Source organism: Dermacentor variabilis, chromosome 5 (assembly GCF_050947875.1).
Source record: "Dermacentor variabilis isolate Ectoservices chromosome 5, ASM5094787v1, whole genome shotgun sequence".
Taxonomy (NCBI): domain Eukaryota; kingdom Metazoa; phylum Arthropoda; class Arachnida; order Ixodida; family Ixodidae; genus Dermacentor; species Dermacentor variabilis.
In genome coordinates, this window is record NC_134572.1 from 64,326,820 (window position 1) to 64,384,090 (window position 57,271).

General features: G+C 49.8%; 2 protein-coding genes across 2 annotated transcripts; one reads left to right on the forward strand and one right to left on the reverse strand.

Annotated features, from left to right (window-relative positions):
* The first annotated feature begins 5,829 nt into the window (after positions 1-5,829).
* LOC142582695 (acetylcholinesterase-1-like) lies at positions 5,830-35,957 on the forward strand. Its single transcript, XM_075692646.1, has 4 exons — positions 5,830-7,091; positions 16,381-17,472; positions 22,842-23,269; positions 34,987-35,957. The coding sequence occupies exons 1-4, from the start codon at positions 7,050-7,052 to the stop codon at positions 35,156-35,158; spliced, it is 1,734 nt and encodes a 577-aa protein (XP_075548761.1). The 5' UTR covers positions 5,830-7,049; the 3' UTR covers positions 35,159-35,957.
* Positions 35,958-36,705: 748 nt separating this feature from the next.
* Positions 36,706-45,545, reverse strand: LOC142582696 (acetylcholinesterase-like). Its single transcript, XM_075692647.1, has 3 exons — positions 45,408-45,545; positions 41,664-43,143; positions 36,706-37,313 (listed from the first exon to the last, which is right to left on the reverse strand). Exons 1-3 carry the CDS (start codon positions 45,481-45,483, stop codon positions 37,169-37,171), a joined length of 1,701 nt encoding a protein of 566 aa, XP_075548762.1. The 5' UTR covers positions 45,484-45,545; the 3' UTR covers positions 36,706-37,168.
* Between the last annotated feature and the right edge of the window lie 11,726 nt (positions 45,546-57,271).

The window sequence follows — 57,271 nt, forward strand, 5'->3', positions numbered from 1 at the left end:
CAGTGTCTGGCGTTTGCGGGCGCCGCCGGTGCAAATTCGACGCAGCACGCAACGCCGGCTAGCGACACGGAAATCCTGAAGGGGTCGAGAGGGGGGTTCCTGCTTGAAAAAGAAAAGTCTTCGTTAGAGCTGCAGAATGTACGAATGAGGAGCACACACTTTCTGGCGCAACCAAACTGTATATATTCTCTCTCGTTACCGCTGTCAGATGGGACCTCTTTTCCTATATACCCTGGTTCACGCGGCGCCGATCGCTGTCTTCTCATTGAATTTACAAGTAAAAAAAGCCATAGGCGCGCCCGCACAGTCGTTAAACCTTGGGAGTTTGAAACACGAAGCGTCGCAGAGCACAAAATATACGGATCGCGGGTTGACCTTGCGTACAAAGAGGCGCTGCGAAGAAGGCGTTCCCAGCACGCCCACATCGGCGTCTACTGACTTTGGTCTTGAGAGTTCTGCGAGGAGTTAAACGGGCGCTCGCATACCCACACATTCTCCGGGTCGTTCCTATACGCTTTGCTAAACGGTACTTCACGATCTTTCTTTTTCTTACTGCTCCTTCGATTCTATCGATTCTTGGAGTATCCAACGACGCGAACGAAAGAAAGTGGGCAATCCTTGGCGCGATCGCCAGGTGCGATAACGGCGTGCCACTCGCTGTTATTGGCTTCGCGATTCTGTGCTTTCTTTTCGCGCTCTTTTCTCGACGCTGGCGTTCAGCGGAGCGATGAAGGCGTTTTGTTCTGTTGCCGACTGTGCGCCGGACGGCATTGACCCGAATAGAAGAAATTCGACAGAGGCGGCGGTGCCTGTGGCGGGCCGGGGGATTGTCTCACTGCAAAGCTGGGCGCTTGTGTCCTCCGTACATTGCTATACACGTACTTCGCCAACCGTATCCAGGTGTGCGGAGCCGAAACGATGCAGAGCGAAAATGAGAGGTCGGACCTTTTCTTTTTCTTTCGATTTTCCGGCACGCTGTCACTGTTGACCCTACATGGAGCGCTTTGGTTCAAGGACCTATTTAACGAGAACATATCGAGGAGAAATGTGGTTGTGGCATTCTTTCCGTGTTTGCGTATTAGTAATGATGGATGGAAGTAAGGTATTTATTTAAATGACTTAGCCTGGTCATTCGTTCGCTATGTGTGAAACAACGGAGAAAGGCGACGTCTTTACACTTCTGAAGTTTCTGCAGTCCTGCAGTCCGTGGTCAATGGAGAGTTAAAGACCTTTCTGCTTTTTTACAAACATTTCCCACAAATATCGTTACATTAACTTATGGTCTCATCGTACTGCGCTCACATTTACGCACAAAAGGGTTCTTATGCTATAACATGTACGTAAGGACAGATACAAGGCAATTGTAATGTTGGACAAATTAGCGAAGTCGGCCTGCCAATAGCAAACAGCCCATAGGGACGAAAAGCTTAGTGAATTAGGCCCCTGTCATTGACTACGTTTTTGGGCAGCTTCAGATGGCCTGCATACACCAACATATGCAGACCAATAGCAGTGTGGTAGATCTACTACATTCATGTGGAGCCAGAAATTACACATATTTTATATAATATGCAATATACTGTGTAAGGTGCAAGGTGGCGTTCTCTTGATAGTTCGCATCTTTATTCTTGTATACTTTATTTACTATACCCTAAGTAGTAACTATGCTGCAGTGGAATAAATGATTCAGAGCAGGTGACCTCGGTTGGTGTCGTCTGCTCCATTAATAAATGAAGGCCCAAATTTCTTTCAACTAGAGTAATTCGTTTTCCGCGAAGAGGAAATATATGAATCGGACCCGTTGCTTAGCGTGCAGCCCGTTGCGACCGTCTCGGCAATCAGGCATTTGCTATAGAAGTGACCCAACTTAGCGGTTCTCCGATGGAAGTACCCATGGGGCTGGTGGCCGGCATCGATGAGTGGCACATCTCTTTACAGGGCACCGCTGTGTCATGGGAGCACTTTACGCCTTTGTTTAGAAGTCGGGCATCGCTCGCAGGATGTAGCCGGTGTGTGCACATCTCGATAGCCGACCCATGGTTGACATTTCCTTCCTAATCCCTCCGACCTCTTTAACGCTCTGGGCCAATGAACCGTCTACCGTAATAAATGTTTTGTCATCATAATCGTTCTATGGACCACCTGTGCCCGACTGTATAACCGATTAAAAATTTAACAATTTCTACTGGTTTAAGCAGTGTCGTTCGAGATTATGTAATAATTTTGCTTCCTTGTGAGTTAATATGGTGGCACGAAACTGCCGACACGTGCACGGAACTACACTATGAAAGCCTGAGTCTTGAAAATTTACTTGTTTCCCTTTGAGCACGTAGCACGCTGCTTAACTCGGTGGCTGAGCACCTTACGTTATAGCGTGCCAGGCACGTTTTCACGTTGGCGGAGGTGCGCATAACACTGTGCCTAATGCTTCTAAAGAGAATGATACTGCGCATACGTGGAGTAGCATTGGTGTAGACCTTGTGTTAAACGGCAAACCTCGATATATTTTTCGCTTTTGTGCGGCAAAATGATCTTGTACATCAGAACCCCATATAAGGTTCGAACGCATGCGCGGACTTCACGTGTGCTTGATTATACATTTACCTTTTATTTCACCTTCGTTTTTCACTCTTATGTTAATTTCATCGGAAGTAACAAGCCCTCAGAGGCTCGCCTCTTCAATTTTCTTTAAATTTAATCTTTCTTCTCATGCTTGCTGTTCGTGAGTTTATGTCGTGACGACGAATGTGGGACTCGTGTCCGGATGGACGCGTTGTAGCGAGGTACGAGTAACGGAAGTAGCATCTGAGTTCGGCTCTCTGAGGCCCCGTTGTACCGAGCTGGCAGAGGATATGTGCAAACGCTAGCCATCCTCCTTTCTTCGACAAAGACTCGAGCCATAGCACAGTACCTGCCTTGACTAAGCCTGGAGTGATTAGAACCGCCGCACGTAGCCCCTGTTTCGGCGTATCTTGGAAGCTGCCGTTCTTTATCAGTTTGACGTAACTAGCGAAGGTCTTTGAAGTGAAGCCCTGGAGTGAAAGCCCACGGCTGTAGATGACACTCTCAACAAGAGTAAGGGTAAACGAACGTGCTGTCAACAAGAAGGTTGACAAGCTTGACATACGACCAAGACCGCGTAGCGTTGAGTTCGACAGGCTGCCTCAACTTTTACCTCGCACAGCAGCTCCACGTCTGTATATTGTTAATTAGCCTTGCATGCGTCGATCAGGTAGCGAGCTAGCGCTCGAAGCTTACTCTGTCGAGAAGATCGGCCGTCGACACGATCTGGCTGCCCGTCATTGTCCGAAGCAAAGTAGCGACGTCACCGACAGCGGTCTTCACTGCTACGACGTCAAACTGATCTCGTTCTTGCTCCCCTTCCTCGCTCAAATTTGCGTAGCTACAGTGTATGTCCTAGGCGTCGTTCACTTGCTCGCGTGACTGACACGCAGTTGCGGTCAGCGATGCCCGGAAGACGTTTGTGGCGCACATCGCGGCGATGTTAGGTTAAGCACGCCGGTTCGCATTAGGTCACGGAGCTAAGCAGCGTTCTGTTCGACCAGCTGTTGTGAGGGAGAACCCCTGGGAGTCATCTCCAACACCCGCAGAACTAACCTGAATACAGTCCAAAGCATCCAAGTCCAAGCCCTCGAGATATGCGTCGTTCTACCGCGGAGTGCGTCAATGACTGAAGTTATTGCAGTCGCTCAAGCTTACACTACTAGAACGCACATTACCATTGAAACAATGCGTGAGCGTGCACGTAAAGCCCCTCGCCCGAACCCTTACTCACCACCTCGCAAGTCTCTCTCTAGAAAGGCCCCACACGACATTCGGTGTTAGATATATGCTTTATTAGCTCTGCAAAGCGGTGCTCAAGCAACGTCGGGGCCGAAGCGAGGACGTCCGTAATAGGAGCAGAGGCGACGCCGGCCGTGCGCTGCACGCAACTCGAGCAAGGGGGTCGCGACGGCCCACGTCGCGTGCGTGAACGAACGCGTGTTCCGTTATATCGCGCTAGAGGAGGACGAGAAGGACGTAGCCTGCTCGGCTTGCCTGAGGCCGACCCGATGGGGCAATCGGGGTGTTGTCATCGCGAGCGTGATTGAGTTCACACAGCCATGCAAGCGCAGGTATGCAACGTGTGTGTGTGTGTGTCACGCCGTCGTCGCGCGTCACCGCCGTCTGCGCGACCAACAGAAGTGAAATGGAGGAGGGGTAGGGAAGTGCATTGACGTTACAATGTTGGACGATGACAGCGACGTGTTCTCCATTGCTTGCGCCACGCAGGCAAGCGTCACTTGCCAGAGGCGCCCGAGAGACAAAAAGGCGGTTCCCCCCCGAGGCGCCGCTGTCAAAGGGAACGGCGGGCGCGGTTAAAGGCCTCTGAGCGCCTCGCTTTGTGTGTGGGTTTATGCAGGCGTCGTTTGAAGAGAGTAGCACGTACAACCGCTCAGGACCCGAGCCAAGGACTTTGGTAGGAGGAAGCTCGCTTCATTGTGCCAGCTTATAGGCACATGCGGGTTTCAATGCACTGAAGGATCGCTCTGAAGAAAAGAAAATTGCGCCGTTAGGTTACTGTTGGATTCTTTGAAGACTGGTATTAGTCAGCGTATGATGGCAAGGCGCGGATAGTTTGCGAACATTTGGACAGGTGTTGCGAGTTTTGCATACTTCAATGAGTACGTTTTTACCACCGGTCCGAAGTTGCCATATATTATACTGCGCTTCTCAGTGCATGAGTCGAAGCAATTTGAGGCGTAACCAACCACTCGCTGAATGGATATAGCGGTGGCTGAATGGATGTACTGCATGCTGTAGGGCAGACATGTGAGGCACAGGCTGCCAAGAATATCTAAGAAAATACGTGATAATTGAGGTGTAAGGGTACGTGTAACATTTTATTGCAAATAATTGCAATTTACCATGCACAAGCGTAAGAAAAACGACAGTAGAAAACCGAAGCACAGCGGCGATGTTTTCCATGTAAAGCTGAACAGTCTACTAGGGTCAGCTGCCCTTTACCATTACGTGCGTGGCTGTAAAGAACCTTTCACGTTTTCATGCCATTATTCACCACAAAAGGGTAAAAAGGTGAGAGAGCTATACATCGTGGTAATAAGTGAGTCAAATTGAAATTGAAGTTTAATTGATCCATCAGGCACTTTTGCGATTCCAATAACAGAAAGTTCATTCACGCATCCTATAGTCAGAGACTGTACGTCGGTACCATCGACGAAAAGTTATGGAAACCAAGAATTATGCAACCAGCAGGTGCACATCGAAAAGTGGAGAAATTACAATGTAAGGAACATGAAAATACGCGAAAAGCGAGAACGCTAACGATACGTTAATACGATTATAAAGCGGATCATAGCACCAAGAAAGTAGGGGCATAATAAATAATCATTCATATAGTTCTAGAGCGGTGTTAATGAACATATAGTCGTTAATGTAGACGGTAAGCTAACGCAAGACTAAATCGTCGTAAAGGCTGAAGTTAATTTGCAGCAATTAGCGAGAGTCTTAGGAAGATCAGAATGTTTGTTGTACAAACAAACTTCACACAATTTACATTTGACAGAATGCATACAGGACCCACCAGCACAGTGGGTGCCGTAGCACACCACGCGCACTATCTCCGTCGCTGAACGTTAGCCCGCCTTAGCGCAGAAGCAAGAACAGATAATCAGTTCGGTGTCTTTCTGCAGTTTCGCAACGCGGTTGCGATCATCCCTTTATGTAACAGCTTCCCGTGATGACGGTGCAACTGGACGTGCGAGCGAGGTTAAGGACAAAGGAGAGACGCCACCCCGCACAGCGAACAAAGCACGGGAACGCCGAAGCACGCACATACCAAGACACATCCTCGTCTTCTCGCGACTCCCATTGCATATTATAACGGCTCTTCTCTCGGCCGCTCGGCGGCGAAGTTATCACAGCGCGCGGGTCACGGATTCGACGCGTCAATGCGCGGCGAATCGCGCGCTCGACCGAGCATCGGAACGCCGGGAGCCTCACGCCACAGAACACTGCGTATATACCGCATCGCGATCTTAACGGAGGTAGCTGGAGCGAGGAGACGGCAGCAGTGACCCGCTAACCGTGATTGCGCTGGGGCGCGAGCGCGCGGACAGGATGTCCCACCAACGGCGGGAGGGGTGCAGCAAATGCACCCCTTCCACTTAAGCTTCCTGCTGCTGGGCTCGCTCGCTTTCCCAGTCCGGTGTACTACGTATACACGACGGAACGTTCCTAGCGTAAGGTGTCCCTCGCCGGCCCAGCGCCTTTCCAGCAGCCGCTGGCGGACACACCGCGTCTTCCCCTGCAGAGGGGAAAGAGCGGGCGGAGGAACACCCTCCGGTGTGTCTCGCCCCCCCACTCGGATGGCTGGCGGCGGCGGCCTTTCTCCACTCTCCCTGGCCGCGGCGAGCGAACCGCACACACACACACGCGCGGCTTCCTGCGATTTCGGCGACTCGGATATTAATCCTCGCCGGTCGCCGCCACCCACTCCGAAAACTGATTCTCTGTGCGCGCGTGAGTGTGTGTTTGTGCGACCGCTAGTGGACTTTTGATGCCACTGCCATCACCGTTGTTCAGCGCGCCAACCGGCGTCCACACCCAGGCGTCATCATCAACCATGGAGTTCACACTCGTCGGCGAATTCAGCAGCGGAGACGGTACTTTTCTGTAGCGTCAGCGGCAACGACGTTCCTCGGCGTGACATCAGCGGTGATCTCGGCGGTGGCGTGAATATTCGTCGCATTGAACAGACAGCGGCACCAGTGGAACTGGCTGCAGCATCTCGACGTTGATTGGTCCCGACGAAGACTCGACCTCGGGAGTTGGCCCGTAGGGAAAACTACGACTGACCAACACTTGTGCCATAGCGCTGTGCGTACTTTGTTCTCCGTCGTTCCAGTCACCGGTGTGTTGCTGCTGAGCAGCTTCGCGAATATACTGTGCGGAAGCTTCCGGAGGAAGAGCAGAGATGAGAAGAGACTGATCTTCAGTGTTTCATTGACGGTGAAAGACAACATTGGATGCACGCGTCGAGAGCGAGGATAACTATGCAAGTGCTTAGAGTGAGTTTCTTCCTTCCTATAGTCTGCCGGATAAATTTTGAGAGTTTTTTTTTTGTTTCTGTTGGTAGCGCTGGTAATTTTTTGCTCACATAACCTGGAAGTGTCTTCCACAGGTACAGCAAGTGGAAGGGAAACGTCGATGGAAAGACCTTAGTTACAGTTGTGTTTGACTGTTTGTTTTGTCTGTACGTCTTGCCTCTTGAGCGTTTGAGCTCAAAGCACCGAAATGGCAGTCGCTGTTTTTAATTATTCTCATGTTGATTCCAACCGGATGATGCCATTCACGTTTCAGATACCTTTAATAGCGGCAGGCCATGAAACGCTATCTAACAAAAGCAACTTCACCTTGTTTGTTCTAACGTAACCTTTAGACCCATTCAAAATCATAAGACCGTTAGCTGAGTGCTACAAAATGGCTCGGGCGACGTTCGCATACGAAGTGTTTGCTATTCTTGTGACAAGTTCACTGGTACCACATAAAGTCGTATTGCGTTAAGCAAGCCTTCCCACTTGCGGTCACTACGTCAGAAACAGGCAGTAAAGTGTAATAATATCGATCGCAATTCAATTGGTTCAGTCATCAAATCTTTCTTACTCGACAGTTACGAACTCTAAATGATGGCTCAATGACTATGTGCCCAACTAGCACGCACGTCGTGTTAAGTTTTCAGAAGTGGAGGTGGTCTTAGCTAATAATGATTATCATCATCATAATTATCATCCTGATTTATTTTTTCCTTGAAGACCCTAATGGGGCATTACATAAGGGGGTATTTGGATCTGACTGCTGGTACGATCTGTTGGGAACTCGGCGCTGACGCCCGTGGTTGTACCTGGGTCGCAAGCCCCAAGGGTAGCGTTGGCCTGGCGGCCTGGGGTACAACTCGAAGCATCCGAAGGTCCCGGCAAAGCATGAGTCGACTGGTAACAACGAAACAACTTGTTTATTTTAACATCGCAAAGAGTTGGCGGTCAGGTTTGACCGAAGTAGAGAGACGGGAGAGCACTTCACTCAGCAGAAGAAATCGGAGCCCTCCTCTGGCGTCCGGGGGCAGCTGTTTTTATACTCTCGCAGTTGAGGGCAAGAAGGAACCCCTCAAAAGACGAGCACGTGAATGTACAATGGGCTAATGGTGACGCACACTGTCGTAGCGACGCCGTAGCACCATGTCGTGGCGCTGCGCACGATCTCGTAGCACCTGGTCGTGGCGCTGCGCAGCACACTGTCGTGGCGCTGCCGGTCGGACACAATGACTGTAACGAGAAGATGGTCCCTGCTTTGGCATCGCCTGTTTCGGGCACAATGACTGGAACGAGATCCATGCTTTGGCATCGCCTGTTTCGGGCCCAATAACTGGAAGGAGATCCCTGCTTTGGCCTCGCCTGTTTCGGGCACAATGACTGGAACGAAATCCCTAGGCGGTCGCATCGCCGCAGACGCGCCTGGAAACACCTGGCGATGAGTGTTGCGGTGACGACGATCGGGCCAAAATGTCCGCCGCCCCGCCGCCGTCGCGCCGGCAAAACCACGTGTCGCAGGCGAAACGCAACAGACCGCCCCGCCGGGGAAAGGAGATCCCGATGGACAGGGGACTGCATCCGCTGTCCGGAGGGATGTCGCTCGATGATGCGCATAACCGAAGTCGGGCGTCCCTTGACGTTTCTTGAGCGCAGCGCACAGAGAAGGCCTCGTTCTCTCGTTCAGGTTCGCACGGGACACTGCAAAGTGACTTCGGGAGAGTTCACATTTTTGTTCTCGTTCCCGGCAAGCGTTAGAACTACGCTGAAAACTCAACCGCTCAGTCAGCAAGCACGGCACAACCCTCACTAAGCCCTGCCAGGCTCTTTCCCCTTTTTATACCACTGCCTAGTTCCTTACAGTAGTCTAGCATCACTCAGAACGCGTCCACAAATTGAAAAATTGCACTAGAAAGCATATCATCACTTTGAAACACTAAACAAAAGCAATATGTTAAAAAAAATCCTGCCTCAGGAAGAAAAACATCAGTAACAAACAATTTTGAGGCTGATTCCTACGTTAGGGGCTTCGACTTAAGCCATCGGCGTTACCGTTGAGACTCCCCTTTTTGTAACGCACCTCAAAGGAATATTGTTGTAAAGCGAGGCTCCAGCGCAGGAGGCGGCCATTTTTGGGAGAGATGGTCTGCAGCCATTGGAGAGGGCAGTGATCTGTCTCAATGATAAACCTCGAGCCGGCTAGATAGCATGACAATTTCTGAACGGCCCACACGAGACATGCACACTCTTTCTCGGTGGCGCTATACGCCTGCTCACGACTGGTCAGCTTACGACTAGCATACAGGACGGGGTGTTCTACTCCTCCATTTTCCCGTTGGCACAGTACAACGCCCATGCCTCGCTCACTAGCATCGCACTGAACAATGAACCCTTTTGTATAGTCTGGCGATCGTAGCACAGGCTGGCTTGTTAGGGCACTCTTTAGGGCGCTAAAAGCTCTTTCCTTTGTCTCGTCCCAGACGACTGTTTGAGGCTCTGTCTTTCTTAGAGCATCCGTCAGGGGAGCCGCGATATCAGAGTACCTAGGGATGTACCTCTGATAGTAGCCGGCGACACCTAAGAACGACCGAATATCGGTCTTTGTGCGCGGTTGCGGAAAGTCTCGCACAGCGGCCACTTTTATTTCAGAGGGGCGGCGACGACCCTGACCAATCACGTGACCGAGGTAGACAACCTCGGCCTGTGCTAACTGGCACTTAGGAGCCTTTACTGTCAAGCCTGCTTCGCGCAGGCGGGTTAGCACTGCCCGCAAGTGTGTCATATGCTCAGACCAGGATGCGGAGAATATCGCTACGTCGTCTAGATACGGTAAAGCGAATTCTTGCTGTCCCCGCAACACTTTATCCATGAGACTTGAAAAACAGTATGGCGCGTTCTTCAAACCAAAACTCAACACTTTAGGACGGAATGTTCCCATTGGTGAAATGAACGCCGCATACCTACTAGCCTCTTCTGTAAGTGGAACCTGCCAATAACCCCTGACAAGATCTAGGGTGGAAATAAACTGAGCGCTACTAACTTTCTCAAGGCGCTCCTCGATGTTAGGGATCGGATAAATTTGATCCTTAGTGATGGAATTAAGCCTGCGGTAGTCGACGCAAGGACGAGGTTCCTTGCCCGGTACCTCAACTAAAATCAAAGGGGAGGTATAATCACTCTCACCTGCCTCAATAACACCGAGCTGTAGCATTTTCTTTACCTCAGCCTCCATAATATCGCTCTGGCGGGGTGACACCCGATACGCCTTGGATCGTACTGGCTCTGTGGAGGTAAGTTCTATATCATGAGTAAGTACAGAAGTCCTACCAGGCCTCTCAGAGAACAGACCTTGAAACTCTTGTAATAGCTGGTGTAGTTCGGTTTTCTGCTCAGGCGACAGCGGTGCTTTACTGATAAGGTCACTAATGACTTGACCGGTGTCTTCCCTGTTCGTCACTGAGCCTAGTCCCGGAAGCTCGACCGGAAGCTCTTCAGGAACGTTTACCATCATGCACACCACTGCTTCCCTTTGTCTATAAGGTTTGAGCAGATTACAGTGGTAAACTTGCTGTGCTTTCCGCTTTCCTGGCAGACTTACCACGTAGTTAACGTCCGACAGTTTCTGAACAATTCGCGCTGGGCCCTCCCACTGCACGTCTAGTTTGTTGTTTAGCGATGTGCGCAATATCATGACCTCATCGCCAACCTCAAAACGACGGGCCCTGGCTGTCCGATCATAATAAACCTTGGCCCTCTGCTGGGCCTTTGTCATTGCTTCACCTGACAACTCCTGTGCCCTTCTTAAGCGTTCGAGGAGCTTAAGCACGTACTCCACCACGACTGGGTCGTCGCCCCTACCTTCCCATGATTCTCGAAGCATGCGAAGCGGAGATCGAAGCGAGCGACCGTACACCAGTTCAGCTGGCGAAAACCCCGTAGCCGCATGCGGCGCGGTCCTTAAAGCAAACATCACCCCAGGCAGACACAGCTCCCAGTCAGTTTGATGTTCAAAACACAAGGCTCTCAACACGCGCTTCATGACGGAGTGGAGCTTCTCAACGGAATTCGACTGTGGGTGGTACACTGAGCTGTGTAGCAGCTTTACCCCACACCTTTCGAGAAAAGTTGTCGTCAAAGCGCTAGTAAACACTGTGCCCTGATCTGATTGAATTTCTGCAGGAAAACCAACTCGCGCAAATATGGACAGTAGTGCATTAACTATCTCAACTGAGCTGAGTTCTTTAAGCGGCACTGCTTCAGGGAACTTTGTCGCTGGGCAGATCACAGTCAAAATGTGTCTGTACCCCGTGGCTGTTACCGGCAGAGGTCCCACTGTATCAATAACGAGCCGTCTAAAAGGCTCCGTAATGATAGGTACCAATTTCAACGGCGCCCTCGATTTGTCCCCTGGTTTGCCCACCCGCTGACAAGTGTCACATGTCCTCACGAAATGGTCTGCGTCCCGAAAACACCCTGGCCAATAGTACTCTTGCAAGAGACGGTCCTTAGTTTTCTTAACTCCTAGGTGTCCGGACCACGAACCCCCATGTGACAAGCGCAACAGATCCTGACGATAGCATTGAGGCACGACCAGCTGATCGAACTCCACTCCTCGGCGGTCTAGATACTTCCGGTACAGGACTCCACCTCTTTCCACAAAACGCGCAGTTTTCCTGGCGATACCTTCTTTGACATTGCAGCGCACGTTTTCCAGGCTGCCATCCTTTTTTTGCTCGGCTATCAAAGCCGTCCGGCTGACTTTTAGCAACCTATCAAGTCCGTCTGACGTAGGCGTGATGAGCAAATCAGTAGATAGCTCTTCTAACTTTCCCGCGTCGGGATTTTCCTCTCCAGTATCTGGCGCCTTCAACGCTACAGACTCAATTCTATTCTGTTCGGGCGTGCTCTGAATATCAGCTTGCTGCGCCTCTGACCCTTTTTCGTTGTTTGATAACGTCGGCCCCGCAACTACCGCCTTTGCAGCGAGCTCCCGAACCTTCGATCTGGTTAAGGCCTGAACACTAGCTTCACCAAACAAAAGCCCCTTCTCGCGCAGGAGGTGATCGGACCTGTTTGAAAATAGGTACGGGTACTGGGGTGGCAGCATAGATGACACTGCCGCCTCCGTCTCAAGCGCTCCGAAAGGTCCTTCAATAAGCACTTTTGCTACCGGCAGACACACGCTATGAGCTTCCACGGCTTGCTTGATCCACGCGCACTCGCCCGTGAACATATGGGGTTCTACGTAAGACGGGTGAACTACATCCATCGTAGCTGCGGAATCGCGAAGCACTCGGCACTCTTTCCCGTTTACGAGGAGGTCTCGCATGTAAGGCTCAAGAAGCTTCATGTTCTCGTCAGTGCTGCCTATTGAAAAAAACACAACTTTTGGTGTTGTTTCCGGACACTGCGCCGAAAAGTGACCCGGCTTCTGGCACGTATAACACAAGCGCGCTCGCCTCATCTCGAACCGCTTTCTGCGTTTGGCTGCCGCCGTCTCTTTACGTTTGGTCGGACTGCTTTCGCTCGCATCCGCACTACGCGTGTCCCCTTTTAATCTCATGGGCGTGAACTTCGGCCTCTCAAACTTCGAGCCAAATTCACCCTTTTGACCGTCCTTAGCTCCGCGAGCTCGACGCGTCACAAACTCCTCGGCTAGCTCAGCGGCTCTAGCCACCGTACAAACGTCTGGCCTATCCAAGACCCAGTATCGCACGTTCTCCGGTAACCGACTATAAAACTGTTCTAGCCCGAAACACTGCAGAACTTTATCGTGGTCACCAAACGCTTTCTCTTCTTTGAGCCACTCCTGCATGTTCGACATAAGCCTATACGCAAACTCTGTATAAGACTCACTTTTGCCTTTCTCATTTTCCCGAAACTTCCGACGGAACGCCTCCGCAGACAGCCGGTACTTTTTTAGCAGACTCGATTTTACTTTGTCGAAATCCTCTGCTTCCTCTCTATCCAAGCGAGCGACTACGTCGGCCGCCTCGCCGGGTAACAAAGTGAGCAAGCGCTGTGGCCACGTTTCCCGAGAGAACCCCTGCTTCTCGCACGTTCGCTCAAAGTTAACCAGGAACAAACCAATGTCCTCTCCAAGCTTAAACGGCCGCATCAGGTCAGTCATTTTGAACAATACGCGTTCTCCTGCACCGTGTGCCTGACTTCCATTACGAGCGCGTTCCATCTCTACCTCGAGACGCTTCATTTCCAAAGCGTGTTCGCGCTCTTCTTTTTCTTTCTGCTCTTTAAGTTCGCGCTCCTGTCTTTTTGACCTCTCCTCAATAGTCTCAAGGCATTCCGACAGCTCGTCATCCTCAGCCTCTAACTCAAGAATAGCCGTTATCAGTTCCGGTTTTCTTAGTTTGTCTGAGACATCCAGACCCAACTCTCTTGCAAGCTCCAACAATTTCGGTTTGCGCAACGACTTCAAATCCATGGCTGCTCTGAATGCTGCTTTCTCTACTGCTTACTATTGTCTTGCCGCAAACTAACCCGGCAGCAACGACAACCACAATTACCAGCTCTGTTTCTGACACTAACAAAAAGCCTGGCAAAGCTCAGTAGAAGAAAGTCCCGCACTCACCAAACCTCGCAGGCAGGAATTCCGCGCAGTCGTTCCGCTGCAGGCAACCAGTCGTCACACAGGGCTCGTTGCACTGCTCCCGGATCGTCGTTGAGCTGCTCAGCATACTGTCAACTGCATCGCTTTGCTGCTGGCCTCCGTTGTCGCTGTCTCACCGCTGGCAGACAGATGTTTGAAGTCGTAGGCGATCTCACCGCTGGCAACCAGATGTTTGAAGTCGTAGGCGATCTCACCGCTGGCAACCAGATATTTGGATCTGACTGCTGGTACGATCTGTTGGGAACTCGGCGCTGACGCCCGTGGTTGTACCTGGGTCGCAAGCCCCAAGGGTAGCGTTGGCCTGGCGGCCTGGGGTACAACTCGAAGCATCCGAAGGTCCCGGCAAAGCATGAGTCGACTGGTAACAACGAAACAACTTGTTTATTTTAACATCGCAAAGAGTTGGCGGTCAGGTTTGACCGAAGTAGAGAGACGGGAGAGCACTTCACTCAGCAGAAGAAATCGGAGCCCTCCTCTGGCGTCCGGGGGCAGCTGTTTTTATACTCTCGCAGTTGAGGGCAAGAAGGAACCCCTCAAAAGACGAGCACGTGAATGTACAATGGGCTAATGGTGACGCACACTGTCGTAGCGACGCCGTAGCACCATGTCGTGGCGCTGCGCACGATCTCGTAGCACCTGGTCGTGGCGCTGCGCAGCACACTGTCGTGGCGCTGCCGGTCGGACACAATGACTGTAACGAGAAGATGGTCCCTGCTTTGGCATCGCCTGTTTCGGGCACAATGACTGGAACGAGATCCATGCTTTGGCATCGCCTGTTTCGGGCCCAATAACTGGAAGGAGATCCCTGCTTTGGCCTCGCCTGTTTCGGGCACAATGACTGGAACGAAATCCCTAGGCGGTCGCATCGCCGCAGACGCGCCTGGAAACACCTGGCGATGAGTGTTGCGGTGACGACGATCGGGCCAAAATGTCCGCCGCCCCGCCGCCGTCGCGCCGGCAAAACCACGTGTCGCAGGCGAAACGCAACAGGGGAGAAGGGACAGCGTGAAACATTTCAATGCGTGATACAGCAAAAATGACATGAGCGTAAGGATAATAAAACACGCCTTAGGTCGGCTAAAAGGTGTCCGCTCAGAGCGCGCTTGTGTAGGCGTAACGCTGTTACACATCGAATGCATCGGGATGATTTACAATGCAGCCCATTCCGCAAGATTGCATGCATATAGAAGATACGGGCCACGGGAAATCGCACGTAGATTTTCTCGAGACCGTGGATGCTTAAACACTCAGCCACACGCAGTGTTATGAAGGTGAATTCCCTGTACAGCTGCCGTGCATGGCTATTCCGGAACTCTGTGGTGTTCAAATTAAAGGGGTGCAGAAGCGAAATATAGTTTAGGCTAGATTGGTGGGGTAACGCTCCTGCATGGAATACGCTTACGAGTAAAATACGTATAGGTACCACTATTATTTATTTATTTATTTATTTATTTATTTATTTATTTATTTATTTATTTATTTATTTATTTATTTATTTATTTATTTATAACAGGAGGCTGATTCGTTTGTGAGAAGTCGCCATGTGTTCAGCGCCTGATGTTGCCTCAAATGAAGTGATAGCTCAAATAAAGGGTGGATGCCTCATTTGCCCTTCATTAACTACTCCTCTCCACTTTGCCGGTTTCCGCAGAACTACTGCGTCAAAATGCTAGCCGATTTGGATGGATGCGACTAACGTAACTGCTAATATAATTTAACGCAGTTCATAACTTACGAAAGCTTCAAACTTAAAAAAGATATTCCGCCTTATATTTCTTGTCAGATGTCATAATAATACGTTTCGGGCTTTGGTAAAGAAGGCATGGCGTAATGTTGATTTGGGGAAAGAACATATGCGTCGTTCTTATTGGTTATCTCCTGAGTATACAGTAATCGCATTAATTTCCGTGATAGTTTAAGAATCCTAACCACTTTGCAATCCTGAGCTATTTTAATATCGCAGACGATGGTAGAACGATACATATCCATTAAAAATTAGAATAACCATCGCTTTCAGTTCAGAGTATGTCTTCTCTTTTTTCTCCATCCACGGAACAAGTGTCCAAAAATATGCAAGCAAGGTCACTCTGAAGACGTCAATGAAAACACCGTCTTTTCTTCAGGACTGTCTCATTTTAACGTTAGCTTTTACAGTGCAAATATTGCCAATAATATTGCGAACACATGTAACGTGTAAGCGCACACTGTTTTGAAAGTAATTTTCGTATTCCGATACGCGCCACTTACCGTCTAATTTGGCTGACTGAACGAGGACCGACTTTTCACGTCCTTCCCCATGAGCTAAAACACCGCGGCTTTATTGTTCGTCTCAGACGACTCTGCGCTTCCTCTTGAATCTCAACCAGAGGAGACGCAAACGTTGTAACACACGCGAACAGACAAGGACGGCAGCCCATCTCACGTACACACTCGTTTCCTCAAATTGCGCACCCCCAAAAAAATGAAGAAGAGAGGAACGCGACAGCGTGTGCGGCCGGCCTCCTCCTCTCCGTCTATCCGAGACTATTTTTATTACTTTCTTCCGCCTGCGGCGCGCGCGTATGTGCGTGTCGTGCACGGAAACGCTTCCCGCTGCAAAGTCCGCTCTGCTTTACGTTTTCCCTTTCTTCCTTCCGCGTACAGAGGAATGCGATCTCGGCGATTCTCCTCGGGGCACTGTTGGCCGCCTTGCGAGTCCGCACCGCCCGAGGGATTCGCCCCAAGGACGACCCGGTGGTGTTCACCAGATCGGGATACGTGATGGGCCGGACGAACGTGTTCTTCAACAAGCCCATCGACACCTTCCTGGGCATTCCGTTCGCCGAGCCGCCGCTGCGGGAACTACGCTTCCGCAAGCCGACGCCGGCCAAGCCGTGGGAAGGCATCTACAATGCGGTGCAGACGCCCTTTCCCTGCCTGCAGTACGACACGTTCGTCACCAAGAACATCACCGTCGACGCCTCGAACAGCACCGAGGACTGCCTCTACCTGAACGTGTGGACGCCGGCGCTGCACTGCAACACCATCGAGAACTGCGGCGCCAAGAGCGTCATCGTGTTCCTCCACGGCGGCGGCTTCGACACCGGCGGAAACAGCTACTTCTTCTACGACGGCACGCAGCTGGCAGCCCTGGGCGACGTCGTGGTCGTGGTTCCCAACTACCGGCTGGGTGTCTTCGGCTTTCTGAGCGCGGGCCACCCCGACGCGCCGGGGAACATGGGCCTCCTCGACCAGCTGGCGGCGCTCCGGTGGGTCCGCGACAACATCGTCCACTTCGGCGGTCGTCCGGAGTCGGTGACCCTCATGGGCCAGAGCGCCGGCGCCATGTCCGTCGGCTTCCACATGGTGTCGCCGCTCAGTCGCGGTCTGTTCAAGCGGGCCATCCTGCAGAGCGGTAGCCCGTACCTCCTGCAGCCGGCGAGCCTCAAGGCGGGCGTCGAGCGGGTCCAGCTCCTCGCCGAGGCCGTGGGCTGCGCCGACGAGAACGTGACGCTGTCCAACCAACGGCATCACGTGCTCGAGTGCCTGCGCTGGGCCAACGCGTCGGCCCTGATGGCGGCCAACAGGGAGCTGAACGTGTTGAACCCGGCCAGCTACTTCCCTTCCTACGGAGACGAGTTCCTCCCGGACGACCCGCGGGCGCTCATCGAGCGCGGTGAGGTCGCGGACGTGGACGTCATCATCGGCACCAACAGGAACGAGGGCAGCCCGTTCGTCAACTACTTCATGGTCAAGGTCAGAGATCGATAACGCGCTTGACCTTGATTGTACGTTGCTTCGAAAGATCGGCCTAGCATCGCGTTATTGTGTGAAATTTTCTCAAATTTCTTTTCTTCTGTCACCTTTTATTCCCTTTACCCTTTCCCCAGCACAGGGTAGCCAGCCGGTACTTACACTGGCTAACCTCCCTGTCTTCCCCCCCTTCTCTCTCTCTCTCTCTCGACAACTCGGTAGAGTTCCCACAAAAGTATACCGTTGAGGTAAAAGGCGATGCGATGACTCCTGTGAAGAGCGGGTTCTCACGGAGTAATGGCCTCTTTAGCTTAGGTTTATTAAAGTTGCATATTACAAATGCTACCGATGCTCGCATATTGGAATGTCACACAAGAACGAAAAAACAAATTGCGGTGTCGTCGGATTGTGCAGGTTTGCCGGTTTGCCGAGTTACTTTACCGCCCTTAGCATTATGTGGTGACGTTATTGCTATAATATGTTATCAGCGGGTAAGGACCATCCATTGGTGCTACGGCGGTTCCCTTCTTGCGAGAATTCATTGAGGTTGCTCGAAAGGCACGGACCCAGCGAGCCGGCAACGGCGAGCGGAGACCCGCGCCGAGTAACGGCGACTTCGAGGATGACATAGGCCCTCGTCGGGGCGCGCGAGCGCCCAACTGCAGGCATAAATAAAGTTGCCTCCAATCCAATCCAATTGAAGTTTGGGATTTTTTATAAACCATTTTTTTTTCTTCATTGAACTGTCAGTGCACGTGGGTTGCTGTATTGGGAAAAAAATTCTTGCTCAGCACCAATGGCCACAAAACTTTTCGTTCGCAAATGCATTTTATTATTGGGCGACCTCTTCGCTAGCAATAGGTCCAGCATCAAACTCGGCTAGAATTTTCTATGGCAAACAATTTAGCACATGAGCTTTCTTTGTGAATAAAGGCCCAGACGCGCTCGTTTGTCGGCACTAATGGCCTGTGTTATTTGCCAAACTCTATTTAGGCAAGTTACAGTTAAAAGACTTCAAGTGTCCAAGAGAACTGGAAGAATACCAACATTATATTAATCCAGAAAAATGGAGACGTTAAAGAATTGAAAAATTATGGAACCATTAGCTTACTTCCGGTATTGTATAAAATGTTCATCAATAGAATTTCCAATAGAATAAGGGTAAAACTTGACTTCAGTCAACCAAGAGAGCAGGCTGGCTTCAGGCAGGGATACTCTTCAACGGATCACATCCATGTTATCGATCAGCTAATCAAGAAATCTGCAGGGCACAATCAGCCTCTCTATGTGGTTTTCATAAATAACAAAAATTCATTTGATTCAGTAGAGACACCAGCAGTCATAGAGGCATCACGTAATCGAGGAGTATAGGAGACTTACGTAAATATCTTGGAAAATAGCTATAAAGATTCCACAGCTACCTTCATTCTGCACAAGAAAAGTAGAAAGATACCTAAGAAGGGGATTAGGCAAGGAGACACAATCTCTCCAGTGCTATTCACTTTATTATTACTATTAGATATGGAAACATAGAAACACAAAGGAAACAGGGAGGGAGCAAGCTAACAACTGCCACCGAGAGGAGCACAACGCCTGCCTACTCTGTCGGGAGGAGAGAATGAACAGAGGAGAAAAAGAAAAGAAGATAGGAAAATAGGAAATAAACAAATGACAGAGACACGGGCAAAAGAAAGTAGGAACACGGCACGTTTGGAAGAAGTATTCAAGCCATTAAACTGATAAGGCTTAGGAGGGAGGATCAGCGGCGAATATTTCAGCATCTTTCGGTTTGCAGATGACATTGTCCTGTTCAGCAACATTGGGGACGAGTTGCAACAAATGGTTAGGACCTTAACGGAGAGAGTGTAACAGTAGGGCTGAAGATTAATATGCATAAGACAAGGATAATGATTAAACTGGCAAGTGAACAAGAGTTCAGGATGGCCAGTCAAACTATAGAGTCTGTGAATGAGTATGTTTACCTAGCAATTACTCACAGGGGACCCTGATCATGGGAAGTAAACTTACCGAATAATAAAGTGGGTTGGAGTGCATACGGCAAACATTGTGAGATCCCGACTAGAAGCCTACCACTGTCATTGAAAAGAAAGTTATACAATCAATGTATTCTACCGGCACTAACATATGGTGCAGCAACTTAGAGACTGACGAAGAAGCTCGAGGACAAGTTAAGGAACGCACAAAGACCGATGGAATGAAGAATCTTAGGGATAACGTCAAGAGACAGGAAGAGAGCGGTGTGGATCAGAGAGCAAACGGGTATAGCCGATATTCTAGTCGACATTAAGCGATAAAAATGGAGCTGGGCAGACCATGTAATGCGTAGATTAGATAACTGGTGGACCATTTGGGTGCCGAGAGAAGGGAAGTGTAGACGAGGACGACAGAAGACTAGGTGGGGTGATGAAATTAGGAAATTCACAGGCGAAAGTTGGAATCGGTTGGCGCAGGAAAGAGGTAATTTGTGATCGCAGGGAGAGGTCTTCGTCCTGCAGTGGACATAAAATAGGCTGATGACGACAGCTAAAAGGCACATTGCGGGAACAAATTATTTGCAATTTGTTTTTCTGCTTGAAGGCATCCTGATATTACGAGAAAATATGTGCACAAATTCCGCTCTTATCTGAACAAGCACAGCGGTTGTGTGAACTATCACATGCGTTTTATTGTAGACACACGTACTATACGTTTCATACAATGGTTTTTTTTTTTCATTAGACGTTTTGCAGTGCCGCTGCGTGGGCGCTCCCACTGACTGCCGCCTGGCTTCCCCTTCCCATAGCGGACGGCTGGCCGAGTAAATTCAGAGAAGGACTGATTTTGCTTTGTGGGTGAATTATTATGCGCCAGTGATGCAAAGTTTGAATTGAAAGCGTAAACAGAACGTAAGTGCGGGTGATAATTTTTCCCTCGCCCTTATTTTAGCCCGATGAAGCTGAGAGAATGCTGGTTAACCTTCTTGCCTTTCCTGTCTTCAAATTCACTTTCTCTATAACGGTGAGCGAATGTATACCAAGTCGGCATGTGCACATGCGACCTCCGATGAAGCGATACTCCATTACCCGTACTTTATTTTTATTCTGTTTTTTTTTGTAACAACAGATAGCTATTACCACCCCATAACACTTTGTAATCCGTATTGAACATGATGTACGAGCAATCTGTCGATAATATTGTTTTCAGTGTCGTTAAAGATGTCTCTCCGTCGTTCTCACTGCCTCTCGCAACCACCGCGACTCCTGAACTTGTAAGACGGATAGTCGCCGGAGGTGCATAAACAGCAATTAGTCAGAGCTATATACACACGAATACCTGCCTACTTAGCTAACGAGTTCATTCTAACCAAGCTAAGTTAATTAGCCTAATCTGTAAAAATACCCATTCATTTATGACAGACAACACGCGAACTTGCGTTTTATCTCGTTGGTAGTGCAGGGTATACGCTGATATCACTTAGTGTTGGCGGATACTTCTTCTGAGGCACCAAGCCTCACTTTTCTTCTTTTGGCAATATGTACTCATATTCAGTCAATATAGTTTGCACAAGGTCACTCCACTTTTGCTGACACTGTATTTGGCGCATGGTTACTGAGAGTTGCAAAGAGAGTAGTAGTAATTGATTCTTTATAGAAATAAATAACGGAAAAATTGATCAAACCTTTCCTTACAGGTAAAGGGGGGGTACGCGAAGCTTGTCCTGCGTGCACCTGACCTTCGTCACGGTTAAGTAACCCACAGGTAACGGTGCCGGATTGCTTCGGCATCTAGCTCCCTCAGCTCCCTCAGCTCGGTATCCTCTTCCGTTGCTGTCGGATTGTCTGCGCTCGGGCGGTTCTAACGTCTGGATCGGCGCCCGACGGCGAGCCCTTTCAAGCACGAGTTCTTGTCGCCGCTCGTCGAATGCTACCCGTTCCTCGGGGCAACGCACAACGCGTGTCCGTCCCAGCCGTTTTCTGAGACTGAAATGAACCAAAACGAAGCCGGCACAGCGCGTGCGACACCCTTTCCTGCCCTTTCCCTCCCCTGCGGAAGCGAAACGGCCCAGATTGGAAGCGCGCGTGGCGTTAGCGCGCGCCTATGCAGCTGGAATCCTTGCTAACGACTCACGCTCAGGCGCCGGCGCAGCTGTCAACTCACCAAACCGCCCTTTCTTTCCCGCAGCTGCTGTGCTCTGGAAACAACTGGTCTTTTATTCCGTGACCACGACGACGCCACTTGTGACCCAATACAAGCTTCGCTTGAAGAGAAGCGACTGAAATTACTTCACTGTAACTTTCTAGCGCAGTTTGCTGACACCCGAATGTTCGTCAGCAATGGAGGAAAGGCGGAAAGGGAATAAAAGGACACGGAGTGAGGATAGCAGAGAGGATAGAGCAAGGAAACGACACTATTTACGTATATACAAAGAAGCGACTAGGTAAGCTATTACCATAGTTCGCTTGTGGAATTACTTCCTCGATATAGTTTGTCACCCAGCCCCGCACATCGGCGCTGTTAGGTCACGTATAGTGTGGCCGGGTGGCGAATCCCTATAGCTCGAGGAAGTCTCAATATGTTTTGTGAGCTGTATCTCATGCGCAAGTAGGATTGCTTTGATTTTTTCTTTCTGATTCTCAGATTCGGACAAAGATAAACCTCTCCTCGCATCAACCTCTCTTCATGCAGATACAAATATTATGCTCTCCACTGTAATTCGACGTTAGGTCTGGGTGAGTGGACGCCTCTGACAGCTTGTTCTACCCGTCTAAATTCCGTCTCTTCTTCCCACACGTCATGCCGGAAGAGCTGGAGCTTGGAACGGGCCGTCAACTCTCTTTCGCAACCTACAACTTACCCTCTGGTGGCAGCTTCTTGGACGGAAAAGAAGCACACAAAAACGACACCACAAGGATATTCTTGACGACGAAATAGCTTATTCAGATTCTGCCTACTGCCTGAATGGCTGTTTATATATAGCTCTCATCTGCATCCTTACGCGCGCGAACAGTGCTCACTCTGCCTCTTTTCTCTTTTATTATCCTTTTTTCTAACCGCTATCAGGGTAACAAACGGGAAGCTCGTCTGGTTGCGGCATTTCCTCTTCTTTCTTTCACTCTGCCAATTGATATCCAGTGGCATATCTGTTTGGTGTGTCTGCCCCCCCCCCCTTTTTTTTTCTTTTTTATGGGCACCTTTCAGCGCCGCTTACGTGTGTACATGTTCTCCCAATGTTATCTATTCCTCTTCTCTGTGTCCTTGTTTTTCACGTTCTTTTTCGATCAAGCGTTTCAACCAAACTTGCGGAGGTCGCCGTCCTTATTTCTTGTCCATTGAAAGGTGCCTTTCTTCTGTCTTGTACTCTTGTACTCAAGGTTCTGCGCCAAGAGGACCCAAGACTCTTGACCCGCGACGAAGTGGGCTTCTACCTCATCCTGCTTTTTCACCACGTGTTGGGCGAGAGTCCCCGTGAGGTCACGTCACACTACCTGCGTGACGTCAGACCGGAAGACGGCCGTGGAGCGCTGGCGGCCGCGGGCGACGCCATCGGAGACTTCCTGTTCCAGTGCCCGGTCAACTACTTCGCCGAGAACCTGGCGGCGAGGAACCGCACGGTGTACATGTACTACTTCGACCACCGGCCCTCGTACAGCTGGTGGGGGGACTGGCTGGGAGTGGCCCACTTCGACGAGTTCTTCTTCGTGTTCGGAACGTTGTTCCGAGACATGCACATGTCGACCATGGAGGAACTCGAGTTCAGCTCGAAGCTCATCCAGATATGGTCTACATTCGCCAGGAAAGGGTGAGTGCGACCGTCACGGCCCATTCTCCAGTGTGGAGTGATGCAGTAGTACTGGTGATATCCTAGAGGTGGCCTTCCCGAGCACGCCAGTTGCAGTACTGGGCGAAAGCCTTCCGTTTATAAGTGGGTGTCTTTAATTACACCACAAAGCCCAGGCGCCATTATACACCAAGGAAAGTTACAACTTGCTCATAACTGAGCTAATTGGTACATGTTAATCTTGTGGTTCGAGCGGCGCTCACAAGTAAGCGAGGTCCACAGAGAAAGAAATGCCCCGCATGTCTCGCGCGTTTCTAGTCTGTTGTCGTGGTTTCTGGTGAGCGCTGCGTCAACTATATGTTGCAGGCCTTTAGTTCTGGTCGAGAGTTGTACATTAGTACCATAAACGAATTATGAAATGATAATTAAGCAAGATAAACTAGCACGGTAATTAATGAGTCATTTGTTTGCTAAACCACACACAATTCCGTCGTATCAAAGGCGGTATTATAGGCTATTCGCTAAGCTTCTCGCGCCTAAACCGGAATTTTGAAGAATATCAAGCTCAGCGCAGCAATTATGATGCGTTAGAATTTGGGTTGTTAGGTATTAATGAGGACTTTATAAGTATGACTGCACGGAGAACCAGGATTTATGGGCTGCTTAAGATTTGGAGAAAACAGAAAGGCTGAATTCGGGCAAGCCGGCACGCCCGAACGTTTTGGTCCGTCGCAGCTTATTGCGCAATGCGCAGCCGTTATCGCATGTCAGTATATACACTTCCCAAACTTATTCCTGTGTCGTGCATTTCACGACTTATGGCGCATAACTCGCCGGGCAGCCGGTGCATGTTTCTCCGTGTCAAGAACATGCCGCGGGCAATCCCAACCCGCAAAATGCGTTTCTCGTCCGCGCGCTGAAACGAGCGCGAATGCAAATTTCGCGCCGAATTCTAGGCCACGGCGCGGTTTACGTATACCGCGGCCTCCGTTTTCGGTCCGCCCCTTATTCGGGGCAGATTGCTTATGCGTGCGCGAACGTACACGCACGCGCGGAGATGCAAAAGAGGGAAGAGAAATATCTGCCGACACGCTCCAAAAAAAGGAGGGCTTGGCAACCTTGAGAAGTGCGCCTTTTCGTCGTCGCTTTGATGCTCAGCGTGTCCGCCACCGCGCCCGAAGAGTGCGTTGCCGCTCTCCCGCTGTGGCGCCCACGTCGCCGCAAGCACCAACCACTTAAGCCAAATTTGAAAAGCCGCGCCGGCTGGAAAAGAAATGTATTAAGCGCCTCGTCAGCCGAAGGACGCGCGGTCGGCAAAGCGGTCGTTCCGAAAGCGTGTTTACGTTGCTCCAACTCCTTCGATTCGCGCGCCGCAACGCACGCTGTGCGGCAATGGTCGCGCGATGATTATCGGCTATGCCGAGACGACGCTTTAATAGCGAGAGCCTCCGTTTGTAACTTCTTTCTTTTTTATCTTAATTATTACTCGAACGGAATGAAGCGTGAGTGGGAGGTAATTAACGTTCGAGTGGCAGCGTGGCAGCGCCTTCCTACGCGATCTTATGATGGTCACGTCCGTGAAAAGAAAGCGAATAAAGATCGCGCAGGAGCAACGAGGAAAAACTTGAGCTCCACGAGGAAGAATGTCTGGCGAGGAATTCCCTCGCAGGAGAGCCGGATTTAGAATTAGCGCTTCCCTGCAATGTGGTTCGCGTGCCTTTTAGTCTCTTGACTAAGGAGGTTAGCTCCCAAACGACGAGCCAAGGCCTAGCCGTCGTCCGTGTGCATGTTTGTGGCTTACATCTGCTGCCTCTCTGCAAGTTCCTGACGTCCCCCGCCGGTTGCTTTCGTATGTCTTTCGTGTTACCCGCTTATCGTCGATTTATCATCCCGCATACTATAGATAAGTGTCAAGTTGGTCATCATAACGAACGCAATGCCACGATGGCACGTGTTTGCTTGCTTGCGGTGTTAGTTTTGAGACGCTCCACGCCCCATCTTTTCATTCTGCTCATTCGTACCAGGAAAACATGCACTCGCCAAGAATTAAAAATATAAGGAACATTGGCGCCAGTGTGCTTCCTCGCCAGCCGAGTTTTTGTCGAGCACTTGATTACATTCTGCTCATTCGTAATACCCGGCACGCGCATTAATCACGACGGATATTTGATAACACTTGTCGCCACGACGGACATCACAAGGCAACCAGCCGTGTCTGCCTGCTCACTTTTCTGGATGGGACGCACGTTCATTATTCAATCGTTTCATTTCCCTCTCTCGCAATCTTCAGCCCACGCCAGAATATTCAGTCTGCATACCAGATGACTGTCACTATCGCCACCATAGCAAAGGCGACAGAATTATATTACGCCGTCAAGCTGTCTATGCAACGTAAAAACAAAAGAAAAAAAAACGCCACGATATTGGACTGCGAATGCGGAAGTAGTGGTAATACACTGCGCGCGCACATTGCTTAAAACCAGTTCGGAGGTAACTAAACGGTTAAACGGTTAGGTGGAAGTCAGACCCGTGCTTCCTTCCTATACTTCTATTGTGTTCAAATTCTGTTTTCGCGCTGTTAGTTCCAACAAACTATAGCCCAAACCTGCCTCCTGTTTAACTAAATGGTTGCACAGACGTGTTTGACGTTCGCTAGGGCGTTGACGTGTCACAACATCGCACAAATTCGTGCAGAAGTGAGAGAAAAGAGATCGGCAGTCACCCGCGGCTCTTAATTCACCATGAGGCTCTCGCAGCGGACGGCGCCATCTTGTCAAGAACGAGGCATCCTTTGTTATACGCATAACGTCGCGTTCGTTTGAATACAGTACTTTTCCCTGTGGTGGCCCCCGAGATACATGTGCAGGCAGGCGCCAATCTCCGAATCCGCCGTGACGCACAAAACTCCGCGCAAATGGCCAATCCCCGAAGCGCAGTGGATAGCGCGCCCGGCTTGGAACTGCACTTCTCTGGTGACGTCACTTCAGGGTGACGGGCAGCTTTATTTTTCTTCGCACTACGGCGAGGGGGTAGCTGAGAGTGAGAAGGTGTCCTGACGACGACGACGCGATAAGGATTGCGATTTGACAATGAGGACGGCGACGACGGCGTAACAGAAAGGCCAGACGGGCGCAGAAAACGCAGTTTCGAACTGAAGCAGGGCATGAGACCGGGCTAGTTGGCATTCCGTGCTGAAGTGACTAGCGCAAGAGTGGACATGGGACACAAAAAGGCGACAAGGACAAGAGCAAGCCTTCTTGTGTCCCGTGTCCACTCTTGCGCTAGTCACTTTAGCAGTTTCGAGCCTTTAATTGCTGTCGCAGTAAAAGCGTGGTAATGCCTGAGCGCTGTCAAATTGTCAGGTTTTGTAGTGGCGCCCATGAATCAAACACTATATACCAAAACTGAATAAAAAATCTGACCCTTTGTTCAGCGAACGTGCACGCAGGAAAACAAGCAACACTAGAATCACAACGGTGTAGGGGGCGAGCGCCAAATTGAAGTGGCGCGTCAAGTCTGTCCGCTATTTGTACGTGTATCACCGAACATTCCAGAGTGGACGCTGGTGCACGCCTACATTAGAGAATGTACAATGCAATTCGCGTCATGCGCCCGATCTGATTGGACACGATTATTTTGCTGTATAACTGGCGCGGGCTAGCATTCAAGAAAATTCGGACCCACCGCAATGGCTTAGCGGCCATGGCGTTGCGCTGCTATAAGCACGAGGTCGCGGGTGCGATTCCCGACAGTCACACTGCGACGGGGGCGAAATGCCAAAAACACTCGTGGACTTTGGTGCACAATAAATATCCGTAGGTGGTGAAAATTATTTCGGTACCTCCCACTATGGTGTGCGTCAAACCAAACCGTGGGTCTGGTTCTCACGCGTAAAAACCAAGAAATACAAGAAAAAAGAAAGCAGATAGAGTAGGCGCGTTTTGCGCCGAGCGATAACTTAATTTTGCCAGCAGCGATAATGACGTCAAAAATGGTCACCAGCAAAACGCAAAACAATGTGCGTGCGACAATATTGAATATGCGGCAGAGCTCATGCGACTTCGACACTTCATACCAACGCCGGCCCTGTTTATTGCGCAGAACTAACAACAACGTTGCCGCGAGCGATGTTGTCATTCCTTTCACGTAGCCGTATAGTTGATCACTTACACTAGTTGCCGCCTGACGCAGACTGACAAGCGCCGATGGAAACATTTCGTATAGGATCGGGCACGTCTGTGTGTCCCTTGCTGTCAACCTGTCAGATGACAACCTTGCCGAGTACGCCTGTGCGTGCACGCGTAAACTCAGCGAAGGCAGCGACTTTCTTCGTTTGAATATTCAGCAGCCTCCGTTCGCCCGAGACATTCGGTTGCGTGCTCCTGATCGCTGTGTTGGTTCGCGGGTACCGCCACTTAATAAGGTTTCACTGCTTCGTAATCCCCTGACAATCGCATACTTCAGCACACCATCGCATACTACCGGGCTTAATTTTTAGCAGATCGATAGTATAGGCTGTGATGAATAACTGGCCTAGTTTCGGCTCACGTAGAAGCTATAGCATCTTTCAAGAAAGTTGCTCGTTTGTTGGATCGTTCTTTGACTGATGCGCGAAAAGGTGGTGAGCAAAGCGGGCTATACAATAAAAAACATCTCTGTATAAAAGTTTTGCAGTTTCTTTTTATTGGTTTGCAAGCCCCTCTGTTACGTAATTGTGCAACCTATTTTTCTTCGTCAGATGTGCTTCGCAGATGGGGGTGGGATTTGGATACATCCATAAAGCCACATGAGGCGGAGACATCCTGAGTGAAATGACTGTTCTTTTTTTTTTTTTTGCACTGTCTTGATTGTGGTGGCACCGATTTGGCTTCGTGGACCTCAAAGCTTATCCGCCTGGCATACTTCATGGGTGCTGAATTAGGCATCCCCGTTCGTAGTGCGAGCTACGAAACGCGTGCGTCATTCGAGACTCGTTTGAAGATGAGCAGGCGACGCTCTGTTTAAGAGGAACACGCGGAGCCGGTAGAGGTGTATTCGCGTAGTTGCCTTCAGAGCTTGTATGCGCAAAACAGATCGCAAGCTTCGGTTCGCGGACTCTCTTTGGCAAAGAAGGGAAAGCAATAGAGGTTAGAGCGTGCTAGAAATATACCCATGTATTCGCGTACTGCTTTGGCCACTCATGTTCTAGAGGCCACTCTACAAAAGTAGAGCTCCTACACATACTTGCGTGTTACTACTTCAAGTCGTCCGGCGGTGTTTGACAGCGCTTTCTGTTTCGGTTCAGCCGATCCTGAATAAGCGTAGCTTTCTACTTGCGTTGGTTTCGCATTTGCCCAATCGCGCAAGAGGTGGTGGTAACAACTTTATTGAAAATCCGGCAAATCCGTGGCCTGGGCCTAGGCCGCCCACGAGGAGGTCCGGAGATCCTGTTTCCTCGTCGCGCAAGAGTGGCGAAAAAATAATATTCGAATGTAACACTTAACCGTGTATTGTGTGTTACTTTATTAGATGTACCGCAGTACGTAAAGTGTTTATTATTTTATTTTCCACAGAGTAAATAGACAAACGTGAATGAGACTGTGGGACTCTACGTGACGCGATCGCTTGCCCTCTATAACTTTCCCAGAGATGTCGCAGAAAGTTGTCTGCGAGTACAGAATAATTCGTAAGAACAAGGAGCCGCCAACCATGATAACGAAAGTATTAACGAAGGCCACCTTTCATACGAACGTTTTCTTACAGAAGAAAATATTTGTTAATACGATCCGAGTGGCTGACTCCAATTGTAGCTTTTACTCTATAGCGTTCCGTTGTTGTGCAGTATAGTATAGTAACCCCCCCCCCCCCCCCAACTTCCGCCCACATTCCACAATACTCTCTTCGTAGCAGCTAACGCTATGCAGAAGATGTGCGACATTGTACCGTTTTCACGACGGGCCCAGGTCGAACAAGTTCTCTTCGTCGGAGTAAAAATTTAATTGTCGTTTTAAAATGTACTACGCGATATAGACATGTACCTACAACTACGTAAACCGAACCATCGATATGTCGTAAACTCGCGTCGAACAGCCGGAGTAGAGATCATGCTGTAGCCGTCATACGATCGTCGTCGTCGCCGTCTTGCTGCTGTCGTCACACACGCACATGCTTGCGTCACACGCACACAACTACTCGATTTACACACGCACGTTAGTCCAGCTGGTAACGCTATGCGGAACCCTATCCGGTGCCGGATAATCAGCTACCTGCAAAATGCTTCGCGTATAACATCGATTCCCAGAGAGCGTGGAATATGAATAATTTTTTTTTAGGCACCGTTTCTCGTTTCGCTGCGTAGAGAACAGAGCCGGCCACCGTCAAATGTGTATTGGGGTAGTATAGGTTGGGCCATCTATAAGCCACTTCGTTATATGAGCGCTGTTTTGTGCGTGAGATATTTGGCGAGACGAACCCTTCTTGCACAATACAGCAGCAGCAGCCATGGTCAGTAATGTCTGGCAAGGTTCAGCTATAAAGCTTCTCTTCAAAACTCGGCATAAGTGAGTTCCACTTGTTCAAGTACGTATAAATGCGACAGTACCAAGACAGTACCAAGACAGTACCAAGACAGTAACTGGCAAGCGATGACCGTTACTCGGTTCGACGATCTCCTGCCTTTGTTGGTTGCTTGCGTAACGCTCATCCTGACAGCGGTACACGGGCGTCGTTGGAAACATTCTGTGCGCCCGCGGCTGCCTTTGAGTGGGGCGTAGCAAATGCCATTTCGGAGTACTGAATATTCAGTAGCTGCCAAGGCTAGTGGAATGAGAAAATGCTCGACTGGCGGTTTTGAATGCAAACGAGGAGCGCACGCCCGCTCGAGGCTTATCAAAGTTCGTTTACCGTCCATCAACACAGCGGACGAGAAAAAGTCAATTATGTGAGGTTGGGCGGCAAGGGGACTGGGGGGGGGGGGGGGGGGGGGACCGGGGGGCGTTTCGTGATGTTGTCAATGTTCGAAAGGCTTCCCGCTGTTTAAGGCGATGCATTTTGCGACGCTGTCAACTGGCAAGAAAAAAAATACATACAGAGGAGAATTGTCCAGTAATGCTGAAGGCCGAGAGGGATACATCCAGTGATTTAGCGCTCCCTGAAAGTGCCTACAACTCTTTCCCCGAGTTAATTCTTGCGCAAGATGTAGCCTTGTATTCATGGATAAATGCTTGCTTGCATGTAAGTGTTCGCATTTACGTACCGCCTTTCGTACCAATGTGAAAAAGAAAATAAAGGCGGCACTCATTGACTTGGTACTGTCGAATTTATATGTGCTTGAACAAGTGGAACTCAAACCAGCTAATTCATGCTCGTAATGTCCTTGGACCTGAGAACTAATTACACATGGCTAGCAAAGTGCGGTTTACTGTGTGCTGCCTGGGTTCATTTGGATGGTGCGGTATATAGAGACGGAATAGATGCACCGTAGGCATACATACAGATCATTATAAGCCCTCTAATACCGGGGGGGGGGGGGTGCAAGAATGCTGACGTACTTAGATTTAGATGCGCGTTTAAGAACCCCAGGCATCCGGAAGAAAATAATCCGGATCCCCAACTACGTCGGCCTTAATATTGTGACCGGGGTTTTGGCACGTAAAATCCCGGATGTCGCAACACTGGCTGAAACCATAGAGTTTCTACAAAAATTGTCTGAAACTCTATAGCTGAAACCCACCCACGCACACACGCGCACACACAGGCACTCACACGCACACCCGTCTTTGACTCACCGTCTCGAAATTATCTTGCACTGAGACTTTAGCACACGCTATCCCTTACTCAACGCTAAAGAAATCCAAAATGCTAAAAAATGCATGCGGTGTGGTCAAATTTGGACGAAATGCTCCGTCACTTGCACCTCCCTTGCCCTTGCGCGCACACGGGCAATTACGCAGACACGCGCGTTCACAAACAGGGCGCTATATAGCGTGTGTTACTCTTCCGGGGTGCCCCGCGACAGCATGGCGACAGCATAGAAGACGGCTAGGACGCCAAAAGGAAAAGAAGCGATTGACCTGCGAAAAGCGCGAGCTTTCATTTTTTTTCATTTACTTTTTTTTTTTTTACGCTCGAGAAACGCGAGCGCCGTTCGTAGTGTCGTAAGCACAGCGGGTGGTGTTGCGGTTCTGCCAACGCCCGTGCGCGTTCAGCGGTCGGTCGCACTGATAGCCTTGCGCCCACTGTGTGCGCACGTGCCTCGTTGTCGATCGTGTGCGTCTCAAGCACGCGCAGCTATAGCTTTCTCTGCGAGCATTATGAGGCGATCTTGCGCGCGTACTGTTGCGATATGCAGCGCAATGATTGCGATCGATTAATTAACGAGATTTGGCTCAGCCGTTCCAGCGTTCGCCGGCGTTGTCAGACGTAACGACACCGCGTTCGACTTATGCGTGCGTATGATACGGAACGGCCGCTTTGCCAGGGGCGCCCAGGGTGTGAAGGCGCAGGTGCTATTTGGCACCACATTGCAGTTTGCTTTTATCACAACTCTCCTGCGTAAACGGCGAAAGAAAGAAAGAAAGAAAGAAAGAAAGAAAGAAAGAAAGAAAGAAAGAAAGAAAGAAAGAAAGAAAGAAAGAAAGAAAGAAAGAAAGAAAGAAAGGTGAGCAAGTGGTACACGCCAGCACAGCTATTGCGGGTTTCAATCCAGTTAAACAATAAAAAAATAGGTTAAGCAATGCCGAAACTTAGGCGAGTTGGTGACCAGTCATCTTAACGTATGAAGCAGCGCACTGTAACACTGCATATTAACTCCGTTCTTTTTTTATTTTTTCGAAATAGAAAGTAGTTGCGAGTGCAGCGGTTGGCGTGTACGTTTATTATGCTTCTTTGTGTCGTGTTTCCGTGCGCTGCTTGATATGCTAACGCGAAGAACGAGGGCCTTAGTTCGAGAAGAAAAATAACTATAAAGCTATGAGAAAGAACAGTCTAAAGAGAGACAAGCTTCATCGATTTCTCTGACTCTCATTCAACAGCGACACCACATTCAGCAAGTTCCTTGCAGCGGTCCACGCCATCTTCTCCGCGATGCGCACCATGTCACCTTCGTCGGCTGCAATATCGCTTGCCACGACCTCCAAATTGGGTGCACAAACGTGGCACTCTTAGAGCACTGCATGTCCCACAAAACTCCACACAAATTTCCAAGCACCGAAGTTGCGTGATGGCGCATAGGTCGGGGAGTCCGACTGGCGACTGCACGTTTTTACGCACGGGGCACGAGATCGATCCGCGGTGGCGGTGAAGTTTCCTTAAAGCGCAGCTTTGTAGGCGAGACCTTCCGGACCTTGATGGGACAGTCACTGCTGCTGTCTCCTCCAATGGTTCACACACGAGACCGCACTCGTGTACCGAATCAGCTTACGTGCAGCCCAATCTGTGCGACTCCTATACCGATGGGCTAGTGGCCGGCTCTGCTCTCTATGGAAGTACACAGTTAAACGACAAATGGTACCTAGATGAATCAGTGAAACAAATATGCGTCTGCAAACTCATAATTCCTTTATTGAATCGAAGCCTTCTGTGCCTTCTTTCCCGGGGTTTGGCGCACCTGCTTGGTCGGCTTTTTGCCGAGTAAGTTGGGTCGGTCTGGAGGGTGCGCATAATAAAGTGGGCTGATTCCGGAGAAGGCGTAATGAAAAGTGGACCGATCCAATGAGACACTGTAATCCGCGGTGGCGCGGGTCACGTTCATCGCGTAGTGGGGGGTTTACGGGTCATGCTGACTTGCCGGGTAACCACGTTATTACTATGCTGAAAAACCCGTTGCAGCATACGAAAAGTTCTGTTGCATTTGAATACAACTTCCCGAAAGCTTCACTTCACATATATACCAAAATGCGCGTTGGATCTATGTAAGTATTCTTCTTCGCCCTATCGAGAGGGTAGCTCTAGCCAAACGACATTGAGGGTGAAGCCTGGTGTGAAGAGATAGTCTGACTGCGACGACGCGATGACTTGACAATGACGACGACCTACGTTGTGCGACCCCTGAACCAAAGCGCGGGGAAAGAGCGGGAGAAGTTGATTTCCTAGTGGTCGGAAGTGCGGCAGATGTCCATCTGAGTGCACCTGCAGTGTTTAGAAACCGAAATGTTGCAGAACTAGTAATCTTCAATAGAAAATAATAATTAATGAAATCAAAGTACGAATAATGGAATATTGCGGGCTTGTTTATTGCATATTTATGTGTTTTTAAATGTCGAAAAGAAAACGCACCTTTGCAGCAGGCGCTGGTGAGGACTAAGTTGAAGCCGCCTAGCATGCTACAATTTTTACAGGGCACAAAGTACCAGCCTCTAGACTTCAAATATACTACTCTCTTAACGACTAGCATAATCACAAAAATAGCCTTTTCATCATCATTTCCCACACCACAGCCGCCGTGGTAGCTCAGTGCCCGTGGCGTTCTGCTGCGCAGCTCGAGGTCGCGCGTTCGACTACCGACCGCGGCGGCAGTATTTCGATGGGCGCGAAATGCGGCTCCCGTCTGCACCGATACACTTAGTGTTCGCACAAACATTGAAGAAAGCTTCGCTTAACACCGATTCCCACAGGATCGTGGGAATTGTGCAATTGGCAACGAAAGCTAAGCAATGGAAATCTGAGAATTACCACTACAAATTGTAAATAAATGTAGTCTTCAGCAATATATGCGGTGCGTCGCTGCATTGTTTGAATGCGAATCGCATTAACGTCGGCAGCGATCGCAAGATGCGTTCTGCCGGAATATTTTTTTTTCTGTCCCGTTGTTCAGTGAGGGGACAAATTAATCCAGCATTAACAGATGATTAGAACAAGCGATCTGGGAGGCGTACTAATAGTTGAAGCTTTACGTTAAACATACAACAGGCTCAAGCAATAAAATAGGTCAGGCAAACTTCAGCCCAATTGCTGCGCTAATCGCATGCATCGTGACAACTCCCCTCCGGTGTGTTGCCCCGCTGGATCGTTCTATTGAATGAAATGGTGAACCTAAATTTCTTACGCCATCACCAGATTTTGGGTGCATGTAGTGCGGTCACTTTCACATTGTAACAAGTGAAACAAATTCCATCATTCAGGTGCGATGCATTGAATGGGCATCCGCGTGTGGTTCTCGTGCACATTACTGCACTCGCCACAATAACCACAGTGCGGTCGTTATGCAAACACTACTACGAATGTGTGTAGAGATACTCCACTGTTTGGTAAATTATCAAAGAAACACTTATAATGAGCATGGATATCGCGCCATACTCAATTATGTGTTTCTACCGTGTGGGAATACCGGCACTCCTTCGCATGGCATGACGTTCAGGTTATTCGGTCGAGACAGTATGTATAGATATAGAACGTGAGGTCGACATGATAAATGGACGCCATATACCGTATTTTCATTTTCGTGATGCCGCCGCTTATGTACGAAATGTGTATGCGGCGTATGTGCATGCGTATGTATGTGTGCATGTGTATGTGTATGCGGTGTGTGTGCAGTATGAATCTCTCAGTATCCTGTTTGCGTATTAAAGATAGGTGTGGTGTGGTGGATATCATGTTCATCTGCCACTTAAGTTCGCTGCTTCGAATCCACCCCTATATGTGACAATACTGTTTGCTTGAAATGCTTACGAATGGATTGCTTGTATTATTCTCACTTTTTATTCGCTTAACATTGCTTTATTGGAGTACCACCTGCATTGCTTTAATTTCTGTACACGCAGGAAAGTGCCCAAGATCCGCGGGAACCGATGGCCCAAGTTTACAGCCGAGTGGCCCCTGCTGCTGAATTTAAGCCCAAAGAACTTCACCGTTGGCTGGGAGCCGCACGCCGAAAACTGCCGTGCTTGGGAGCGCTACCTCAAGGTGTTACCGGACAACGCGGTGGCCAGTTGACCGACGACAGAAACGCGTCAGTGATCCGCAGAAAAGAAACTAATGGACCTCGAGAGTGCAGGGGCAGTCCCCGGACTTTGTGACGCACCGCCGATATGCAGTCAGAGGAGAAGACCGCCAGCGCCGAGTGGTTTGTGCAGATTTAACCACTTCGAAAGCACTATCGCGGCCAACGAAATGCCTGGTTCACCTGAGCATAGTGCGAGAGCTCGACACCGCGCACACTGTTATGTGCGATCGACGCTGGTTTGAGGGAGCGTACAATTCAAGTGCTGTGAACTGCACTTTCCCGTCGTGCTTCGCGAGCGAGCAGCGGCGAACCAGAGCCTGTATTCTCGGCCGAATACTTTCGCGCGTGCCTCATCACGACTCAGTGGAAGGGGGGCCATCGTACCAGCGTCCAAGCCAATTAACGCGCAGTGTTAGAGACGTCGCCGAAAGTGAACCATCGAGAATGCGGCTCCAACAACCAGGAACGGCCGCCAAAAAGAACTGTGCTCAGAACCTTGCGGGCGACATCGCGCGCTGAGGACTTGAGTGTGCTCAGTATAGCCGTTCATGGCCCTTCGATAACTTAAAAGGCGCTGGTGTAGCCTATACTCAACGACTTCCGTTAGGTCGCTCGTCGTGCGAGTCTGAAGACTTGCATAGGCGCGCATGGGTGCGTCTTTTCGCAGTTCTTGCAGATTGTTTAATTCGTCGAAGCGGTGACCTACGTGATGTTCCTGCAAGTTTTCTTTTTTTCTTCCCCGTTGAGCAATTTCCCCCTCATGAAATAAAGTTGTGTTATTTGTTGAAATTATTGGAACACGTACGGTCTTCACCGGTGAATGCCATCGACTTGTGTCTCCCGCGGTAGCGGCGTCGTTCCATCGTCAAGATGAACTCACCTGCGCATTCTCAAACGATACTCGACTGAAAAACCTTGCTCCATTCCCCCCAGTTGAGCACAACGCCGTCTCTCAGGTGAAAAAGACACTACGCTGCTTCGGAACTGCCGTGTAGTCTCGATGCAGCGCAGTGATCACTTCTCTCGAGCTGTGGCGCTGCCACCCGCTTCTTGATACTTATTGAGGCGGAGTGTTGAGATGAGGAACGACCTACAACGCGGGAGTACAAGTTACAGACTGGATTCGCAGACAACGTGTATGCTTCGGGAATGGCTACTTTCCGGCTGCAGGCATGTGTATCCGCCGGATGACAGTATCGGTGTGTGACGAAGCCTACGGAGTGTCCACAGGCTACGAAGCCAGCATTGAGAACAGTGGTCGTCAGTAATCGCGCAAGAGCCACCGTCATAAGTGTAAAGTGGACACACAAGGCCCAGGTTCCATGAGTGGCCGGTAAATCCCGCGATCTTTAACGTCAAGCGGAGATTTCCTGCAGATCCGAATAGATTGTCCTCAATTTCCTACTTGTGACCAATTAATGTAATCAAAAACCAGCAAGAAACAAATATTGGAGATGAAAGGTTAGTTAGCCCGACTGGTCATTTATCTTCAGAGTAGAAGGCCGTGCCGCTTTCGAAAGAGGATAAAAAGTAAGATTAGATTTTTATTCCGAAACGGTAACAGAAAAGCACGCAGGTTACACAAAATGCACGGTCATAGAAACGAACTTGCGCGTTCTGTCAATATAAAATAATATGACAGTAAAATAAAAAAAATCGCAACATTGCTATTACAATCAGCATAAGGAGAGCGGTGAGCGGCATGCGTAACTGCTGGCTCTTGTGGCATTATAAATCATGAATCAAAAACATTGTGTAGCAAACACGTGCCGCGTGCAGATGATTCTGGCTGTTAAACAGGTCGTTGAAATACTGACTTAGTGACAATTTATTCGTCAGTATTGTCAGTACGTCAATACGCCAAACCTCAGTAAAATACCTCAATGTCAGAGCATAGATAATGACGCAGTATACTGTCGCTATAATATGCAAACGCAGATGATAAGGCACAGGAAATTAACACCGAAGCAGGGGAGCTGCAGACGTCCGTTGGTGTTTCTTTAGTTGAAGAGCGCCCGGGCCACCTTGTCACAGTCGTCCTCCAGGTATCTGCTGGCTAGGGTCGGTTCGGGGCCGATGTTGAGATAGACGCCTTCGCCCTTCGTGAACTGTGGCCACGTCACGTTGCGCAGCGAGACGGGATCCCTGCGGAGCGGCGGTTTCACCTTCGTTTAACGCTCGCCGCGACACATGCCTTCCATCGGGGCCATCGAAAACAGATCCGAACGCCCCGCGGCCATCCCACCGGCCAGCTTTGTCTCGAAGATAAGAAGGGTTGCGCGCGCACACACACACCCACACGCATACACACACACACCGCGACTTGCCCCTGTTTTCTCCCTTTCCAACACAGAGCGTATTTCCGAGCCACAAAAGAGAATAACAACGTGGAAATGCACTTCGCCTAATTCACCAACGCAAGCCGCAACTCGAGGAAAAATAAAGTCAGTGGAACGGGGGGGAAACCCCCAATACGGAGTGACGCAAATAATCAGTGTTGGCGCAAGAAGGCAGCAGAATCAGCGGCTCGGTGTTTTTCGCAAGACCTGTACCACCAGAGCCTGGCAACCTTCTGTGCAATTCGGATGTCTTGTTACGTAATTTCTCTGATATCCACGTGACTGCAATTTAATGCTCGAGAAAAAGAGGCTGCAAAGCTCTTTCTGCAACACGGCATACTTAAGATGGCGCCGCAGGTAGTGCGACCCTTGTTAACGATGTGGCTACCAAGAGTGAATGTTTCTTTCGTACGATGGCTTCTGCACCGAGAAGGTGCACAACCAGATGCCACTGCAGTCGTTGACAACCTAATAAATACAGTGGAAAAATACACCGCCTTTCACATCGAAGGGAATCTTTACCGATGAGCCACCCAGTAATGTTAGCTCAATTCTTTGACGTCAAGTTGGCGACGAAAGTGTTTCAATATCGTTGCCTCTCGGGAAAAATGTTTCAGAGCTCGATGAAGCAGAGTGCAGATTCTGTACAATTCCTTGGGGTGGAGCTTGTAAGCTTGCAATTATTTTTTTACGCTGTCGCCGAATATTCGTGAAATGGAAACTGAAGGGCTGAGCAGCGTTAACGAGACAGGTGCTTGTCCACATGAATTCGCGTCCCCAACACTACGAACACTGTCAGCAAATTATCATTTCCTTGGCAGTGCAAACTTTCGTTAGAGGCTTGAGGAGTACTTCTGTACAAATAAATCTCTTCCATCCTACGTCACGATGAGTCGGTCACGTGATTTTCAGGTACATGTGGGTGGCTGTTTGGTGGGGCAGAAACACCGCGCACGCGCATTGGCTCGTGCTGACAGCTTCGTGTATCGCGGGTGTTCTTTATTTTTCCTATGTTTTTGTTGTTTCGTGCGCGTCCGTCGAGCCGGCTCCTCGTGCTGGCGAGTTGTTGGGTGGTTATATGCGTAAATCGCGCGAAGGAACGGCAGCCGCATCGGCATATTCAGTTTCCCAAGAGAAGAGGAGCGGCAGCAAATGGGGGGATGCCGACAATGAGCCGCAACAAATGGCAGCCGTCAGACGCTGACAGAACGTGAGTAGATCACTTCATTAGGCCGGTAAGTGTGGGTCTCTGGTGGCATGTATCTTACGCTGAGAAGAAAAGCCGAGCGGGCCGCACCGCCCCTACTGAGAAAGACCTCAAACGGCAGCTGGAAAAGGTGGTTTGTATTTGAGTTTCCGCGCAACAGACTTACGTTTTCTCGTATGTTCAAATCACAATCCGACGCTATCATGTTTGTAGGTTGTGTGTAAGTTGTACTTCACGAATTTTCTGACGCATTTTACTTTGAGAAATTCAGTTAGTTCAGTAACGCCAGTGCGCCACGCGGAGGGTTTTCGTGGTTCGGGGTGATTTTGTCGGACGCGGACGGTGGCGCGAACATCAACGCCGGATTTTGTGCGACACGGTATCCTTAACGCTATCGCGTTAAACAATGCGACAGTTCACATCGTAGTTTGTAACGGAAGCGCTCGTCTGGTGCGCGCCTTATGTTCGCTGCAGTTGAATTCAATCCGTGGTCATGCCGCTTTTTATAACAGAAATCACATGTAAGCATGTTCTGCTCCTGCGTGCATCGAATTTCACGAACGGTGTTGTGTGCGTATCGCTACATGGCTATGTAAGTCGCCGTATGGCACGTTCGGCTAACACCTCCGATCGTTCTTCCCGCCGGCCAGGTGGAAATGATAAGGGTGCCTGTTCACCGCCGGCAAATAGCTTCTCGACGTACCGCTGACGGGCAGTGTCTGGTAGCGAACTCACGTACTCTCACAAATCCATCGCTGCAGATGCCATGATAGCCATGGCGCGAGCGAAATATCTTGCCGACCAGCTCATTGCATACGCCTCGCACTCCGCTCTGCGCACAGCCCATGACGTCACGCTGTTTACGAAAGCGAGATGTCCATCATCGGTAAAGACATTGGATGCATTGTTTTCACTCAGTAGTGACAAATGCACCAATTTATATACCATTATAACCTAGTTCCAACTTAGACGTCGCGATTGACCGACGTCGGTTGTCGTAAAACTTGAATAGCGCGAAGAAACAACGAACGACGTGAAGCACACAGGATATGACGACTTTTTTTTTCAGTTTTGGTGTAAAGACTAGACGTTTCAAAGGTTAGCAAAACTATGCGGGACCAGGGTACTGCGAAAGTGTTGCTACTTTAGCTTTTTCAAGGAAGCAAATGGTATTTATATAAACACTTAGTCTTACGGACCACTCTACTAGAGATTATCGGCCAAAGCTATGGGTAGCGAGAAGTGCGAAAAATATCAGCGTATGCATCCAGGACCGCATTCAGAAACCTTTTCGTCCACAATTGTTCTTTGCCACTCGATGCAGCCATCACCCATAATATGTCCAGCATGAGCTAGCTTAAGAACTCTCCGTGTATACGGGCCCCGTTATTTTCGTATGCGCCCTATGCCCCTGCTACACTCCAACTACACATTTTCCACATTACTGCGTCGCATCGCACTATTCGTTTACAAACATAAAGCTTGCCCACATCTGGCGTAAGTTGCTGGTGATAGGGAGCTTAGGGTACATTGGACCTCGATGCTGGGGATTGCGCACGATCGGTTCCAACTCTCCGAGCTCTCAGTTGTTCTACATTGAGTCTCTTCAATTTGTCGTTCTGGGCCAACATTTTAGGGCGAATGACGTACCGGCCCAATAAAAAGTCACTCAGTCTTACTTACTAACCAGTATTTTCGTATGCTGTGACTCACTCCCTATCATGCGCTCTCACACTTGTCGGCACTCACGTTCCTATCGCGCCCTCACATAACCACCAACACTCACTCGCGTTCATATAGTCACTTCCACTGAACCTCGGCAATTCCTAAAGGCTAAACTAGACGTGCACTTGGCGGCGCGCCTCGCGAGGAACGGTGGTTGGAACCTACAAGAGCCGCACCAGCGCGCCCACTTGACTCATTATTTTCGCCTTGGTAGACATCGTTTCGTATTTTCGTGGGGCAGCCATAGCACGTATATTCTAACGCGATAGCGCTGGGCCCCGTGTGGCAAAAAATCCGGTGTCGGCGTCGGACGCCGTTTCGCGACAAATCATTCCGAACCACAACCACGCAGGCCCTCCGCGTGGTAAAGAGGCGTTGCTGAACTAATCGAATTCCACAAAGTAAAATGCGTACGACCTTAACACAATCTACAGACATGGTAACGCCTGACTGTAATTTGAATACACCAGAAAACGTAATTCTGTTACGCGGAAACTCAAACACAAACCCCCTTTCCGGAGTTTCTACCATTAATTCAGCGGTGTGGCCCGTTCGGTTCCATGCAACGCCACCATCCAGATGGCGCTCGCCTCCGCGCATCCGTAAGAAAGCTGCGCTTGCCGGGAAGCGTGACGAGCAGTCAGGTATCTTTGAATGCTGTCGCGTTCCGCTCTTGAAGGCGAAGCTTCAATCTCCTCCAATTTTTTTTCTATCGAAAAGATATCCGTGCTCGCGCCGCCCTTCAACGCGTATACGATCTGTCCTACACCATCTGCGCACGCTTAAGCCCTCGTACGCGAGATTTCGCGCGCCGCCAAGAGTGCCCGTAGTTTGGTCTTAAGCCACTACCATTCACTGGCACTCATTCACATACGCACTCACGTCCGCCAACGGTCACTCACGTTCATGCTCACGTCTACTCAAAATCATCGTCACTGACGTTCATTCGTACACACGTTAAGCGGTACCCTGTTCATACTTAAGCCCACTCATTCAAGCTTTATCTCACGCCTATGAAGTTAGTATGGAGCGAATATAAATCAGTATACTCATGAGCATGTTGACTTATGTTCCGGAATGCGCAGGACAGCCCGAGACGCTGCGTATACCCGAACATTTGTTGGCTGAATGCAAAGCCTCGTGGAGCCCAGACCACCCTGAACGACAAATGGAAGATACTTAAAAAGACGGTATGTTCGGATGCCACGTACGCGTGGGACTCACCCGTTCGCAGCGAAGCGGGCCCACATCCGTAGCATTTCTCTGCTAAGCTCTTTCTCAGCCTCTGTCGCGTTCAGAACCGGCGCGTCGAGAGCATGGCCCAGCGAAATAAAGATGTCGTCGAGATGAGCCGCTCCTTCGAGACGGCTAATCGAGTACGAGGGCTTGTGCTTGAAGACGTACATGAACACCTTGGTGTTCAGGCTGGTCATGTCAAGGGCGAACTGCTTCATGGGGCAGTTGACCACTATGTCGCCGATGGCGTTCGCGAAGAAGATATACCCGCTGTGGTCCTTGTACTTCTGGTCGTAGTAGTTGACCAAGTCAATGTATCCATGGAAACCCAGACCCGCGGTGACGTTCTGGAGATACTTGATAGCCTCGACTCGGGTGAGTTTCGAGGAGTCGCCCTTGGAGAATATTTCGAGAAACAGGCTGGCGTAGTATGAGCCCTCGTTAGCCGTCGTGCCAATGATGAGGTCCTTGGAAACGGCGGTGCTTTTCAGGTCGACGCTGGCGTCGTCGCGGATGTCCTCGTATTCGTTCGGCATGAACATTATCTTCCAGTTTCTCAGCTTGGCGGCGAAGTCAAGCACAGATTCGGCCGCCTTGCTGCGCAGGCAATCGGATAACGTTTTCGGATCCCCCCGACATCCGAGCTTTTCCATCAGCTGCTCTTGCTCGCGTGACTTGGCTTTGCCGTCTTCCTTCCAGTGGCGCATGTAAGGCGACCCGCTCATCATGACGACGCGATCGAAGAGCTCCGAAGCTCCGCTAAAGGAGTTTAGCAGACCGATCATAGCTGCTCCGACCTGGTGGCCCATGACCGTGACGCTGTGGACGTCGCCGCCGAAGGCCGCAGCATTGTTTTTCACCCATAGCAATGCCGCGTACACGTCATGCAGGCCTTGGTTTCCTTTCAAGCCGAGAATGGACGACCGTAGGAAGCCGAACACTCCCAGACGGTAGTTGGGCACCACGACCATGGCGTTCCCGTGTGCGGCCAGGTACTTTCCGCTGTAGAAAGGGAACGAGTTGCCGCCGGAGTAGTAGCCGCCTCCGTAGATGAACACGATGATGGGATACCTGGCAATGCTCCTCTCTGACAGCTTTCGCGCCGGCAGATATATGTTGAGGTAAAGGCAGTCCTCGGTGGTGTTCGTGTTGTCCACGGTCATCTTGCCTACTATCAGGGACGGCTGCGGGCAAGAGTTGCGCTGGTTCTTGGCGTTCAGCAGGAATGTCCAGGGTCGTGTCAGGACCGGGAGCCTCCGGAACCGGTTGTGGAGCAGCGCGGGCCGCATGAATGGTACGCCGTAGTACACGTGCAGCCTCCGATCTTCGAAGACCTCGTCGACGCCCTGCAGCGACCCACAGCGCGGGATCGACACGGGGGCGCTGTACTCCTTCTCCATCTTGTACGCGAGGATGGCCGCAACGGCGATCCACACCACCACGAACAGGGACCGCATAGCGAAGATGTCTGCGCAAGTATCCGCAGAGAGGTCCCACACAAAGCAACATCAGAAGAGACCGAATTTGGGCCAAGTGTAGTGGTATTGGAACTATAGGACGTACGTTTCATGTAAGCGTCTAATAAAGGTCGGAAATAAGTGAATTGGCGATAGTTCATTAATGACAGAAAAAGAAAAGAAAGTTTCTACTAGACCTTCGCGTCGTCTACATAAGTTAATGACGCAGTTCTTATTCAACGCAGCTGCCAAGGGGAGCTTCGAATAATAAAAGGAGTAATATCATATATTAGTCCTCTTAACGTCATAAATATTTTTGTTATTAGAACTTCTTGCCTCAAACCTAACTTCTTGAATACATCTGTATGTTCTACTTGATGTGTTCGGTTCGTAAGTAGCGTGGCTTCTGTACATGTATGATCTGTTAAAACTTTATCCCATCATTTGACTTTTCCGTACTACATGAAAGCTGCAGTCATGAAGGGAGTGCAAGTTACTCCCTTAATGGAATAAACTATCTTTTTTCTCTAAAGTTGTGAAAGAGCAATGAACAGATTATGAACATAATCTACAAAGAACAGAGAATGAACAGCAATGAAAAAGAGACCAAGACCCTTGCCTCCCAAAATAATAATAATAAAACCCTGGATACACCGCTGATCCCTATGGCAGTGATTTTGACTTGAACAAGGTCCTCATCCTCACTTAACAATGACCACGACTTCGATTCAAATTGCAATAATGCAGCGTAACACGTTCGCGACTAGCAGAATTCCGAAACAGACAATTCAATAAGCGTCACGGGTTTGTGAGACCATGTGATCACGCGTTTGGCCTGTTGCAACTGCCGCGGTGCGCAACTCGGCTAGCTGCAGTTTTCGGCGCTCGTTTGGAAGTGACGCGAGACTGTATCATAATTAACGATGTTGTTACTAATTATTCGTCCCATCAGAGCCTTCACGGTTTCATTCCGCGATTATTAAACGTACATGAACTTATCAAGGCGGAAAAGTCAAAAAGAAAAAAAAATTCAGTCAGTGGTGGTTTAAATTTTCAAGAATTCTCGCGCTCGTAAAGAAGTGTCAAGTGTATATACGGTGGGAGGAAGCAGCCTCAACATTTTAGCGACGAGAATGTACCACAAATGCAAGCTGTCCTATATCATCTACACGTATGCCACTAACGTATTATGCACTTGCAAGGCAGCTTTTTCGTATTTCTGCTGTTCACGACCTCTCCGGCAGTCGGCACCTATAGTAGGTGCAACTTAAGAATTACAAAGCAAATCTACCGCCATCCAACTTGCATAAGTGTGCCAGCCAATTATGTTGGGTTCGCCTGTTGTCATGACGTGATAGCGTAGAAGAACCCATGGCAAATTCAATATGGCGTCGTTTGCGACGACCAGTCACTGAGATCCGCCGAGAGCCTTGTGATTTTCGTGTCTGCCAAACCAAGGGACTTCGTAAAGTTGTCCGAACGTACTTCAGTTTCAGTCTGAAGTCGTCTTTCGACGAAGTGTCGCTTTTGATTGTGCCGCCTTGAAAGTACACCCGTGCGTCGACTCGGAGTGTTTTCGCCCACCGTCGTTTCGCCAGTGGCAAGTTTCGGGGGAAGAGGTGTTACAGTATCTGGGGAGGAGAGGTGCTACAATATACGCCTCTGAAAACTAGCGCCACTAAAAGCTAGTGTTGTTAATTCCCCGAATAATAGAGCTCGTGCCAGATTACCGGCAGTGGTTGCACGAGCTTCGAACGAACATGCTGTGTGCCTCTTCGGGGTGCAACGTAACAGTACCGCTTCCTCTTGAAGGGGGTAAAAGTCGGGTAGACCCTCATCCGGGGCCTGTCGTGTCGAGTCAATGTGCTCCGCTCTCAGATTTTCCTAACAAGCACTTAACTGAATCTAGTGGCTCTACTTCGCGTGGGCAACCCTCACCACTTCCAGCCTTGACTCGGGAAATTTTAAACGAGTCCAGCGGCCTAAGCGCTACTTTTCTTTCCTGCGGTGCATCCAAGCACTGGAACGCGCAACCGCGTCCCTACCCTACTACTGCGTTCCGTCGGCAGAGAGAGAACGCTTAGCGTACACTCTCACGGATGCATTGAGACTCCGCTATAATATGTACTAGACAACGCTAAAAAGCCTCGGCTTTCGAACTATCACCTCTATCGCGACGTCCAGCATTATTAGGGTTTATTTACACGCGAGAGCGTTAACGACAGATTTTCCAGGGGCACGGGAGATCGACAAGCGCGAGGCTGAAGCTACTCACAGGACTCGGGACTGTCTTCGACGGGTTTTTCATCGTCCCCGTTTCTCCTTTCCTGGAGCCCCGTACCTGAAGGCATCCTTCTCGATAAGTGCTTGCCGTACGTCTTCTCAGCTCGCAATAAGAACGCGAGGGCGCAAATAGTTCTGAATGACGATGATGATCATCATGATGATTTATGGCTCATAACAAGGAATCTTGGGCTCATCTATGGCTCACACCGACGGTGGGGGATTATTCAATAAGTTAGTGGTACATTTCAAATAAAAGAAGGTAGAAATGAATAAATAAAATAAAATAAAAGAGATAAAGAAGAGACAGGAGAAATTATGCGGGAATTGCCTTGAAGAGGAAAGAAATAAAATTGAGAATTTCCATAATAATAACCAAGTGAGCAGGAGAAGGATGATATCAAATTATCGAAGCAGTCTCTTTCTTGGAACTTTGTTGAAATTGTTAAGTCCCTTATTTTGTATCCGCTTAATTTAACCATCCTATTCAGGGGCAATCCCCCACTGTGGGTATGTGCCACCACCACTCAGATCAACAACAACAACGACGACGACGACGACAACAACAACAACCTTGTGTTGCAAATGCAATTGCACATTGCAAGGAACACATCCTTGTGGCGGAAGTCTAGTTCTAAGACCCCGGTAGAAAGGATGGCTGCGGAAGTCAGTGAAAGTCCTCGAGACAGACAGACAACGAACTTTATTTAATCCTGAGTAGCTGCTGTCAGGACCTCCTAACGGGAGGCCATTGTAGCCGCTGGCCACGCCCACGTAAAGGACAGAACGCCGTGACGCTCCGCTCATTCCTGGGCCCTCTGGATATCCTGGGCTTGCTAGTCTATTTATTTGTAGCGAGAATCGATGACAACAAAAAGAAATGGTCAACTGTCCCAAATGCATTACAAAAATGGCAGAGAAGGAACTTTGTTCGACCAGCCCTGTGAAAATAAGAATTTAACTGCATACTGTTGCAAAAACTGCAAACCTTGTTGTTCCACAATAAATGTAGGTACCTTGGTTCTGCCAACTGCAACTGTTACGGAATAACATAATGCAGAGTATAAAAGTTACGGAGTATAACGCGGAAACACTTGATCTATTAATTAATATAAAGTCTGTAGCTCCATCATGCAGGGTATCCTGGCTAATGTTCACCTGTTAAAGAAACTGGTACAACATACAGTATGAGACCTACGATGTTCAGTCATCAGTCCTCTTCCGCCGGCATAATAATTTTTGTGCGCTAATTACCAGACGAGTTACAGAAGAATATTGGAACACGTTTTCAATTTTTAGATTTGGAGATTTGGAGCGTGACTTCCGATGGAAAAACTACTAAAGCGCCCCAAATCATCTCTTTGAGACATCTTCAGCACGCTATGTCCGGCTTAATTACTTTTTCGCGCTTTAATCATATACAGCGCGCGAATTACTGCCGCGCGATTAATAACTGCCACGCGATGATCTGCCTTGGCGCTGCGACGCCGCGGTTCTGAAATTTGATTTGAAGGAACTAACTCCACTCATCGCCTTACTTTGTGCCATCAGAATAGGCTGCGATCATCCCGCGCAACCTGCACCTCGCTATGAGTGGAAGCCGACAATAACACCGACAACTTGCCAGTCAGTTCCAGGCGCTCGCCGATTCAGTCAATCAGTGTGGTTAGTTCCCGCTCCGGCCGACGCCCTGCTCTTGTACGAATTGTGCTACTGGATAGGATAGGATAGGATAGGAATAAACTTTATTTGTCCAACGGTTATTGATGTTGGTGCTCTACTGCTCAACTACTACTTAACGCCATCTGGATTACTTCTCCCCGACTACCCTTTAATGTGAAGTATTCTTCCCCGAGTACAGCCGCTTTCTGGCGAGCCAATGAACGGGCGGGCGGGCAGGGTACCTCGCCGTTTAAGCGGGCCAGTCCGGTGATAGAGCCGTCTAAAAGCATGTGTCGCTGGGCATGTGCACTGGGTGTGTATCACTGGGTATGCGAACCCCGCGTTTTAATTTGCTTTCATTCTTATATCTTGTCACTACAAACCATTCTGTCTTATTTACTATAACTATAAACACTACAACATAGGCATAGTCTCTACGTCACTGTTCGCTACACAACAGTTACATTATTCGTACAACCGTTCTCTACAAATCGTGAATGTTTCGCATTGCGTAGGCGTCAACTAGTGCTGAGTCTGCCAATTTTTTCTTTCATTGTTATTTAATGAGAGGCGAAATTAAAAGGCAGCGTGAAGAGCTGATTCGAGAAAGGCCTTTGGGATGCGTGTTGCAAAGTTGAAGACTTGCCTTAAAACACTTGGGCGAGGGCAACAAATCGGCGAGGCAAACTTCAGCTGAATTGCTGAGCTAATCGCATGTTAGATACTCGTATTTCGCCCGTGCCAACTTCTCTGAGACGTAGTGTCCCACAGGGTAGCCCTACGGCATGAAGTGAGGAACCTAATGCGTTTTATAGCGATTAGCATTCTAAGAATACTTCATGGACTTTCCGTTACCCGTGTCGGTATCCAACTGTTTTCATTTCACGCCAACTGGGATCACTGATTGTGAGCCAGTGTGTATGCCCCGCTCATCAATGAAAAAAAAAATACTTTTAACATTTCTTTGATGGGTACGAGTGAAGAATCTGGCAATAAGGCGTCTCACTGCACCGACAATCATAATCTCAGTAACGTCAACATGCATCGTGAGATATGTTCTGCTGGAATTCTTTTTTTAGATGATCACGAGATTGCGGGTGTAGGTAGTGTGCTTCCACCACACTGTACAAATGTAATGTGTACGCCTAATAAGCGATACACGATCAAAACAAAACGTGCCATTGAGGTGCGGTGCTCGAGTGGCTCTCCTATACAGTATTACACTCACGACAATGAACACAATGTGGTCGTTGTGAAAACAGCGAATGGAATGCGTGTAGATATGCTGTATTGTTCAGGACGTTCTCCAACGAGCACTTAAATTGAACATATATAGACACCATGCCACCCAAATGTACATTTCTAAGCCGTTTAGCTTTACTGGCGGTCCTCCGTATGACATAACGTTCAAGCTATATTTCGTCGATACATTCTGTGTAGATATCGAATGTGTGATCGACGTGCCAAACGCCCGAGACCTACTAAATATTTGTTTGCAGAAACCACATTATGAATGAAGTATGTATGCTGCACAGGAACGTCCACCGGGTAGGATTTACTTGTTAGACACATGCGTGGGTTTACCCGAATGTTGAGTGAGTGTGTGGCTGTGTGGCGGTACTACCCCTGTAATATAACACTCTCACTTTCCCGTTTTTCAAGTACAAAAAAATGGATTGGCAGTCACATTAGCGTAGGCCAAAGAGGGTGAAGGCGAAAGCCTGCGAGCTCAAGAGACATCCATTAAATTTCTTGACATTTTCATTCGAATGCGTTCTGTTACGTTTCGCCTACGACGCGCGGTTTAGCCGGCGCGACTGCAACAAAGCGGCAGACATTTTGGCCCGTTCGGCGTCGCCGCTACGCCTCCCCGCCAAGTGCGTCCAGGCATGTTCCGATGCCACGTGTCTTCATGTGCGTGTGTGAGTGTATGTGCATATGGTGCCCGACCGGCGGCGACACGACAGTAGGAGTCACCTTCTCCTCCCCATTGTGCCCGACCGGCGGCGATACGACAGTAGGAGTCACCTTCTCCTCCCCATTGTGCCCGACCGGCGGCGATACGACAGTGTGAGTCACCTTCTCCTCCCCATTGTGCCCGACCGGAGGCGACACGACAGTGTGAGCCACCTGCTCCTCCCCATTGTGCCCGACCGGCGTCGACACGACAGTATGCGTCACCTTATCCCATTGTACAGTCACGTGCTCGTCTATAGAGGGGTTCCTTCTTGCCCTCAACTGCGAGAGTATAAAAACAGCTGCCCCCGGACGCCAAAAGGAGGGCTCCGATTTCTTCTGTTGAGTAAAGTGCTCTCCCGTCTCTCTACTTCGGTCAACCTGACCGCCAACTCTTTGCGATGTTAGAATAAACAAGTTGTTTTGTTGTTACCAGTCGACTCATGCTTTGCCGGGACCTTCGGATGCTTCCAGTTGTACCCCAGGCCGCCAGGCCAACGCTACCCTTGGGGCTTGCGACCCAGGTGCAACAACGGGCGTCAGCGCCGAGTTCCCAACAGGTCGTACCATCGGTGCGACCACAACAACTGTCTGCCAGCGGTGAGATCGCGACAACGGAGGCCAGCAGCGAAGATATGCAGTTGACTGTATGCTGAGCAGCTCAACAACGATCCGGGAGCAGTGCAACGAGCCCTGTGTGATGACTGGTTGCCTGCAGCGGAACGACTGCGCTGAACTCTTGGCTGCGAGGTTTGGTGAGTGCGGGACTTTCTTCTTCTGAGCTTTGCCAGGCTTTTGTTAGTGTTAGAAACAGAGCTGGTAATTGTGGTTGTCGTTGCTGCCGGGTTCGTTTGCGGCAAGACAATAGTAAGCAGTAGAGAAAGCAGCATTCAGAGCAGCCATGGATTTGAAGTCGTTGCGCAAACCGAAATTGCTGGAGCTTGCAAGAGAGTTGGGTCTGGATGTCTCAGACAAACTCAGAAAACCTGAACTGCTAAAGGCTATTCTGGAGTTAGAAGCTGAGGATGACGAGCTGTCGGAATGCCTTGAGACCATTGAGGAGAGGGAGACTGCAAAAAGACAGGAGCGCGAACTTAAAGAACAGAAAGAAAAAGAAGAGCGTGAACGTAAAGAACAGAAAGAAAAAGAAGAGCGTGAACGTAAAGAACACAAAGAGCGAGAGCAACAAGAGCGCGACCGTCAACACGCTTTGGAAATGAAGCGTCTTGAGGTAGAGATGGAACGCGCTCGTAATGGAAGTCAGGCACACGGTGCAGGAGAACGCGTATTGTTCAAAATGACTGACCTGATGCGGCCGTTTAAGCTTGGAGAGGACATTGGTTTGTTCCTGGTTAACTTTGAGCGAACGTGCGAGAAGCAGGGGTTCTCTCGGGAAACGTGGCCACAGCGCTTGCTCACTTTGTTACCCGGCGAGGCGGCCGACGTAGTCGCTCGCTTGGATAGAGAGGAGGCAGAGGATTTCGACAAAGTGAAATCGAGTCTGCTAAAAAAGTACAGGCTGTCAGCGGAGGCGTTCCGTCGGAAGTTTCGGGAAAATGAGAAAGGCAGAAGTGAGTCATACACAGAGTTTGCGTACAGGCTTATGTCAAACATGCAGAAGTGGCTCAAGGAAGAGAAAGCGTTTGGTGACCACGAGAAAGTTCTGCAGTGTTTCGGGCTAGAACAGTTTTATAGTCGGTTACCTGAGAACGTGCGGTACTGGGTCTTGGACAGGCCAGACGTTTGTACGGTGGCTAAAGCCGCTGAGCTAGCCGAGGAGTTTGTGACGCGTCGGGCTCGCGGAGCTAAGGACGGTCAAAAGGGTGAATTTCGCTCGAAGTTTGAGAGGCCGAAGTTCACACCCATGAGAGCAAAGGGGAACACGCGTAGTGAGGATGCGAGTGAAAGCAGTCCGACCAAACGTAAAGAGACGGCGGCAGCCGAGGCCGAACGCAGAAAGCGGTTCGAGATGAGGCAAGCGCGCGTGTGTTATACGTGCCAGAAGCCGGGTCACTTTTCGGCGCAGTGTCCGGAAACAACACCAAAAGTTGTGTTTTTTTCATTGTGCAGCACTGACGAGAACATGAAGCTTCTCGAGCCTTACATGCGAGACCTCCTCGTGAACGGGAAAGAGTGCCGTGTGCTTCGCGATTCCGCAGCTACAATGGATGTAGTTCACCCGTCTTACGTAGAACCCCATATGTTCACGGGCGAGTGCGCATGGATCAAGCAAGCCGTGGAAGCTCATAGCGTGTGTCTGCCGGTAGCAAAAGTGCTTATTGAAGGACCTTTCGGAGCGCTTGAGACGGAGGCGGCAGTGTCATCTATGCTGCCCCCCCAGTACCCGTACCTATTTTCGAACAGGTCCGATCACCTCCTGCGCGAGAAGGGGCTTTTGTTTGGTGAGGCTAGCGTTCAGGCCTTAACCAGGTCGAAGGTTCGGGAGCTCGCTGCAAAGGCGGTAGTTGCGGGGCCGACGTTATCGAACAATGAGAAAGGGTCAGAGGCGCAGCAAGCTGATATTCAGAGCACGCCCGAACTGAATAAACTTGAGTCTGTAACGTTAAAGGCACCAGATACCGGAGAGGAAAATCCCGATGCGGGAAAGTTAGAAGAGCTATCTGCAGATTTGCTCAACGCGCCTACGTCAGACGGACTTAATAGGTTGCTAAAAGTCAGCCGGTCGGCTTTGATAGCCGAGCAAAAAAAGGATGGCAGCCTGGAAAACGTGCGCTGCAATGTCAAGGAAGGTATCGCCAGGAAAAATGCGCGTTTTGTGGAAAGAGGTGGAGTCCTGTACCGGAAGTATCTAGACCGCCGAGGAGTGGAGTTCGATCAGCTGATCGTGCCTCAATGCTATCGTCAGGATCTGTTGCGCTTGTCGCATGGGGGTTCGTGGTCCGGACACCTAGGAGTTCAGAAAACTAAGGACCGTCTCTTGCAAGAGTACTATTGGCCAGGGTGTTTTCGGGACGCAGACCATTTCGTGAGGACATGTGACACCTGTCAGCGGGTGGGCAAACCAGGGGACAAATCGAGGGCGCCGTTGAAGTTGGTACCTATCATTACGGAGCCTTTTAGACGGCTCGTTATTGATACAGTGGGACCTCTGCCGGTAACAGCCACGGGGTACAGACACATTTTGACTGTGATCTGCCCAGCGACAAAGTTCCCTGAAGCAGTGCCGCTTAAAGAACTCAGCTCAGTTGAGATAGTCAATGCACTACTGTCCATATTTGCGCGAGTTGGTTTCCCTGCGGAAATCCAATCAGATCAGGGCACAGTGTTTACTAGCGCTTTGACGACAACTTTTCTCGAAAGGTGTGGGGTAAAGCTGTTACACAGCTCAGTGTACCACCCACAGTCGAATTCCGTTGAGAAGCTCCACTCCGTCATGAAGCGCGTGTTGAGAGCATTGTGTTTTGAACATCAAACTGACTGGGAGCTGTGTCTGCCTGGGGTGATGTTTGCATTACGGACCGCGCCGCATGCGGCTACGGGGTTTTCGCCAGCTGAGCTGGTGTACGGTCGCTCGCTTCGGTCTCCGCTTCGCATGCTTCGAGAATCGTGGGAAGGCAGGGGCGACGACCCAGTCGTGGTGGAGTACGTGCTTAAGCTCCTCGAACGCTTAAGAAGGGCACAGGAGTTGTCAGGTGAAGCAATGACAAAGGCCCAGCAGAGGGCCAAGGTTTATTATGATCGGACCGCCAGGGCCCGGCGTTTTGAGGTGGGCGATGAGGTCATGATATTGCGCACATCGCTAAACAACAAACTAGACGTGCAGTGGGAGGGCCCTGCACGAATTGTTCAGAAACTGTCGGACGTTAACTACGTGGTGAGTCTGCCAGGAAAGCGGAAAGTACAGCAAGTTTACCACTGTAATCTGCTCAAACCTTATAGACAAAGGGAAGCAGTGGTGTGCATGATGGTAAACGTTCCTGAAGAGCTTCCGGTCGAGCTTCCGGGACTAGGCTCAGTGACGAACAGGGAAGACACCGGTCAAGTCATTAGTGACCTTATCAGTAAAGCACCGCTGTCGCCTGAGCAGAAAACCGAACTACACCAGCTCTTACAAGAGTTTCAAGGTCTGTTCTCTGAGAGGCCTGGTAGGACTTCTGTCCTTACTCATGACATAGAACTTACCTCCCCAGAGCCAGTACGATCCAAGGCGTATCGGGTGTCACCCCGCCAGAACGATATTATGGAGGCTGAGGTAAAGAAAATGCTACAGCTCGGTGTTATTGAGGCAGGTGAGAGTGATTATACCTCCCCTTTGATTTTAGTTGAGGTACCGGGCAAGGAACCTCGTCCTTGCGTCGACTACCGCAGGCTTAATTCCATCACTAAGGATCAAATTTATCCGATCCCTAACATCGAGGAGCGCCTTGAGAAAGTTAGTAGCGCTCAGTTTATTTCCACCCTAGATCTTGTCAGGGGTTATTGGCAGGTTCCACTTACAGAAGAGGCTAGTAGGTATGCGGCGTTCATTTCACCAATGGGAACATTCCGTCCTAAAGTGTTGAGTTTTGGTTTGAAGAACGCGCCATACTGTTTTTCAAGCCTCATGGATAAAGTGTTGCGGGGACAGCAAGAATTCGCTTTACCGTATCTAGACGACGTAGCGATATTCTCCGCATCCTGGTCTGAGCATATGGCACACTTGCGGGCAGTGCTAACCCGCCTGTGCGAAGCGGGCTTGACAGTCAAGGCTCCTAAGTGCCAGTTAGCACAGGCCGAGGTTGTCTACCTCGGTCACGTGATTGGTCAGGGTCGTCGCCGCCCCTCTGAAATAAAGGTGGCCGCTGTGCGAGACTTCCCGCAACCGCGCACGAAGACCGATATTCGGTCGTTCTTAGGTGTCGCCGGCTACTATCAGAGGTACATCCCCAGGTACTCTGATATCGCGGCTCCCCTGACGGATGCTCTAAGAAAGACAGAGCCTCAAACAGTCGTCTGGGACGAGACAAAGGAAAGAGCTTTTAGCGCCCTAAAGAGTGCCCTAACAAGCCAGCCTGTGCTACGATCGCCAGACTATACAAAAGGGTTCGTTGTTCAGTGCGATGCTAGTGAGCGAGGCATGGGCGTTGTACGGTGCCAACGGGAAAATGGAGAAGTAGAACACCCCGTCCTGTATGCTAGTCGTAAGCTGACCAGTCGTGAGCAGGCGTATAGCGCCACCGAGAAAGAGTGTGCATGTCTCGTGTGGGCCGTTCAGAAATTGTCATGCTATCTAGCCGGCTCGAGGTTTATCATTGAGACGGATCACTGCCCTCTCCAATGGCTGCAGACCATCTCTCCCAAAAATGGCCGCCTCCTGCGCTGGAGCCTCGCTTTGCAACAATATTCCTTTGAGGTGCGTTACAAAAAGGGGAGTCTCAACGGTAACGCCGATGGCTTAAGTCGAAGCCCCTAACGTAGGAATCAGCCTCAAAATTGTTTGTTACTGATGTTTTTCTTCCTGAGGCAGGATTTTTTAACATATTGCTTTTGTTTAGTGTTTCAAAGTGATGATATGCTTTCTAGTGCAATTTTCCAATTTGTGGACGCGTTCTGAGTGATGCTAGACTACTGTAAGGAACTAGGCAGTGGTATAAAAGGGGAAAGAGCCTGGCAGGGCTTAGTGAGGGTTGTGCCGTGCTTGCTGACTGAGCGGTTGAGTTTCAGCGTAGTTCTAACGCTTGCCGGGAACGAGAAAAAAAATGTGAACTCTCCCGAAGTCACTTTGCAGTGTCCCGTGCGAACCTGAACGAGAGAACGAGGCCTTCTCTGTGCGCTGCGCTCAAGAAACGTCGAGGGACGCCCGACTTCGGTTATGAGCATCATCGAGCGACATCCCTCCGGACAGCGGATGCAGTCCCCTGTCCATCGGGATCTCCTTCCCCCGGCGGGGCGGTCTGTTACGTTTCGCCTACGACGCGCGGTTTAGCCGGCGCGACTGCAACAAAGCGGCAGACATTTTGGCCCGTTCGGCGTCGCCGCTACGCCTCCCCGCCAAGCGCGTCCAGGCATGTTCCGATGCCACGTGTCTTCATGTGCGTGTGTGAGTGTATGTGCATATGGTGCCCGACCGGCGGCGACACGACAGTAGGAGTCACCTTCTCCTCCCCATTGTGCCCGACCGGCGGCGATACGACAGTAGGAGTCACCTTCTCCTGCCCATTGTGCCCGACCGGCGGCGATACGACAGTGTGAGTCACCTTCTCCTCCCCATTGTGCCCGACCGGAGGCGACACGACAGTGTGAGCCACCTGCTCCTCCCCATTGTGCCCGACCGGCGGCGACACGACAGTATGCGTCACCTTATCCCATTGTACAGTCACGTGCTCGTCTATAGAGGGGTTCCTTCTTGCCCTCAACTGCGAGAGTATAAAAACAGCTGCCCCCGGACGCCAAAAGGAGGGCTCCGATTTCTTCTGTTGAGTAAAGTGCTCTCCCGTCTCTCTACTTCGGTCAACCTGACCGCCAACTCTTTGCGATGTTAGAATAAACAAGTTGTTTTGTTGTTACCAGTCGACTCATGCTTTGCCGGGACCTTCGGATGCTTCCAGTTGTACCCTAGGCCGCCAGGCCAACGCTACCCTTGGGGCTTGCGACCCAGGTGCAACAACGGGCGTCAGCGCCGAGACCACAACAACTCGTGCCAGCGGCGCGACCACAACAGTTGTTGCTTCTTATTACTTGTTTTCTCCCACTAAAGGTCGTGGGCTCGACTCCCACCAAATATCAAAGGTTCGAGTACCTTAGTTAACTGTGCCTTTTTTGGCGTGATGAGCGGCATCGATGTGGAAGAAGACGACAACGAACGCGCGAGCAGTGACACTAGCGCTCCGATCTTCTGTACCTCTATTTCTTCCTCCTCTATTGCCGCATTGCTATATGATAGATATTTTTTTTCCTCTACGTAGCATGACAGTCTACTGAACCGTTTCGATTTTCTCTCGCCTAAATTCATGTAACAAAATTTTAGGTTGTTACCTCCATTTTCTGAACACTTAATTAAAGTCTGCCCGACTCTTGGCCAATCCCCGCGAGTGTGTAAGCGCCAAACTCATCAAGGACATCATCATCATCATCACCTCAGAATGCGACCTTGAAACATAGAGATCTAAAGCGTTGGACTTTAAAAAAAAAGAAAGGTATGGTGGGGTAGATGGCATGCTCATCTGCCACGTAAGGTTCGCTGCTTTCAACTAGCCCTGCTAAGGGAACCCACTTTTTGTGACTTCCTTAAACTAGATTGCCTGTCTTATTTTCACTGTTCATTCAGCGCTATATAACAGCGCTTTATTAGAGTACCGTCCGCATAACTTTATCTACTTTTTATGCACGTAATGTCCCCAAAATCCCCGTTAACAAGTGGCCCATGTGAACGGCCAAGTGGCCCCTGTTGCTGAATTTGAGCCATAAGAACTTCACCCCTTGCTAGGGGACACATGATAACAAATGCCTTGCCTGGGAACGCTACCTCAAAGTAAACCATCGAAAATACAGCGCCAGCAACCGGAAACTCTAGCCGAAAGAGAAAAAAATCAAAGCTATGTAAAGCCTTGTGGTTGGCACCGCGTGCATATATTTTGACTGCGCTCATTATATCCATAGGGTGTCCGTTGAAACGGTATACCTCTGTCCTGCTAACCTGCATGTGTTTTCCGTGTTGAGCTTTCAAGCGAGCGCAAAGTTATCCTTCGAACTTTGAAAGGCGCTGGTGTATCCTATACTCAACGGTCTCTGTTGTTTATCGTGCAACTCTGGAGACTTGCTTACATGGGTGCTTTTTTAAGCTTCGCGGCATGAGGTGCTGTTTTTCAAACGGTGGCCAACACGGCACTCCTGGAGGTAGTTTTCTAAAGCGAACCCTCCCGAATTTTCCTGACCATGGCTGCTGGATGGATGTGTACTGCTGTTTCTGTCTTGCCGAATAGCTGGCACGCAAAACAGTAATACCTTCTTTGCTACCCTTATAGGTGTCCACGTTGCGGGCCGTGTTCTCTACGGAATTATTCAGTGGTAAAACAAATGACACTTAGCCATTCTCACTGCAACAAATGCACTTCATCAAGAGCCAAATCCCTTCAATTAAGCAGTTTTCTGTCCTTCCTACGCATACTTTCTATAACCGTTTGGCCACAATCGTATCGTATGATCCCAACGCCAACTTGCTCTTTGAAATGATCGACGCGTGTTGATGATGATGATTTTTCTGCTGTGGCACATACCCGCAATGGGGGATTGGCAAAG

What these genes read in the sequence shown, in the direction of transcription:
- LOC142582696 (XM_075692647.1), bottom strand. Translation starts at nt 45,483, where the DNA reads ATGCCTTCAGGTACGGGGCTCCAGGAAAGGAGAAACGGGGACGATGAA. An exon ending in CGAAGACAGTCCCGAGTCCT is followed by an intron (nt 43,144 to 45,407) that starts GTGAGTAGCTTC and finishes ATACTTGCGCAG; the next exon opens with ACATCTTCGCTATGCGGTCC. An exon ending in GCCCGCTTCGCTGCGAACGG is followed by an intron (nt 37,314 to 41,663) that starts GTGAGTCCCACG and finishes GCCGCTCCGCAG; the next exon opens with GGATCCCGTCTCGCTGCGCA.
- LOC142582695 (XM_075692646.1), top strand. Translation starts at nt 7,050, where the DNA reads ATGCACGCGTCGAGAGCGAGGATAACTATGCAAGTGCTTAGA. An exon ending in TCAACTACTTCATGGTCAAG is followed by an intron (nt 17,473 to 22,841) that starts GTCAGAGATCGA and finishes CTTGTACTCAAG; the next exon opens with GTTCTGCGCCAAGAGGACCC. An exon ending in TCTACATTCGCCAGGAAAGG is followed by an intron (nt 23,270 to 34,986) that starts GTGAGTGCGACC and finishes CTGTACACGCAG; the next exon opens with GAAAGTGCCCAAGATCCGCG.